The sequence below is a fragment of the Passer domesticus genome, chromosome 20, assembly GCF_036417665.1.
Source record: "Passer domesticus isolate bPasDom1 chromosome 20, bPasDom1.hap1, whole genome shotgun sequence".
In the NCBI taxonomy this organism is placed as follows: Eukaryota; Metazoa; Chordata; class Aves; order Passeriformes; family Passeridae; genus Passer; species Passer domesticus.
In genome coordinates, this window is record NC_087493.1 from 2,834,261 (window position 1) to 2,906,181 (window position 71,921).

General features: G+C 45.3%; 2 long non-coding RNA genes across 2 annotated transcripts; both read left to right on the forward strand.

Moving 5' to 3' along the window:
• Positions 1-17,874: 17,874 nt before the first annotated feature.
• Positions 17,875-35,726, forward strand: LOC135284255 (uncharacterized). Its single transcript, XR_010349688.1, has 4 exons — positions 17,875-18,080; positions 31,969-32,052; positions 34,844-34,923; positions 35,051-35,726. It is a non-coding gene; the product is annotated as an uncharacterized LOC135284255 (long non-coding RNA).
• Positions 35,727-37,059: 1,333 nt separating this feature from the next.
• On the forward strand, positions 37,060-48,867 carry LOC135284256 (uncharacterized). The gene is made up of 3 exons (XR_010349689.1): positions 37,060-37,259; positions 39,720-39,877; positions 40,105-48,867. It is a non-coding gene; the product is annotated as an uncharacterized LOC135284256 (long non-coding RNA).
• The last annotated feature ends 23,054 nt before the right edge of the window (positions 48,868-71,921 follow it).

A 71,921-nucleotide genomic window follows, 5' to 3' on the forward strand; every position in this document is an offset into this window, starting at 1 on the left:
AAAACCCACATTCAGAGTTTTTTCATAGTTGTTTATTTATTTTTTAAAAATTTTTATTTTTCTTTTATTTAAACATTTAAAAAGCAACTTGCTCACAGATGCAGCCTGGAGTTTCCAGCTTGGAAACACAGATCAGCATTTGGTCTTGGAGTCAGGCACAGATAAAATTCCAACATGTAACACTTCATTTAGCAGGGTATTAACCCCTGGGGAGCGCAGGGGAGCCCTTCAGTGAACAAAACTCCTCAGTGTGGAGCAGGTAAAAATATCTCTGCAGGATTTTTCCCCCTGTGTGTGACAATGGTGAGAAGGTGACCAGCCCAGCTCCAATCCGTTTGTTTAACTTGCTGGGAATTAATCAGAGCACCCTGGGATTAATAATTACTTAATCAAATAATCGCTTCGTGACTCCAACACTTATCTTTTTTTTTTCCCCTCAGAGCAGGCTGGAAATAAGAGCCGTGAATATGTAAATTGGAACTGATTAGAGGATTAAGTTTCACTCTTTTTTTTTATTATTTGGAATAAAAACAGCCTGCAGATCCCTCCAAGCCAAGCCGTGTCTCTGAATTACAGCACCAGCGCCTGTCGGCTGTGATAATTTCACTTCATTAAGTTCCAGATATAAATAGGGAATGGTTCTTATTTTTTTTCCATGCACCACCTTTAATAAGCAGGGCCTGGAAACACAGGGGTTATTGATCCCCTCAGCCATCGGGCCTTCCCCAGCCTGAGGAGCAGGAACGAGCACCAAACCCCTTCTACCTGCTGCCTTCTGCAGCCAGGCACAATCCAGCTCTGTTGAATCCCTTGGAAAAGCCAGAAAAGAGTTGGAAAAGTGGAAGTGGCACTGCAAAGCAAACTGAAATTATTCTGTAGGCCCTGACAGCAAGAAATGTCAGTGGGGATTGCAAGGAGAAGACTCCAGTGTTGAGGAGACCCCAATAATTCCCTGGCACTGCTGAGCATCCTTGGTGTCCTCTAATCCACAGGGAAGGCTGGTGCCAAGTGTCCCTGGAAATCTTCCTGTCCTAACAAGGCCAGGATTTGGAAAAGGCCTGTCCAGAGCCCAGAATGTGCCCTCGAGGAGGAGTTTTAACCAGGCCATCCTCTCATATCAAGGAGGGTTTGCATTTTAGATTAGGATCCATTGTCTGGAAATCTGTGGGATCTCTGCTCTGGAGTACGGAGCTCACATCCTCATCAGGAAAGTGGCCTATTCCTTCACCTAGACTTTTACATTTATACCAGGACACATAAGGCCCAAAGTTCTTTATTGAGGCTCAGGAAAGAATTCAGAGGCAGAACAGAACCATAATTTTCTCAGATTTTAATGACTGTGTTATTTAATTTCATAAATTTGGGGATGGCTTGTAGCTAAGGACACAGAATAAAAGGAAGCTCCTAATTTTGCACTAAAAATTTTGCCATGAATAAAAAGAATCATGAGGGTGAGGGATTATTGGTGGTACAACCAACTCACATATTCTCAGATCTGTGTAGATGTTGAGTGAAAATCAATTCAGAGGGTCTGGTCTTTATCCCAATTAAATGCCACAAAAAATCTCTATGGAATGTGGCTGTGGCCACATGTGGATCACAGCCTTTCTCTGCCCAGGCACTGGCAGCAATTTCCCTGTGTGTCAGTGGATTTGCAGGTACCAATTCACCTCTGTGAGGAAATTATAAAGTGTTGCCTCCCCTCAAAGGTTCTGGGACTCAGATTTTCTTTTCCTCTGGTAAATGAGCCCTGGGAAGGCTGACAGCTTTGGGAGAGAGGTGCTAACTGAGGAGTGGGGAATGTGGAGGAGCTGTGCAAAGGGGGAGACTGAAAACATGAAAATGAAATCTCTCAGTTTAGCTAAAGGAACCAAACATTACAATAAAGCAGCTCTGTGTCCTAAAAGCCCTGAGAATTATAATTAATGCAGAATGCTGTAATGAGGATTTTCAGTGAGGAATGATCCTGGGTCTGAGATGACACCATGGAAAAACCAACCTCTACCATAGATAGAAAATTTGATGATTTTCTTTTCCATGACCTGCTGGAAGTCAGGAATAATCCTAACCTACTTTGAGACCAAGCAGGAGTTTATCCAACAGCACACAGTTAGAAATCCAGAGAGAGAAATGGAACCACAAAATCACGGACTGGTGGGGTTGGGAGACACCTTAAATCCATCCCATTCTACCCACACCTTTCCCTGTCCCAGGTTCTCCAAACCCCATCCAGCCTGGCCTTGGACACTTCCAGGGATCCAGGGACAGCCCCAAAGCCTTGACTGGGTGCTCACATTGTATAAATTCAAGTTTGAAAGCTTTAAGTATTTTTTTAATATTGCCTCACACGTGGGGCTCGTTAGGGAGCACTGACTGCTCCAGAGGTTCTTAAGGATTTAGGAGGAATTGCAATTTTGGAGTAAAACCTTAGGCACTCCAGCTAATTCTTATAAGCACCTTGTGGGTCGTGTGTGCCTTTCACAGAGGTTTTCTGAAGGACTTGGATGGTGATTTCCTGACAAAAAAATGAAAATAGGGAAAGAAAAACCCTTGCTGTGAAAGTGCAGAGCTGCTCAGAGAAATCTTGATGCCTTTAGCAGCATTCCCAGGTACTTTCGGGCTAGGTGTGCTTGAAATTGAAGTCCAGGAATTAGAGAACACAAACTTCATTTATTCAGGAGCAACTGGAAAACGTGAATGTGTTTCCATGGAGATGGGGTGATTTCCTTTCCCACAATTCAAATCTTTTCCACAGGTCCTGTTTCATTCTGATCACCCTCATGTTCTGTCGAGGAGTTTTTTGGGGGATTTTGATCTCAAGAGTTGGACAAGCTCCAGGCAGAACAATGAAAAAGTAGTAAATCACTTTAATAGATACAGCAAGAAGAAAAAAATAAAGAAGGCAGAGGAATGAAGGGACTGAAATCCAGCAGTCCCAGCACATCCATCAAACACAGAATAGTCTTCTTGAGGAACAGGAGGACTCTGCAGTGAAATAAAGCGCAGAACTGGGATGGTGCTAGAGGTGCTCTGATGCTCAAGGTGCCAGTCAGATTGAGCTTTAAAAAAACATATATTGAGATTTTCTCCAAATTGTGATGCTGGGGATGATCACATTTGTAGAATCATGGAATGGGTTGGGTTGTGAGGGACCTTAAAACTCACCCAGTGCCATCCCTGCCATGGCAGGGACACCTTCCACTGTCCCAGGGTGCTCCAGCCTGGCCTTGGATGCTTCCAGGGATCCAGGGGAAGCCACAGCTGCTCTGGCCACCTTCACAGGGAAGGATTCCTTCCTTCTTCACCTGTGCTTTACTGATGGTTGGGAGTTATTTACACACAGTTTATTGTGTATTATTTACACACAGTTTATTGTGAGTTATTTACACACAATTTATTGTGTACACACAGATTATAGTGTATTATTTACACACAGTTTATTTATTGTTATTTACACACAGTTTATTGTGCATTATTTACACACAGTTTATTTATTGTGAGTTATTTACACACAGTTTATTGTGTATTATTTACTCATGGTTTATTTATTGTGTATTATTTACACACAGTGATTTATTTTGTGTTATTTACACACAGTTAATTTATTGTGTGTTATTTACACGCACTTTACAACACTTGGGTGGCTCTGGCTGCTGTGACACTTGCAGCTCCTGGTGATACCAGAGGTCTGCAGCAGGTGCCTCAAAGACAGGTTGGTTGTTACATTAAATTCAGACCATGCCCCTCTCAGCAAATCTGAAACGGGTTTGTAATAATTTTTTAGCAATGTACAAGGGACCAGAAATTACAGAGTTTTAGTGGAGAATATTTTTATTGAAGACTTTCTTTTTTTCCCCTCACCTCTGCTCGAAAAGCACAGTATACACAACCTTTCTCCTCCAGAGCTGATAAATGGTTTAGCCATTATTTAAAGTTTGGGAAAAGGCAGCTACAGAAATAACATTTTAATGTATTCCAGATTAGCCTTCATGCTATATTTGTAATAAAGACTTGTTTCCAACGTTGGTTGGCAGATCACTCGCAGGGACAATTATCCAAATAGCTATTAGGATTCGATTGCGCTCATTTCCAGGCAGCGCGGGCTCGCCAGGACTGCCTTGGCTGGCAGCTGCCTTTTGGGTTGACTTTTGGAGAAAACCACAAAAATTTGTCAGTCGCCTTGGCCGTAGGGGAGTCTCCTTGTCTTGAGGCTATTCTTTTTCCTCTGCAAGGAGAGGAGGCAGAACATGCTCTGCTTTGGGCTGGGTTCCTCGGGGTTTGTCTTTCACCTCAGCGGCAGCAGGAGGAGAAGACTCAGGTGAGAGTCAGGCGTGAGAGCCCTCCCACCGTTCATAAAAGGAGGAGGATCAGGAGGGAAAAAACAATGTATTCTGGAGGGGAGAGCTGAAAAAGAAATCAAAGGTGGTGTGTTTTACTGGGGGAGGGAGCATTAATGCCAAGCTAAATCAGTGTTAGCTGGGCCTGGAGACTCCGCTCTCTCTCTCTCTCTCTCTGCATTTTGCTAATGTGTCGCTTGGCAGCTCTGAATCACCCTGGCTGCTGCAGGCAGGAGCTCGAGGCAAAGAACAGCAACTCCCTGAGAAGGGAAAAGAGCTCCTGGTGCCAGGGAACATGTTCTGTGCTGAGCTGATGTCATTGTTTAAGTCACACACGCAGTGCTCGGGAAGCTTTTTCATATTGAGAGATAAGGAGGTTCACAGTGGTTCGTGAATCTTCATATAACTCCAGTTGTTCCCTTTTCCAGAACAGGAACAGGTTCCTTATTTACAGTACAGTGTGGCTCCTGCTCAGACAGCAGAGAGCTGCTGTGTCCCTCTGTCCCCAGTCTTGTAAAGCTCATTTCAAGCCTTTAGATCACTTCAGTGATGATGCTCAGCATTGCAAAAAGCAGATAATAAAGCTGGAACCAAACCAGCAAGATCAGATGAGATATTACAAAGATTTTCCTCCCTGGGAGGGTGGGCAGGCCCTGGCACAGGGTGCCCAGAGCAGCCGTGGCTGCCCCTGGATCCCTGGCAGTGCCCAAGGCCAGGCTGGATGGGACTTGGAGCCAGCTGGGACAGTGGAAGGTGTCCCTGCCATGGCAGGGGTGGGATGAGATGGGATTTAAGGTCTCTCCCAGCTCAAACCATCCTGGGATTCTGTGATAAGTTTCACATTGTTGAAATGAATTTATGGAAGGTGATGTGCTCCTTGGGCCAACAGAGGATCTGGTAAAGGCTCCAAAGCTCTTTTGCTCTTCTATATTCTCACAACCGCATAAAGGTTTGGGATAAACACAGCCCAGCAGCTGCTAGGAGGGGCCAGCACTTGGGAAAAATAACTTTCCAAACTCTGTGTTTCTCAAGAGGAGAAGATTCAGGCCTGAAGCATCTTTATTTTTCCTATTTGCATGTCATGAATAACAACTGCATTACATATATATTATACACACACAAACACACATATATATATAAGAATTGGTTATCGTGCAGCTACATTAAAGCATTTATATATATGCATATATATATATGTATAAATGCATGTATATATTTATAAATGCATTTATATAAAGCATATATAATATTCATTATATATACTATTTAATATGCATATTAATATGTAGACACATATATAGATATATATACATGTTAATATGTATATACGTATATATACTTTACATATAATATATAAAATATACATAATATATATTATATATAATATATATAATATTTATAATATATAAAATTATACATATATACACACCTACACACACATATATATACATACATACATACATACATATATATGTGTGTGTGTGTATATATATATATATATATATATATATATAAAAAATATATATAAATTCTGTAATGTAGCTGCACAATAACCAGTTCTTCAAACCCACTAACTGATAAACACTCCAGCAGTAATTCTGTTGAAAATAAAACCATTTAAAGGACGAACCCATCACAGATCCTTCATTAAAGAATAACCCCAAGCTCCTCCGTGCCCTCCACCTGTGTGCCCCCATCCAGACTTTTCCATGGGGGAAAAGTCAGCAATCCCTCCGTGCTGGCCGTGCTCCAAAGCCACGACTGCACCACAGGGGCTCCTGCATCTCCTTCCAATGGAGCAGAAAATTGCTTCAAGGCTCCAGCAGCAACACCTCGGCAGGGCAGGGGCTGCAATTAGCAATCCAGCAGCACCCATGGCCAATGGGGCCATTGTCCCCACGTCCCACTCTGCTCCTGGTGCCGAGGGGAAACGTGTGTGTGAGTGGGAATGAGAGCTCCGAGGTGCTCCCCAGCCAGAGGGGGATGATGAATGTGCTGCAGTTGGCATAAAATGGAACCCGTGCCAACGTGGGGCCCTCCTGTTCCTTCCAGTCCCCCACCTACAGCTCTCCCAAACACCACATTATATTTTTAGCATTTTTATTTTCTTGGAAAAATATATAAACTGCAGTTATAAAATGTGTTTAAACAAATGAAATGGAGCTAGCAGGTGTACAAAAAATGGCCTAAAATGCTTCCCAGAGCTGCAGTTAAACAAAAAAAAAGTAAACTTAAACAGTTCCATAGTGGAAAAAATAATCTCTAGGTAGAGTATATAAATGTCTTTTTTTTTTTTTTTGCACTACACTCAGTTTCAGTTTTGATTCCTAAATGCCACTTAGATTTGTTTTTGGGTTGGATTATCATGTCTCATCCAGATTAAAAGGATTAATTCTCCAGAGGTGCCCCTATTGTAAATTCTGAGACCACAGAATCCCAGGATGGTTTGGGTTGGAAGGGACATTAAATCCCATTTAATTCCACCCCTGCCATGGCAGGGACACCTTCCACTGTCCCAGGCTGCTCCAAGCCCTGTCCAGCCTGACCTTGGACACTGCCACGGATCTTCCAGTCCTCTGGGCATCAGCACATCCCAGGGGAAGCTGATTTGCAAATCTGTGGCTCTTTTTGGTTATTTTCTAGTTTTGACATCTCCCTGATTAATCTGGAGAAGGCTTTGGTTCAGTTTGAAAATTATTCCTGTTAATTTCTGGTAGAATAATGTTGCATTTCCCAGCTTAATCCAAACTGAAGGCCTGCTGGCAGTGCACTGAGAAATAGAAGTGTAGAGAGAGAGATTTGTATTTGGATGTGTGGATATAGAGAGGATGTCAATCCAAAATAATTTATAATCAAAATACTCCCTTAGCCAAGAGACAGGAGGCTGCATAAAGAAAGAAAATAATTCATTCTAAGTAGAGCTGGAAGGAGAGTTTTATATTGTGCTTGTGCTGCCTGGTTAGATGGAAATCCGAGAGGAAAGGGAGGTTAAAATTCAGTGGATTCTGACTACTCTTTGCCCTCCCAAAGCTCAGAGGAGTCAATACCTTGAATTTTGGTGTCACCCATCACTATCTCCTCGTAAGAATTGCTGAGCACTTTGAGCACAGTGAGAGAGGAGTTGGGCTTTTATGTGAGAAGAAAAGTGACATTTTTATGGGCCTGGCTCTGAACATTTTTCTCTACCTCCCCAAATTTTGGTGAACTTTTGGTTCTGTACCAGTCCTACAGGCGACTTTCCTTTCAGCAATCAGGGCTAGCAAAATACATTATTTCTAAATGAACAGACCCTCATTTATTTCCAGGGAAAAGCAGTAAAATGTGCCATGCTCCTATTTCCAATCTTTCTGAAACACTTTGGTTCCCTGAGTAAAAATTTTAATGCATAAAATTCATGCAAGATCAAAAGTTATTAAACCCCACTTTGCCATCTTTGTTCATTTGTTTTAGCCTAAAATATTATCTGTAACTCTGATAGATATGTTGCAGCATTTATTTTTCAGGAGTAAGTTTTTCAGTAATTTTATGAATTATTAAATCAATATTGCTATCATTGCTACTGTTTTGACTAATTAAAAAACTACTGTTTTGACTTTTTAAACAAATACCAGATTTGAGCTGTGTATCTGAAAGGATATTCTGGATTATTCCAGCCCCAAGTGTTTGATTCAGATCCTCAGTCCTGACTTTATGGAACCCCCACCCTCACTCTGGTTTGTTAATTTAAGTGTGATTCTCCATCTCCACTCAGTATTCCAATGAATTCATCTGCAATGCTGACAAATCCACACGGATGGATTATTCCCACTTGTGTGTCCAATTTTCTTTTAATGGGTCATTTTCCTCTGAATGGGTAATTCATTCCACCCCTGCTCTGCAGAACTAGACCTGGTTTAAATCCTCTCTTTGCTGTAGAGTGATATAAATTGTGTGAGTTGGTGGGGAGTCATTTAGAAACTGAAGAGGGAAAGAAATGGAAAAAAGGAGGGATGGTTCCCTTGTCTGACATACAGAGGTGTTCTGGCTGCAGAGTCAGGCAAAGACAATTTAAATTAAAACATTTTTGAAGGCAGAGAGCTGTTGAAAAATGTGTGGAGATGTCTTCTCTTTATCATCATCATCCCAGCTTCTTGTTATCCCCATCTCTGAGGAGAATTACAAACCTAAGCAGCAGGAACTGCTTCTGAAAGTCTGAAAGCAATCCAGATTTATGTTCTGACAGCACTGGACATGTGGGAAATCTGCTTGAACTCCTCATCCATGTGAAGTTTAACACGTGGAATTTAGCATGTAAAGTTTAATGTGAAATTTAACACGTGAAGCTTAACATATGAAGTTTAATGTTAAGTTTAACATCTGAAGTTTGATGTGGGAAGTTTAACTTGTGAAGTTTGACATACAAAGTGTAACACGTGAGGTTTCACATGTGAATTTTAATGCATGAAGTTTAACATGAAGTTTAATACATGAAGTTTAATTTGTGAAGGTTAAAACATGAAGTTTGACATGCAAAGTTTAATATGTGAAGTTTAAAACATGAAATTTAACATGCAAAGTTTAATGTGAAATTTCAAACATGAAGTTTAACTTGTGAAGTTTAACATGTGAAGTTTAAAACATGAAGTTTAAAACATGAAGTTTAGCACAGCAAGTCTAACGTGGTTTGCAGGGAGGCTGCTCAGAGCTCTCGGTACTCGAGCCCGTCCGTGCGCACAGACAAGTGAAATCTTTTCAAACAAACAGGCTGGAAATTCTTGGCTTCTCCAGGAGCCAGCCTTATTTCCAGCAGATCGTGGTTTGGATTCCCATCCTGCCCTTGGCATTCCAGTTTTCCCCCTGCTTGCCACAGCTAGATTCTGTTTGCTGTTTCTGGACCGAGACGCTGAACAAGATCCCGGTGCCTCAGGTAGGCGATGTTTTACCGTGCAGGAAGAAATCCCTGTCTGAAGGCAGGGAATGGAACCTCCTGGTTAACAACTGGCAGACCTACAGGAAAGGGATTGAGCTGCCGTCAGTAGGTAACTTATTAATGGCTGGTGTTTCATTTCTCAGGGTAAAACAGAAGAATCTGGTGGTCCTCACATGAGTGGTGTAAGTACAGAAGGGGCTGTGTAGAAAGGTAGCGCTGTTTCCTTCCAGCCACCATTAAGGGCCTCGCAGATCTGCCAGAAAAGGGAAAATCAGCCTTCTGTGGAAATCCAGCAAAAGGCCTTTTCCCCTTTAAATCATTGCAGCAGAACTTAATGGTGCATCAGCGAGCAGAGCGTGTTCAGGCCAGTTGCACATGGGGTTCTTGGATTGCTGCTCTGCAGACGCTGAAGCTCCTCGTTTCCTCTGTAGCCTTCCCAGACTTGTTGGAGATGGAATAACTGCATTTCCCTGGAGTTCGGAGCTGGTGAAGTCCACAGGCTGTTGGGATCAGGGATAATATCTGTTGTTGAGCTTAGCTCTGCTCTACCCAACCTGTGCCAGCTCCTCTGAGCATGGCTGGGAGAAAAACCAGCACCAAGGAGAGAAGGAAGAGCCAGAGACAACTGAAGTGTGGCTGACAAAACCTCTGTGAGGCTTAAAAGGGTTGTGATTATGCTTAAAATGAGAGTGACAAAAAAAAATAAGAGAGAGAAATCCTTTCTTTCTTAAGACCATTTTAAATGCAAAGACTCATCCAGAGCCAACAGATGCATGGAAAGAGAATTTTCATTGGCTAGAGACCAAATTAGGGACAATGCTGTACATGAAACTTGCTCGTTTGACCAATGTTATGCTTCATTTTCATCAGCGCTGTCCATGGAATATTAGATATTCTGGCAGTTATTTAATAAGGCCAAGGCACACAAGGAGCCCTTTAAGGTAAAAAGTAAAATAATCTCTATTTTCTCTTCAGGAGGTTTTGGCAAATGGGAGAAGATGGAGGAAAGGGAATAAAAAGTGTATGTGAAACAAAAGTTTTAACAGTCTGTCTAACCAATTGGGATAATTAAGTTTTACTTCAGCCCTCAGGAAACCCCAGGGAAGTTTGTGGCATCCCAGTTCATGTGCATATTAAGTAGGGGATCGTGTAACCTTCATGCAAAGCTGGAAAGGGCTGGATTTGAAGGAGTTGTGGCCCTCCTTTGGAGCTGTATCAGTCTGAGGCAGCCGTGTTCATCCAGGACTGTACTGGGCTGCACAAACTTGGGTTTGGATTCACCAGAGCTCTCCAGATTAGAAGGGGAGTCTGTGGAAATGTAGGGAAGAACATGAGCTGAGCCAAAGGGGTGGGAACCCTGCCCAAACATCCCTCAGAACCACTCAGCAGTGGGACATCACCAGGGCCTCACCTGTGGAAAGCTGGGAGAGGATGAACTATGTTCTCCCATTGTCCCACACAAACCCAGTTCCCCTTTCCCTCCCTTCTGACCTGGTGCAGGACACAGAACATTTTTCATCTCTCTTGGTGAAAATCCTTGAGTTGATGCCAGAGGTGCTGGAATTCGGTCCCACTTCATCCCCCTGATGCCTCAGGTCTCAGCTTTTCTATTTTTCAGGTTCTGTGCTGCTTTAGTGTGTGGGTCTGGGCTCACATCAGGGATGGTGAGTTCTCTGCACAGAGCAGGGACACAAAACAATTCCTGCTCCAGCTGGGCACCAAGGACAAATGATCCAAATCTCAGCCCAAGAGCACAAACCCCGTGGGCTGGAGAGAGAAAAACAAGCAGGATGGGACTGGATGGGCTGCAGCTGGAACTGGACACTGAACTGCAATGTGCACATGGAGCAGAGCTGATCCCAGGGAGAGACCCCGGCAGCGCTCGTGCATTTTGGGACCATTTGGGTTCATCTTGGGTGCAGCCCTGGCTGGGCTCTTGTGCTGCCCCAGGTGGATCCATGGAGGAGATCCTTTGAATCAATCCCTGCTTTATTCTGTAACTCTGTCCAGCCTCTGTTCCAGCTCAGCCTTCACAAGGCATCACCCCCAAGCCACTCTTGTGATTTACATCTTTAAAATGAGGTAGATGCCCAAGGAGGGCACGGGACCCCCAGGATTTGCTCAGGGGGTGCTGAGTGGAGTCTGCCATAGGCCCAGCACACTTTGCCTTGTGACTGAATGGGAGCTGTGCTGGAATAAATCAGGATAATTCCCTCAGGTTCTCATTAATGGTGTCTCCCAGTGGAAAAGTTGGAATGGGAGAACCTCTCCAACAAGAGCAGCTTTGTCCCCTCAGCAGCTTGGTTGGCAAAGCAATTTTAGCTGCTTCTAAACATTCTTATCTGCCCAATGTACCCAAATCTGCTCACCCTCACCCTTAATCCTTGAGTTTCCTACAACAGAGGAGCCATTCTCAGATCTTCACCCAGCCCTTCTTTAATACTTAAAACTCTCAGTTTACACTGACATTATTTCTTCCATTCAATACCTGGGTATTTGATTTACCTGGGTAAATCCTCAGCTGCTGAAATCAGCCCAGTTCCATGGGATAAAATTCACATTGAGGGTTTTTCCAGATTTAAAAAAAAAAAGTTTTTTCATTCAAAATGAAGAAGAAAACATGAGAAGTTTTTGTGTACAAAGTGATTCATGACAACTTTTGTGGGGTCCCTGAGTAGATCCCAACCAGGTGGAGGAAGAGAAGGAAAGAGGACAGAGGAAAGAGAATAATTTTAACACATAAGCACTAATGAGATCCAAAGTCACCGCTTCCAACCCTTTCCTCCTTTTCCCTTCTTCAGCCCTCAGTCCTCCAGCAGTCCCAAATATGATACAGCACTTCAGGAGGCAAACATTCCTATGGCATTTCAGGAGTGCTGGGGTGGGAGAGATTGATTTACCAAGGCCTTACAGCCAGGGGGGATTTTTTGCCCCCCAAACAATGCTGTTATAGAACATGTCCTCACAAAATATTCAACCCTTGCACATTTCCATTTTGGGCTTGCAACCAGGTGTGTCTGAGTTCTCTGCAGCAGGGTTTTTACCCAGCGTGGTTCCTGGAATTAGAATGCAGCTTTATCCCCGTGTGTTTTCTCCAGCAGCCTCAGTTCCTGGACAAGCAGTTCTTGCCTTGCACGTAGGTCACCTCCATGCTGGAAAAAACCTGCAAATAGCTCACCTCATGTCCTCCAAAACACACAGGCATCTTCCCTGAGATGTTTCTCTTGGATTTCTTGGCTTGGCTGTCTCCAGGGTTGGGAATGTGCAGACTGTGTTACCTGTGCTCCGGCTATTTTGACAAAGTGGTGGGAACGGAAGGATTAAGGTTGTGGCACTCTCTGAGCTCACTTTTGGGTGATCCCAACCAACAAAACTGGGAGCAAAGAGGACATTTAGCTCGGACCCTCCACCCCAGTGCTCTGGCCTGGAGCAGCGTGTCCTGCCCAAGGCCACAGTGGTTGTTCCCTCGGCTCAGGTGGCAGCAGCACATTGCTGGGAATGTCCCAGGCTCACTCTCACAGGTGACTTTCTGCCACAGCAGCCCTTTCCCAGATGCTCGTGGCAAAAATGGAGCATTTAATGAATTAGCTGCTCTGGAAGAAGCTGTTCAAGCTGCTCTGCAGGGGAGAGGGGAGGCACCTGCCAGCAGGGCTGGGCTTGGTGTGGTCCTGGCTCTTGGAAGGGTTTTGGACTGGCTGGGTTCTTGAGCCCCCTCCAAGCCCAATCTCGCAGGATCCTGGCCATCTGTATTTTCACCCCTTTTGCACCCAAAGCTTGTCTTTAATTCTTTCCTAAGCCCTCATTGTGCCTTTCCCTGCTAAGGAAAACTCCAGCCCAGGCTGAGCACTAACCCACCCCGCTAATCAGAGAAGGGTTAAAAACACGATTGGTGGGCACGGCCCCCCTGTTCTCTGCAAGGTTGGTTGGAATTGTGACTCGAGACTGACAGCTTGCCTGAGTGTTTGTGGTTCAGCTCGAAACCACAAGAGCCAGAAGCACATGGTTTACATTCAGGGTCTCTCTCCAGCTAACACGAACCAGTTGTTCCAGAAGCTTGGCTATCTCTTGGAGGAGAGTTTTGCACCAGGATCAGCCTTGATTCACCCCAGACGGCCCTTTGGCAAAAAAAACCCCAAAAACTTCCTAAACAAAGCTTCACATTTACTTTTTCTTGTTTATTTTTGCAGCTTGTAAAGGAGCTACTAATATCCTGGTTGTAAAAAAAAAAGAAAAAAAAAAGGGAAAAAAGACAGAAAAAAAGAAGAAAATTTGAAATGCCAATCAAAAGCAGTGCCAAATTAGGGAGTGTTTACTTCAGAAGTATGTTTTTTGTTGCCTTTTTTGAGGCAAATTCCTGTAATGTAGTAATGTTGGGGAGGGCATGGAAAGATGAGACTTAATTGACTCCAAAAATATATTTATACCAATTTTTTCAAATTTGGATGGGTAAAATGAGACACAGAGTAGGGCTAAGGTTTAGTCAATGAGCTTGCACATAAAAAGCAATAAATATGCCCCTAACACTGGTCACTGAGCTGAGTTCCACTGTCACAGAGAACCATAAGTTTAATAGAAAGGAAGGAAGGAAAGGATGGAAATTAAAATGAACAATGAGGAATGTCCAGATGTGGGTAACTCCTTCACAAACCAGGTGATCATCACCCAGCTCGTGTTGGAGTGGGAATCAAGTGGGGGTCAGTGGTTAAAACCCAGGTTTCTTGTCCTCTCACTGGTTATCTGCCCTGTGCTGCTTGTCACTGAGCACAGATTTAGCACATCCTCTCTGTATTTCTCAGCCCTGGCTGAAAGGAGCTGCTCCCAACAGGGTGGGACTTGTCACAGCCAGATGTGACATGTGCACAAACCCCGGGCAAAAGAACAGCCCTGGCAGCAGGAGAGGCAGCAGGTCAGGCAGTGAAGTCACATCAGCAAGGCAGAATAAAACCATGCATGCCTCGAGTGTGCAAGAGGCTGATTTGCTTTAATAATGCTAATTATCCACTCACACACACTGAAATTAGGCAACGTCCTTCAGGCCCTCTGAGAAGTGAAAGAGCAGTAATTTGATAAATTATTGTGGTGAGGAAAGAAACCCAGTGCTCAGTTACCCCAGATCCCAGGTATTAGGGCTGAAATGAATTCTCCTCTAACAATTTCCCATCACCCAACCCCTGGGATTATCTGTTTGTATCTTTCTCCTCCTTGATATAAAACTGGTTCCAAGCTATTACATTACAACAATGTGGAACCACCTTCTGTCCTCGGAGGTGAGGAGCTTGAAAGAGAGAAAGAATCCTTCTCTGCTGTGTCTCTCTATCTCCTAGTTAGGAATAAGTGACCATAAAATCTGTGGATGTGTGAAACCACAATATATTCCCCTGTTCTGCCATTAAAAGCCGCTCGCGACACGAAGGTGAATCAGGGGTGGGAGGAGCGTGTGATTATACACCAGCAGTTTGCTTCCAAGAACAGATTACATTTCTGGGAATTCCAAATACCATATATTTTATTTTAGTATTATGAGAATTTTCAAAAGGCTTCTAACGTTACTGCTCTTTAAGCTGCTCTATAATCGCGGGGTAATTTTTATTAACAAAAAGACTTTATACCTTGAGAGCCACGCAGGGGCTGGGGCAGGGCTGTTGGGCTGAGCAGGAGGCTCTGAGGGCCGAGATTCTCTGTAGGTGCATCAGAGCTGCCCTGGCAGGTTTAAACCTGACTGGAAATGGAGGTTTAAGGTGAATTGCTGTTCCTTGAGCCATTTGGTGGGGCTACACTGACCTTTTCACCACACACACACTCTTAGGGATCCTCCTTGTTTTCCACTTCCTCCTATTTCTTCAGACCTCCAAAGCTTTTCACCTCTTTACTTTAATGATCACATTTGTGAAAGAGAGGCCTAAAATAATGAGGCTTTGCTCCTGTGGTAAAAAGAAATTTTAATTACAATTAAATGAATTAATTGAAAACTAATGGTAAAAGCAAGGTTTTAAACTGGCAGAAGGCAGGGATGGGTCAGATTTTAGGAAGAAATCCTTTACTCAGAGTGGGGTGGGTTCCTGCAATGGGTTGCCCAAAGTTATGCAGAATCCCCATCCCCAGTGTCCAAGGCCAGGCTGGATGGGGCTTGGAGCACTCTGGAATGGTGTCCCTGCCCATGGCTGGGCTGGAATTAAATGACCTTCTTAAGATCCTTCCAACCCAAACCATGCTAGGATTCATTCCACAAGGATGAGTTGGGAAGAGGAAACGCTCCAAGATCTTGCCTAAATTAACTGTGTCCAGTCCTGTGCCCCCGAGTTTAAGAAAGATATTGAGACGTTTGAGCGTGTCCAGAGGAGGCAACGAGGCTGCTGAGGGACTTGGAACACAAGCCCTGTGAGGAAGACTGAGGAGCTGGGGTTGTTCAGCCTGGAGAAAAGGAGACTCAGAGGTGAACTTATCACTCTCTACAACTCCCTGAAGAGTAGTTGTAGTCAACTGGGGCTGGGCTCTTTCTCCAGGCAGCACTTGACAAAACCAGAGCACACAGCCTCAAGCTGTGTCAAGGGAAATACAGGTTGGATATCAGGAAAAAGTTTTTCATGGAAAGAGTGATAAAGTTCTGGAATGGCTGCCCGGGGAGGTGGTGCAGTCCCCATCCCTGGGTGTGTTTAACAAAGCCTGGATGTGGCACTGGGGGCCAGGATTTGGTTGAGGGGTTGGGGTTGGGTTGGACTTGATGATCTTGAAGGTCTCTTCCAACCTGGTCATTCTGTGATTCTGTGAAAATGATGGACACTGAAATGCTTGGAGCAGGATGATTCCTGTTCCTGCCTCAGTGTGCTCTGGGCTGTGTGGGAGACCTGGAGACAACTGTGCCCAGGGAAAGGAGTCCCCAGACTCTGCAAAGCAGTGCCAGGAACATGGAGAACCCTGTGGGAAGACGGAACGTTCCAGAAGCATTCATCTGCCGTCGAGCATGGAGTTGGACGGCAGCACTGAGAATGTCCTGCCCAATTTGCTTTTAGATCTGTTTATTTTATTTCGTGGGGACTTTTTAGCCCTGCCCATTGTGAGTGTCTTTGGTTACAGCGGGTTTTATTTCAGGGATCAACCCGAATCTGCTGAAAAGGGAAAGTGTGTCCCTGTCAGATGCCGTGAGCCATAAATAGCCCATGGCACAGCTCCACCAGAGCCTTGGCGAGGCTCACAGAATGTCCTGAGGTGGAAGGGACCCACCAGGATCGAGTCCAACACCCAAATCCCATCCTGGGCATCCCTGGGAGTGCTGTCCAAACGCTCCTGGAGCTCTGGCAGCCTTGGAGCTTTGCCCATTCCTGGGGAGCCTGGGCAGTGCTCAGGTGCTCAGGGGGAAGAACCTCTCCCAAAATCCAACCAAGCCTCCCCTGACACAGCTCCAGCATTGCCTGGGTCCTGTCCCTGTCACAGGGACAGACTGGTGCCCAGCAGAAGGTGGGTTTGTTCAGGAGGTTGGTTCTGTCTGGAAGAAAAGTGAAAATCCTCCTCCAGAGGCAGAATTGCTCTTCTGTAGAGTCCCACAGGATGAGAGCTTGGGCTTCCATCCTTGATTATTTTGCTTTAGATTTACAGAACATCAAAACACACCAAGAAACTTCCACCATGAAAGGGTTTTTAAAAGAAAAAGCAGTGAAATTGGTTAATTCTTAATTCTTCTGTTTCCATTTAGTGTGCTTTGTTTGCAAATGTGGCCTCCAGTGTCTGGGATTATCAGACTCCTTTTGATGCCTGATATTATGACAAGTTACTTCTCCCATTTTTTCGATTGGGACAAATCATGTTTATGGAAACACAGAAGGGAGGGAACGATACCTTCAGGTTTAGGTTTTAGTTTCCTTTAAATAAAACCATCTGAACTGTGTCTTATTTGGAAATGGAATGATTTTTTTGCAATAAAAATAATAATAATAAAAAATCAGAGTGATATTGTACCAAAATCAAATTGAAACAAAACAATATTAAATTAATAATATTAAATATTACCACTTTTACCAGAATGGGAAACTTTTGCTCTTAAAAAGCTGAAATACCTCAGTGTTAGGGCTCTCAAGAGAGCACAGAATTTTCCTTAATTTTAATGGAAGTGTGATAACCTCCTGTGGATAAGGATCAGGAGACTGCTCTGTGATTTAGGACATTTTTCTCACATGAATGTAAACAATTCACTGCTTTGTGCAATCTAGGAGTGTCCCCCAGAAACAAACCCAATAATTATTTACAAACCCTCTGATCTTGGTTTGGCCTTACAGGTCCTAAATGTGGAGCAGCTTTTTCCACCTGGGATTGGGAATTGCAGCTGTGGTTGGAAAGGGGCTGGGAGGGACATGGCATGAGGCATGGTCCTGCCCCAGATGAGGAACCAAAGCCAGAGAGAATTTTTTACCTGACTGCAGCTCTCACTCTTAGAGAATTCTTAGGACAATTAAGGTTGGAAAAGACCTCCAAGATCATCAAGTCCAACCTTTGGCTGATTCCTGATATTCCCACTGAACCCTATCAGATTTCTCCAGGTTAAGGCTCTGTGGGGCATGTGGGGTTGGGTTAGAGACCCTCTGAAAGTCCCCTCCAACACAAACCACCCAGTGATTCCATGACTCCACTCTCCTCATCCCTGCAGGCCTCTGGCTGTCCCTCGTGTCACATCTCCTCCCTTTGTGACAAGACACGTCTTGGACTCCAGCCTGGAATGTGATGGAAGTTTCATCCCTACCCATCATCAATGGAACATTTAATTTCAGAATTACACAGGGCTTGAAGGAAAGAGCATCTCCATCAAATACAGATCATCAGCAGCAGTGCCTTGAAGAGCCAAGGTGGAGCTTTGGGGTTGTGCAGGAGCTCCGGTGGAATGGACATTGTGGCCTTTGTGGGGTGCACAGACACCAGGGAGGGTTCCAGGAGTGTCAGTGACCTCAGCCAGCCCAGACACACGCTGGAGTCCAGCTTACAGCTGACTGGAATCCTGAGGTTTTACTGGCCCACAGCCAGTTTGAAACCCACTCGAGCCACCCCGGTATTTTATAACATTGTAAAGACTTTATTGTTTAAAACATTTCAAAAATTCTCCACACAACCTGGCGGCCTCCCAAAACCATCTCAAATGAGCCAAAACTATCAGCAGCCACCCACCTTCCTGTCCATTATCCTCTGATTAATGACATTCCACCACCAGGGTCTGACATTTGGGGTCTCCCTGCTGCAGGACCTCTGCGTGGATGTGGTCCCTGAGACTGCAAAGTGTCTGTGGGGTTGGCAGCTGTGTTTAATTGGGGGTGGCTCTTTGGCATGGGGAGACCATGCAGGAGGGGGCTCTGGGGGTGCAGAGAGACCAGGGCTGGCAGCATCTTGGAAAACCTTCATTGGAGAAACCAAAACACGTGGAAGTTTCTCTTTCTGGATCATTTCAGTTTCTGGATTGTTTCAGTTTCTGGATTGTTTCTGTTTCTGGATCTCTGTTTCTAGATGGTTTCTGTTTCTGGGTTGGTTCTGTTTCTGGATAATTTCAGTTTCTGGATTGGTTCTGTTTTTGGATCATTTCAGTTTCTGTATTGATTCTGTTTCTGGATCGTTTCAGTTTCTGGATTGTTTCTGTTTCTGGATCCCTGGTTTTGGGATGGTTTTTGTGCTCTTTGCCCACTCATCTTGTACCTTCTGAGGCAAAACAACCATAAGAACAACCTGAACAAATAACTACCAGCCAACCTCTTCAGCTGGAATTAATTATTGAATTAACTCCATCAGGAAAAAGAACAGCAATGTTTATTTCCTGTTACAGATGCAATGTGCAGATGATAATTCATTAAAGGATTAAAGTGGTTTAACGAGGGTGGGGAGGTCCTGGTGCCCAGAGGAGCTGTGGCTGCCCCTGGATCCCTGGAAGTGTCCAAGGCCAGGCTGGATGGGGCTTGGAGCACCCTGGGATAGTGGAAGGTGTCCCTGCCCATGGCATTGGAATAATTCAATTCCATGATTCTATGATTCCATGATTCCATAATTCAGGCACCTTGCTGAATGCCCATGCTGCTCCCTTTGTCCTGTGCATCCAGGAGGTTTTCCAGGGAAGCTGCTTTTCTGAGTAAAACCATGAAGAAAAGGCTGAAAAGTGCTCTGGAGTCAGAAGTTCCCACCTGTACAATGTCTCCTAGTCCCTGCCTTGCCCCAGGCATGTGACACAAGATGAGCAGAACATCTGCTCTGTGATTCCACCCAGAGCTGGGCATCCAAACAGCTTTCAGATCTGGACCAGAGGGTCATTTCTTCCTGAGAATTGACTTTCCCAAAGCATTAATTCTGGTGCAAAATAGGCACAAGGGCAGGTGCTGCTTTGCTGTGTGGGTCCTTCAGCAGATTGAGGTTTTATTCCTGGACTCTGTGTTCACCTCCACCCAGAATTTGGTGCTGTTTTTGTTTTATACACAAACATTTCTGGCTTCCTTCCTGCTTGAATCTTTACATGTACGTGTTTATTCCCATGTCTACACCAATATATAGCCCAAATGGGGGTAGGAGCCCAGCAGATGATTTTTCAGGAGGTTTTATTTCCATGAGAAGCTTCAGAGCACATTTTCACTCAGCACTGACTCATCGTTCTCTCTCTCTCTTTTAATTTTTTTTTTATTGCTGCCTAATCCAAGAAACTCTGACTAAGTCAGCTCTGCCACGTCTCGAGTGTAGCAGGGATTCCTTGATGCAAACAGAACTGGTAATTCTCCTCCGAAATAGCAAGAAATTGCTATTTGTGGGCTCCTGCTTTACGCAATGCTGACCTTGGCTGAGGCAGCCCCAGTGGAAAGGGCCGTGGTGCATGAAGTCAGTGCCACTGTGGTAAATAAGGGCCCAATTTCAACATCTCCTGGCACAGCAGGCCGAGCTGGGCAGGGGCACGGAGCTGGATTTTCTGAGCAGCAGTCTGGGAACCTCATGGCTCTGTGTCATGGGGACACAGCCCAGCTCGGTGTCTCAGGCGGGTGTTTTGGTGAGTCCTTCCTGAACATGCAAAGCCTTTCCATGTTCTGCACAGCCATTAAAGAGAGCTGGCAGAAAAACTGATGGGCTGGGAGCACCACAAGAGGGTTTTGTCAGTGGCCCAGGCTGCCACTGGAACTTCAGAGGGTTACAGGTATTGACTGAAAAAAAAATAGAGAATAAAAATATGAGAGCCCATTTCAGCACTTCGGCTTGGCAGAAAGAAATCACTGAGTGAGACCAGGGCTACGCCATGATTTAGCCTCACACAGACCAGTTTAGATGGAAAAAGTCAAATTAGGTGAATACCTGCAGCCCATAAACCCCAATGACATGTGTACATGTTTCTAAAACAAAACACAACTCAGACTCCTGAAAAAGGCCAACTGCCCTGGCCCAGCTTGCCCAGAGCTCTGCTTTGTAGGGCTGATCCATCTTTTTTCCCCTGTAAATCCTTAAATAACACCATGAGTAGTTAGTACCCATCAAGTTCCCTTTGCTGATCGAAATTAAATTACAAAATCAGACTTGGAGAATCCCAGATCTGCCTTTTCCTGTGGCTGGACAATCCTCTTCACAGGAGGGGATCAGGAACCCTGTGGCTGTCCCAGAGCTCCTTCAACAGGGTCATTTCCCTCTTCCACATCCTCTGCAGCCACCTTTTAACCCCCCGGAAAGAGCTGGGACCATTTCCCTGCTGAATGTGCCCTTCCTTTCAAGGCAGTGTTTTCAGTCCTGCCCCTTGTGTGATGTTTAAATTGATAAATCCACGGATCTGCCATAGCTTGGTTAGCTCAATTCCAGTGTCTTGCAGTGGTGTTTTCTCTCTCTGACATTTCCCACATGTGTTTGCTGCACAGCTTCTTCCCTGCACAGGCTGTATCCTCGTTATCACATGAAATCGTGTTTTACTGGGAGAAATATCACCTCAGAAACACACTGGAGGTACCTGAGCTGGCTGGTTCTCCCCAAATTCTCAGCTTTCTTTCATCAGGATGGTTTTGTTGAGATGATATTGCCTCTCCTGGGCGTCATTCACGGGAGCTCCACAGTGGTGATGAATAAAACAACTGTGGCCAGACTGCAATAAATTAATTGCAGCATTTTATGTGAGTAAGAGAATGGGCAGGAGACCTGAGACTGAAACCCAAATCTGCTTCTGACTCGGGATCTGTGGTTGAAAGATTGGTCTGAAAAAGAGAAAAGATGTCAGAGTGGGAAGAGGGAGTTTGGGGGGGAAAATAAACCCAAAGCAGCCCAGCACACTGTGGTTTCTAACAAGCAATTTGCAGTCTCCATTTCCAGCCAGCCAAGTACATGGAAGATCTGAATTTCTAATTTAGCAACTGCATGTTATGTTTTATGAGATGCAGAAAGTTTTTTATGGATCTGTGTCTCTGCCTTTTATTGGCTGGAAAGTGATCGTGGAGCTGCATTTCGGGAGTCCTCCAAAATCCCAGGGCCAGGAGGGAGATGCCAATCTCCTTCTCCAGCTTTTGTTTTGCCTCAAGGAGGATCTGAGGTCCATGTCTGCTGCTGTAACTCACAGCTGACATTGCCAGATTTCACCTTCCAGGTGTCCTACAGCTCCCAGTCTTGCTTTATTAAGCACTGCTCTAATCTTAGTCTGCAGTGGGAAAACGGGATTTTGTCCAGTTTAATGGAATATTTAATGAAGTAACCAATCACACAAATTGAAGCCATGTGATGCCTCAGGTTCAGCTTTTCTATTTTTCAGGTTCTGTGCTGCTTTAGTGTGTGGGTCTGGGCTCACATCAGGGGATGCTGAGCTCTCTGCACAGAGCAGGGACACAAAACAATTCCTGCTCCAGCTGGGCACCAAGGACAAATGATCCAAATCTCAGCCCAAGAGCACAAACCCCGTGGGCTGGAGAGAGAAAAACAAGCAGGATGGGACTGGATGGGCTGCAGCTGGAACTGGACAATGAACTGCAATGTGCACATGGAGCAGAGCTGAGCCCAGGGAGAGACCCCGGCAGCGCTCGTGCATTTTGGGACCATTTGGGTTCATCTTGGGTGCAGCCCTGGCTGGGCTCTGGTGCTGCCCCAGGTGGATCCATGGAGGAGATCCTTTGAATCAATCCCTGCTTTATTCTGGAACTCTGTCCAGCCTCTGTTCCAGCTCAGCCTTCTCAAGGCATCGCAGGGAGAGGAAAGAAACCTGTGCTGAAACCCAGGGTCCAGTGGGGTGTGCAGGATCATCCTCCTGTTCAGGGAGAGCAGCCAGTCCTGGTGTGGGAGCAATCCTGGCAATCAAAGGTGGGAATTGCTTCAAATCTCACCACAAGACCTAATCCACGGGGAGTTTTGGCACAATAAGATCCATTTGGGGAGGTGCAGCCCTGTGTTTTCATGCTGGCACTTGCTCAGCCTGCAGGGAAATCCCTTTTTTTGCCCAGCAGGAACCCTCAGCCTCTCCCCATCCTGCAAGAAGCAGGAGGGAGGAAATCCAGAGCAAAGCATTTATTTGATAATCCCAAATTTACTTACAGATATTTACAAATGATCAGACCCATGGCTTTGCCAAATTAAATTCAAGCTCGATGCTGTCAGTGAATATTGGGCAAGGGAGACTTTTGCTCTGGGATGTGCCATGACTTGGAGTCCTGACTAAATCTGGGCTCCTCTTGTGCAATCAGGATCATTTTCCAGAGAGATGCCAGGGATTAAATGTCCTGGTAAATCCTGTGGGGTGGGAACCATTTTACAGCTGTACTAAGGCAGAATATTGATTTATTAATTGCTTTTGCTGTGAGTGGATGAAAAGGTTTGCTCTGCTGTCCTTTCCTCAAACCTAAAAATCAAGTTTTACATTCATTTTTAAAGGGAGGGCAAAAGTATATCCTTTTTAACATTGACATATTCATCTGAAGTATTAACATATGCAGCATTCCTAGGACAAATATTGCTGATTATTCACTGATTTTCAAATCAGGGATAAAGCCCACCCTGCTGTTTTTAACTTACTGATATTTTTACCTATAACGGCACTGCCAAAATCCAACATTTTAACATGGATATGGCCTATTTTAGATATTTTGAATTTTGTGTCTAAACCCTTGAAAGTTTCAAGTGAGCGCATGAAATTCTTCTGCAGGATTTGTCTGTGAATAAATCAGAGAATCAGATACAGTTCAGTATCTCACTGCCAGACAGGGAAGAATCCATGTCCTCAGCTTCCTGTGAAAATAAATCAAAAAAATCAACCAGAAATGTGGGATTTGAGAGGGGAGAAAAAGCCCTGATTGCTGGAACCTTTCTTTTTTGATTTTTAAAGCCTTCCTGAGCTGACTGGCCAATTCTTTTCCCAGCATTTGGGGCCAGTCTGGGAATTTGGGAGGTGGGATTTGGTGCGGGGAGTTATGGAGTGAGGGAGCAGTGATGATGGGCAGGCAACAGCTCCTGGTGGTAATTCCAGGGATGGGATTGGGCTCAGAGCAGAGGGGCTGGGATGGCAGCAGCTCTTCAGCAGCACCTCTGCAGAACCTGGGATCGCTCCCAGCTCCAGCTCCGCCTTTTCCAGAGGGATCCTGGAGTCGGGAAAGCCTCGGGATGTTGGCTGGGCCATGGGGAGGGGATTTAAAGATCTAAATATTTGAATATTTAAATATTTAAATATATAAATATTTAAAATTTAAATAATCTTGATCAGCTAAGGAAACTTTAAGGGTAATGACTACTCATGGTGTTATTGAAGGATTTACAGGGTTATTTTAAGTAAATCTGATGGAAGTTGATAGAAAGTTATTTTTCCTCCTCTTATTCTGTTATAAATTTGTAAGAGCATCTTGCTCTCCCAAAGAACAGATCCTTCACTTCTATTTATCATTAGTTTATCATCAATGGGTCCAGCTGGGAGAGGGGAGACGAGCCGGCACCGAGCTCCAGTCCCAACTTCCCAAAGTGGAGTTTTAGGGGGGATTTTCATGTCAAGTTTTCCTTACTTTGGGTGGAAGGGTTCAGGAGCTTTGGGGATGTGTGGCCAGGGTGTTACAACCCCTGCAGGGCATCATCCCAACCTCCTGCTCTGCTCCAGCCTCCCTTTCCCCACGGTGCAGAATTTCCTTCTGGAGAATCCATAAAGAAAACTGGCATAGAAAGCCAATTCCTCTTGTTTTTGGGGAAAAAAAAAATAAAAATCATAACTTTTTTTCTCTTTCACAGCAGGAGCCCCATCCTGTAAACACCAGGCAAACCCTGTCAAAACATTGGGAATAAGATTTTATCTATTTTCCTTGGATGTTTCCCCCTGTGCCCCCTCCTTTGTGGATCGTGGTTAAAGTGATAATGAGTAAACCCTGGGATTCCTCCAAACACTTCAGCCAGTGCTGGAACTGTGCACAGATACCCAAAAAATCCATGTCCACAGATTGTCAGCACCCCAATTTGAGCAAAAAATAATGGTGGGGACCCCCTGTAGGCATGGAATTAAAAAGGGAATGATCTTATGTGTATTCAGAGAATTTCATCCAGGGGGAACCCAACTGCTCTGGAAGCCACTGCTCATGGATAACCATGGGACAGCTGAGGGCAGGCAGGGAAAAATCCAAAATTCAGGAGGAAAATCCAGGGATCCCCCCCAAAAAAACTGGTTACAAGAAGCAAAGGCTGAGAAAGCATGGAAGCTGCAGAACGTGCAGGGGATCATTTACAGAACAGATGATTTCTGGGACAGAGAAACTCCAGGGAAGATCAAAACAACCCTGAAGGATCGAGGGAATGAGGGAGTTTTTTCCAGCCCCACTTGGATGTGCTGACTGTGCTGTCAGAGCTCCGAGGGCTCGTGCGAGGACAGTTTCCATTTGTAATGTTAATTTAGCCATAAATTCTCCAGCTCCAATCCCAAGGCCAGCTCCGTGCCATTCCCTCATGGCAAATGTTCCCCGGGCTCCAAATATCCCAGGGTTTGGTGGGGGTCATGCAAGGGGAAGGGAAAAGAACATTCTTGAATTGGCTGGGTTAAAACTGAATTTTAACTTGGAAAAGGTGAAAGGTTGGCGGTGTTGAGTTTGGGGAGCTGCAGTTTGGATGAATTAAAGCCCAATTTTCCCACCTTATCTTGGGGTATCCCTTCCTGGGAGCCCCAGTTTCCCATCCCAGTCACCCACAGACCAAAAAGGAGACAACTGAAACATTTTTCCAAAATTCGTGGAGATTTTTCTTCTGAACAGACTCTTTTCAGGCATTTAATGAAATGTTTTAGCTTTCAGTAAGGACAAGAAACTTCTAATGTTTTCCAGGATATATCTTTCTTTAAGAAAAACCTGATTTTCTCCAGCAACCCAGGCATTTTGTTGGAATATTTTAATTTTCTCAAGCCCCAGTGTTTCTGTCAAGGACCAGCCCTGGTTGTTTAGTGGAAAAGAAGCCAAGGAGTGCTGGGGAGGCTTAATGAGATCAGATCTTAGCTCAGACTTTGCTCTCCATGTTCCTTAAATCAGCTCTAAATAACACTTCAGGGCAGCCTAATCAGCTATTTATTTATTCATTGATTCCTCTTTAAATAAATCTGATGGAAGCTGCTAGAAAGATATTTTTCCTCCTCTTATTCTGCTATAAATTTGTAGGAACATCTTGCTCTCCTGTGGCACCCCAAAGAACAGATCCTTCGCTTCTATTTATCATTAGGGTTCATCACATTTTTTGGAAGAAACTCCATGTTCCCTCCCTGCTCCTTCCCCTTTATTTTTTAGGAAACTCAGGCACTTAAAAGCAAAACAGAGCAGCAAAGCAAAGCAGACTCAGCACTAATCTAGAAATGGAGGAAAGGCACTAAAACAGCTTTTATTGTTGAAAACTCAGCCTGAAGTTTTCCTCCCATAAAACCAACAAATCTTGGTGACATTTGTTGGAAATTCTGGGAGCGAGTGGCTCATGAATTCCATTGCAGGTCTGTAAAATCAGCCCAGCTCGAGCCGCCATGGAACCAGGCTCTGATTCCCACTTGGACAAGTGGGGAGTTCCACAATTCCAATTCCATTCAATTAAATGTCAAATTCAGATTAAAGTTACTCTTGACTGAGTGTGCTCTGAGAGGATTTGGAGCTCCTGGCCTGGAGGGCTTTGGGTGAGGAGGATTTGCTTGGTGGAGGAAAACTTAATCTGGTGGAGATGTGAAATCACCGGATTTTGGCCCATTTTGGTGGGAGCAGGGTGGGTTTTGGCCATGGAGTGTTAAAAGCCACTGGGTTTTGGCTGCCTGGCAAAGGAGAAGCTTTATGGAGGTCACACAATGAAAAAAATTCACACAGCCCACACAATCCATAAAATCCACACGATGCTCACCATGCACACAATCCCCCACAAATCCACACCATCCACATCATCCACAAAATCCACACAATCCACGAAATTCACACAATCCACAGAATCCACACAACCTCACACAATCCCACACAACTCACACCACCACATTATCCACAAAATCAAAAAAATTCACACAATCCCACACAACCCCACATCATCCACAAAATCTATAAAAGCCACAAAATTCACACAATCCCACAGAAACCCACACCTCCACACCAGGGGTTCTCTCACTTCCCCACTGAGGGATTCTCTGCTTCCCTCTGAAGGACCTGGCTGCTGATATCCCACATTTTAGTTGGAAAAGCTTTTCCCCATGATCTTATCTCAAAGAGACAAAGATTCTGTGTTTGTGCTCACTATGCAGAGTTTGTCTCCATGGCACTTCCACAACTCACAGAGAGTGAGGGCATCATTCAGTACCCAATTCACATTTCAGACTAAAATAATTTCATTTGGGAAGAATTAATGTGGACTCTTCCAACCATTTCAGTATCCCCTTAATCCTGTCCAAATCACTTTGTTTGGGTCCATTCAGAATCTGTCCTTTTGTAAATTTAGATTTAAGGTAATAAATATATTAATAATAAAAAAGTTTTAATAATTTAAAGAAAGTTTTCAGTCCGTCACAGGGATATCTTGTGTTTAGTTTTGCAGACATAGAAGTGTTCAGACACCCCTTTGTGGGACTCCAGCTGGGTGCAGGTGACCAGATTGATGCTGGTTGGTGTTTTCAGTGCCCACAAGGTGCTTTTTGCTGCTTTTAAAGGAGAAGGTGCCTGAGGCAGCTCCAGCAGCTGGTGGGGGAGCTGAATTGTTCCCCAAAATGTGTTCTTGCTGGGAAAACTCCACGCCAGGAGCTGCTCTGCTCCCTTCTTCAGACCCAGCTGGAAGAGAGGATCAAACTCTGAAGGTGATGCCTTGAGAAGGCTGAGCTGGAACAGAGGCTGGACAGAGCTACAGAATAAAGCAGGGATTTATTCAAAGGATCTCCTCCATGGATCCACCTGGGGCAGCACAAGAGCCCAGCCAGGGCTGCACCCAAGATGAACCCAAATGGTCCCAAAATGCACGAGCGCTGCCGGGGTCTCTCCCTGGGCTCAGCTCTGCTCCATGTGCACATTGCAGTTCATTGTCCAGTTCCAGCTGCAGCCCATCCAGTCCCATCCTGCTTGTTTTTCTCTCTGCAGCCCACGGGGTTTGTGCTCCTGGGCTGAGATTTGGATCATTTGTCCTTGGTGCCCAGCTGGAGCAGGAATTGTTTTGTGTCCCTGCTCTGTGCAGAGAGCTCAGCATCCCCTGATGTGAGCCCAGACCCACACACTGAAGCAGCACAGAACCTGAAAAATAGAAAAGGTCAATCCTGAGACATCAAAGACAACCTGAGAGAGAACATCCCAAAAATCAGCCTGGCCAAGGAGCTCTCTGAGCTCTCAGAGCACTGAGATGGAGCTGCTGGTAGAATAATAAATGAATCAATCAATAAATCAGGGAATAAATACCCAAATAAATCAGGGAAGAATAAAAGACATGGAGAAATAGGCCTGGTATCTTTCCACCAGCTGGGTAACCTCAAGGCACTGCATGTCCAGCACAGAAAGCCCAGTTTGGAGCTGGGATGTGGGAATGGTTTTGCAGGGCTGGACTGGTCAGAAACATTACGGAATTTGTCACATTTTTCAAGGATGAGGGGAAGAATAGAAACCACAAGTGAAAGCACCCCAAATAACCACAAATAACTACAAAGGAAGCCCAACCTCAGGGTTTTAGGCTGTCTCTCCCCTGCCCTAAGTCCTTTTCCTGTTTGCTTCAGCTTAGCCCCAAAATACGTCAGAGATTCCCAGGAGACTTTTCTGCCCTGGAATGGCCTCGTGCTTCCTGCAAGGCTCTGTCTACTCCCTCATCCTCAGCTCTGAGGGGTTCTGCTCTCTGACTCTCCCTGTAAATCCCCATTTCCCAGGTATACATCCCAGGCAGCCATTTGCTCTCAGATGTTGGACTCTGCCCCCTTGCCAGGTGCATTTTTTGCATGAAATTCTATGAAATTTGGCACTTCATTCCCATTCTTCTGTCCTGACGGAAAGAAAGTGCCCCCGACCATCAGGTTAGAGAATTTGGTCTCCCCTCCTCAACCCAGGGTTTATCTCCAGACTTATTTCTGTTCATTTGGATTCATTGTCCCAGATATTCCCTGCCCCTCACATGTTGAAAACTACAGCGATGCTTCCAGTAGGGAATCACTTCTGGAACAGCTTGGGAGTTTTAGCATCCAAGATGGACATTTTAGAGCAGCAGTTTTCCTAAAGCCTGATATTCCTGTGATTTTTGAGGGAAAAAACCAACAACCCAGGCTTTTTATCACAAGAATTGTTGTTTTCTGTACTGTAGTCACTGTCTGGTCCTCAGCAGGACTGGGACCCAACCTCCTGGGACACTTGGGAAGGGTGAGATTTGCAGGAATTCTGTCAGCACTGCTGTGATTTCCCACACATCCCAGGATCCCACTGCCCTGCAGCCCTCCTGGAGCCCACGGGCTGTTTCATGGAATGTATATAATCCATATAAACCTTCCAGATCCGGGAAATCTCCCATGGACTGGGGCTGCCATTGTTCCACTCAGACACACCACAAACCTCACAGAGTCTGTGGTTGATCCAGCCCAGTGCACTCAGACGAGTTCCTTTCCAAGCAGCCCTTGGACATTCTGGAATGCACAAAATTCCTGAGCTGCCATTCCCAGGGGAGAGACTTCGCTCACCTGACGAGCCCTGGAACACCTCAGCCACCCTGAAACCCAGCTGAGGATCAGGTGGAGCTACTATAAAACTGGAAATGTTAAAATGGACTCTTTATCCAGTACTCTGGATTATTAAAATCCAAAAAATCTGCTGCTTAAAAAAATAAGATGGTTTGGAATAGGAGGATTTAAAAAAAATTGGGGTTTTCATTTATAAAACAGAACAATGTTTAAATTCTGTGCCTGCAGACCAGTCTGGGGCTGAGAGCAATTTTGCATCCCTCAAGTCACTTGGAAGCAGAAGTGGCTGCAAGTCTCAGAGTTTTTCATCTGAACATCCCCACTGGAAGCATTTTAATCAGGTTTTCTTTGTCCAAGAGCATTTTGTAATCAGAGTGAAGGTGCAGATACCTGACCCTTAAAATAATTGGATTCTGTTTGCTTCCCTCATGAAGGAGCAAGTGGATTGATTTGGCAGCTAAATTCCAGCCTGAGCTGGGAAATTGGGGATCTTCTCTTTTATTTCCTGCCTTCTGTGCAACACAAAAAGTCCTTCTCCCCCTGCATTCCCCACCTGTAAAATCCAAGTGTTTTCTTTGCAGTTTTGTTAAAAACAACAGGCTAAAAACTGCAGAGGTGCTCAGGTGGTGTTGTAAGGCAGGAATGGAGGCTCTGCAAACCTCAGGTGGCCAGACAGAAATGACCCTTGGGACAACAGAGCCTCAGGAAGCTCCTGGAGCTCAAATAAACACTCCAGAGCAGTTGCTTGGACACCCTCCTGTAAACCTGCAAAACAAGGGTGGAAACCTCGTGAGCTGCTCCGTGCCCAGGTTAGAAATAGGAAATTCTGCTTCATGGTGTTACAGCTCCTCTCCTCATGACCATGACTCAGGAGAGCAGCAAAAAAACCCCAATCAGATGGAGACAGTGAGGCTGGACACCCCTCCCAGTAAAGGGCTTTAAGGGGTTTGGGGTGACCTTTGGCAGAAGTCTTGGAGGCTGAAGCAGGACATGAACTTTCTCTGCTGAAAACCTGCACTGGGCTCTTCCTTATCACAGCTGACCTTTTTATTTATTAAGTCCTGCAGGATTGAGTTGCTGGCCTGGGTCTGGAGCAGGAGGTGGGACCTCCATTGCTGCTTAGTCTTTCTAGGAAAACGGGCACGTTATGAAAACATTCAGATCCTTAATTGGCCTCATTAAAGGCTCTGGCCATCTGGACCTCACTCATTCTAATTAGTCATCAATAGGGCAGTGATTTAGTCATGAAAAAAGGGGAAAAAAAGCCACCTCCACTGTGTCAGCTCTGCCTTTACTCAGCTTTTACCCACCAGGCTGGAGCGGGGGATGTGCTCCTAACAGCAGCTCTGGTTTTGGCAGGGTCACTCCACCCCAGAGCAAGTCTGGAGAGGATGGAGCTAAATGTGGCAAAGAAATCAGGAACATGTGATCACCCCGCCCTTCCCATGTCAGCCAGGCTGGCATCCACTCTTCCAAGTGTCATTCCTGTGCAGAAAACCTTGGAGAACACAGGCGGAGGCTGCTGGAGTGCTGTTGGAAATCTGGGGCTCTTCACTGGCACCCCCTTTGTTTCCAGGCAATTCCCATCTTGCTTTTCCCACAAGGACAGCTCAGGAGTGGAGGAAAAGGAGCTGAATGAGTCCTGCTGCCTCTTTTAGGATTCCCAGATTCACATGTTCCATGTGCTGCCTTTGACTCACCCAGTTTATCCCAGTCAGAAGGACCAGGACACTGCTCCAGGCTGGAGCCTCCCCGTGTTTGTCCATCTTGGGACAGCACAAGCCCAAACAATCCCGGAAAACCACAAAAAGGTGGCTCAACAAGGATAAACAAGAGAGCCTGGAGCACAACATTTGCAGCAGTGGGTGGGCAGGACTGGGAAAAATGGCCAAAATTTGTCCCTTCAGCACTGGTGGTGCATCAGGGGGTAAATCACATGTGGGTGGTCTTAAAAGCTGAGGAACTTCTAAGGTCACATTCCCAAAGCTGTCACATCATTCCCAAACTGATCACAACTGCTTTGCCTCTCAAAGTCTCACCTTCCTGTTCCCATCTCCATGTTCTTGGACGGTGTCATCCTGAAAATTATGTGTTTAGGGATTGTATCTGAAAATAGTGATGGAATATGTGCACAGGCCCACCATAGGCAGGTGAAGAGAGATTTACTGGCTGCTTTTTAGAACTAAATGTCATGGTTTTGTACAGATTGTGCTGGGGTTTAATGAGCCTGAGCTCCTATGACCTGGTTGGGTCCAGGACATTCCCCTAAAATTAGTGACAGCAAGATCCAAACCCAAGGTCTGGTTACAGGCAGAGTTGGAGGAAGGCTGTTGAATCAGGAAAATAATCTGGCTTAGCCACCCCATATATTTGACAGTTAATTTTGTATCTGTATTGAGGAAAAACACCCCAGAAAACCGGTTTTTATTGGGCCAGCAAAAGCTCTGGCTTCTGGGCACCTTATTAATAATATTCTTCTGCAGGAGAGGGACACAGTTCTTTATAAAGATTTATTAATAGTCATTATTATTTGCACAGGAGCTTTAATGTGCAGTAAAAGACCTATAAAGACCAGCAACCAAAGGAACTCTTCGATTTCACGCCGATCTGCACTAAAAAAATACTTTTTTTTTGGTCTTTTTTTTTTTCAGATAATAATAAAACAAAGAGCTTTCAGGAGCAGCCCCAGCAGAAGGCTAATGTAAAGTGATATATTTGAGCCCCAGGAGGATGGTGTAAGTTACTCTTGCCTCTGAGGCCTGTTTATTGTGTTTGTCTGGTTGCCCTGGGAACCAGCTCACGCCGTTTCACTTTATTTTCTAATGTTCCTGTAAATGTTAGGTAAGGCCGGGATTTATTATCCACTGTCAACACCTCCGGTGGAACGCGCCGCTCGCTGGCGTTTCCTTGGCACGGAGCCCTCCCTGCTCCCTCTGACCAAAAAACCCCTTTTTCTCCCCCTGAAACGTGTGTGAGTGTGAGTGTGCACACGTGTGCATGTGTCTGGGCATCCCCATCCCAAGTGATAAATCCCAAACTTATTTATTTGTCCAGCAAATCCCAAAGGCTTTCACGGGGATGGCACAGGGTGCTCAGCACGGGGGGGCTGGGTGGGATCTGTGACTCATTTTTGGGGTGAGGTGGATATTTAGGGGCTGGGGAAGGAGTGTTTACCAGGAGTGTTTATTATCCCAAAGGCAGCAGCGGGATCCTGCTGCTCCTGTCCCCAAAGAGCTCGGGTAATTCAGAGCGATGAATCATCAGAATTATTAGGGCTGGAACGAGCTGCTTTCCTCTCCTCTCCTCCAGCAGTCCCTCGGCATGACAGGGCACATTTGGTGGCAGACTGGTGGGTGTGAGGCTTATTTTTTAATTTGCTTTTTTTGCCTTGGGTGGTACCTCCCAGTCTAAGAGCCGGGGTTTCACTGGGGACACTCTTAACCTTTGAAATGTCCAACAACAAACGCAGTCCTGACTCCCTGAAAAGTGTGGCTTGGATTCTCCCTGTCTTTTCCTTAGTCCTGCTTGGAACTGTAGCCTGGTCTCTCCTTCTCATTTCCCAGGGGAGGGTTCTTGCCCACCTCCCACTTTCCTTACACAGGAACGTGTTCCTGCTCCAGTCCCAGACAGGAATTCCCATCCCCTCTCCATTTGCCTCTTACAGCACCCTATCTCCCAGAATTTCTTCACCAAATGGATTGTCAGGTTTGGAATGGGCTGCCCAGGGAAGTGGTGGAGTCACCATCCCCAGAAGTGCCCAAAAAGCCTGTGGATGTGGCACCTGAGGACGCGCTTCAATGGTGACCATGGTGGTGCTGATTAGACTTGATGATCTTAAAGGTCTTTTCCAACATTAATGATTCCATGATTCCATGATCTCCACCTATTCCTCTTTGCTTGTCCCCAGCAAGATTTGGGCAGTGATTTGGCCTGGCTCCAAATGCCTCTCTTGCCAAAAAAACCCTCACTGTGGACATTTGTACTCAACTTTGCTGCTGGTGGGATTTGCCTCCACTTTTACAAAGGGATTTGCCTCCAGCAGTGATGGGGACCAGGTGAAGAGCTGAGCTGGGTCAATCCAGGGGGAAAATCCAAGAAAAGTGCCTTTGCTCCTCCCCACTCCTGGGGCTGATCCCACCTCCCACTGCCCAGGAACCTTCCCTGCTGGGCAGGAACCCTTCCACCAAGAACAGCTCCATGGAAACCCCATCACTCAAAGCACTGGGGTGAGACTGAGGGTGCAGGTGATGGGGAATAGCCAAAATATTTGGGAATGCAGGTGGGAGAAGGCCTGGAGCAGACTGACTGGGGCCAGGAGGGAAAGCTCAGATGGGGAAAGTTGGATTTGACAGTGCGAAGCCATGGAGAATGGATTTGTCTTTTGGTTGGAATGAGTTAAGGATGGCAAAGTCTCTAAGGGAATATGATAAACTGGGATTCCTGTTTCCTGTGTGATGCTGAGGAATTCCCAAGTTCTGTGTGAGAACTGGAGTGAGGTGGGATTAATTCATATTTCAAAGATCCTTGAACAATCCTTCCCTGGACTCAGGTGTGGTTTGTGGGGGTGTTTCCCAATGAAACCAGCCCCTGCTGCTTTGTTCCAGGGGAGATGATGGAGAGAAAATGGATTTTTTCTTTGTTTTTTTGAGGAAGGCATTACAGGAAGGCCAAAGCTGTGCATGGAACTCTGGATTTTCCAGAGCCTTCTCAGGCAAATCAGCTCTTGGAATTTGTACCAGCAACAGCCCCTGCTGAGGTTTTACCTGAACCCCAGTCAGTATAAAACCTCACATCCCTCACCCATCTCCACTTCAGGGAAATTTCCAAATGTACAAAGTGTGGTTGGAACTATTTAAAATGAAAAATGCCACCCTTAAAGAAAAGTGTAATGGGCAAAATACCTTTTTAATGAGCCTGGAATGGAACAGAGATGACAGTGACAAGAGCAACTCAGTGAAATCCCAGCTGCTCCTTTTAATTGCTCCTAATTTTCTCTCAGGTGCTGGTAATTGGAACAATTTGCCTTCAGGAACCTGTGAGGTCTCAGACATTAATTGATTTTGTCTTGCTTAATCAACCTCACCAAAACCAGAGCTCATTTCACTGCCTGGTTTTCAGCTTAGAGCTGTTCTGGGTGAGACGTTGGGCAGAAAATGTCCCCAGCAGCCACCCAACTCCATCACCCACACTGGGGACTGAGTCAGGGAGAGCTGAGCACCTCTATTTGCTGTTATATTCCTGAAAAATCCCCCTAATGAGACAGCACAGCACTGGGAGATGGATGAAATAGAGAAAGGTGCAACTTGGAGTTTATTCCAGCTCAAGCAGCCCTAACAAATGTGCTGTTTGCAGGAATTTTTCTTTCTTGTGCTCGGAGAGCAGCTGAATTTTAATGGAAAAATGAGCTCTGCCTTACACGGGCAGCAAGAGAGGATAAATCACAGAATGGGCTCTTTAATTTTCTTTTGAAAAACAAGTCCGGTTCTCAATGTTGTGGTTTAAGGAGGCTCTGTTATTCTATTTCAGGAGAATTTATTACATTATTATCATCTGGTACAGCAAAATAGTGGAGGAGACATGTCAGGAAACACTGGAGTGGTCACGAGGTCAGTGTTTGGGAACAGGAGCCATCCTCAGGGCTGATATCCCAGGTGTTATTTCTGAGCTGGGTGAAGCTCAGAGCTGCTTTCACTGCCCTCTTAATCCTACATTTTGCCTCTTCCCTCCAATCAGAGCCCCAGGAAAACCCAGGGGATGTTGGTAAGCACTCTCAGGAAAAGGGGAGCAGCAGCTGGATCGACCTGGAATCGCTTTGGATCACTCTGATCGCACCAAACTCAGACCTTGAAATTGCTGCAGTCCAGGCACCACTTCAGGAAAGTGGATTTGCTGCTCAAAAATCCCCATAATTTCCATTTTTTCCCCCTAAAGTTTACCCTATTTAATAAATTCTTCATTGTTTCATTGAATTAATTTGAAGCTCTTGTGTGCACTAAGCAGCATTTCGAAGGTGTGAATCCCTGCTGGATCAGTGCATCCTCCCCAAAACCCTTTTGGTGGATCTGTCCCATCTGATTTGAGGCCAGTGAAGAGGATCTCCCCTCAAAAGGAGCAGTTCCATGTTTGCTGCATTGACACCAAACACGATTCCTTACAGCTGTAAATTTCCATTTGCCATCACCCATTTTTCAAAAGGAAGTAGATTGTGAGCCTGGAAAGATTTATAGCTCCATTCTAAAATATCCATCATTTTAAACCCAGCCCTGCTGCTCACATCCACTGAACTGCCCTAGATAGACTGCTAAAGTACTTAAAAATTATAAAAAACCCCCAAACTTTACAATATATCCAGATATTTCAAGCCCTTTTGTGGGGGCATGGACAAACCCAGAGCCATATTTCATAAAACATATTTACATTTCAGCTCTATATTTTTGCTCTTTATGTCCTTTTCCATGGCTCTACATTGCCAAGGCTTTTCTTTTTTAATTTTTGCAGGAATAGAAATTTTCCTTGCTGTGACATCACTGCTTGTCCTCAGGAGCACCACCACCCTCACAAGATCTGACCTCAGGTGTTGGGTTTTTATTTTTTTGGTGGAACCGTTCTTGCAAACCCAAAGATTTACAGGCTGGGAAAGGTTTGTAACGATCCCAGATTAAGGGTGGGACTTTCCAAACAGTCCCAGCCTTGAGAGTTTGAACTCCATTACCCAGTAGCTTTTCAAAGCTCCACCCTGAAGCTGTGTGAAATTATTCTGGTGGCGTGGAGAACATATTTACCTAATGTCAAATATTAAACATTACTGCCCATTAAAATATAGGCCCTCATTATATTTGGCCTGGTGGAAATGTGCAGGAGAGAAGGAGCAATTCTCTTTTCCAGGCCTCTGGAGTTTGGCAGAGAGGCTGGCACTGAGTTTTGGTGTCTGCCTGTGGGTTAGGAGCTCCTTTTTGGGGAGTTGAGTCCCATCCTGGTGGAAAAGTGCAGGAGAGAAGGAGAAATTCTCTTATCCAGGCCTCTGGAACTCAGTTTAGGGGCTGGCATGATTGTTCTTTCTGGGGAGCTGAGTCCCATCCTGGTGGAAATGTGCAGGAGAGCAGGAGCAATTCCCTTTTCTAGGCTTCTGGAGCTTGGTCTGGCACTGATTTTTGGTGTCTGTCTGTGAGTTAGGAGCTCATTTTTGGGGAGCTGAGTCCCATCCTCACACCACAATTACTTGGGAGCCCTCAGAACTCAGCAAGGAACTGAATTTGGTGTCTGTCTGTGGGTAGGGAGCTCCTTTTTGGGGATTTGAATCCCATCCTGATGGAAATGTGCAGGAGAGCAGGAGCAATTCTATTTTCCAGGTCTCTGAAGCTTGGCAGAGGGGCTGGCACTGATTTTTGGTGTCTGCCTGTGCGTGAGGAGCTAATTTTTGGGGACCTGAATCTCATCCTGGTGGAAACGTGCAGGAGAAAAGGAGAAATTCTCTTTTCCAGGCCTCTGAATCCCAGTTTAGGGACTGGCACTGATTTTTGGTGTCTGTCTGTGGTTCAGGAGCTCCTTTTTGGTGAGCTGAGTCCCATCCTCAGGCCACAATTCCCTGGGAGCCCTCAGAACTCAGCAGGGCCCACTCGACCACAATAAAATCCTGATTCCTCCAACCCTGTGGGTTCTTTTGGAAAGTCCAGGCTGGAATAACTTTATGAGCCCTTCGTCCCCAGCCCTCGGCCTGCTCTGCTGTCCCCCCTCAGCTCTGCAGGCCGCCGGGCTCCGTGAGGGGCTCCTGGTCCCTTTGTCCCCTCCCCAGGTCCCGGGACATCCACGGAATGCCTGGAGGAGGAAGAGCTGCTGGCAAGGCCTGCAGCACCCGGGTGACAAGGACAAACAAAGCTCCCTGCTGTTTGCTCTGAGCGTGCCAAGCTGGCACTGCTCCCTTTCCGGGGACATTAGAGGCCAGGTGACAAATCTGGCCTGTGAGTGGAAGGCCAGCCACCCCCGGGTGGTGCTGACAGAGCCAGCTTGGGAAAGGGAAGGGGAAAAAATCCCTGCCAGGCCCAGCTGTGGCCCCATACTCTGCTGGGCTGTCCCCACATTGTGCTGGGCTGTCCCCACACTGTGCTGGCTTATCCCCACATTGTGCTGGCTTGTCCCCACATTGTGCTGGGTTGTCCCACACTGTGCTGGGTTGTCCCACACTGTGCTGGGCTGTCCCCACACTGTGCTGGGTTGTCCCACACTGTGCTGGGCTGTCCCCACACTGTGCTGGATTGTCCCCACATTGTGCTGGCTTGTCCCCACACTGTGCTGGGCTGTCCCCACACTGTGCTGGATTGTCCCCACATTGTGCTGGCTTGTCCCCACACTGTGCTGGGCTGTCCCCACACTGTGCTGGGCTGTCCCCACACTGTGCTGACTTGTCCCCACATTGTGCTGGGCTATCCCCACACTGTGCTGGGTTGTCCCCACACTGTGCTGACTTGTCCCCACATTGTGCTGGGCTATCCCCACACTGTGCTGGGTTGTCCCCACACTGTGCTGGGTTGTCCTACACTGTGCTGGGTTGTCCCACATTGTGCTGGCTTGTCCCCACACTGTGCTGGCTTGTCCCCACACTGTGCTGGGTTGTCCCACATAGTGCTGGATTGTCCCCACATTGTGCTGGGCTATCCCCACACTGTGCTGGCTTGTCCCCACACTGTGCTGGCTTGTCCCACATTGTGCTGGCTTGTCCCCACACTGTGCTGGGCTATCCCCACACTGTGCTGGGCTGTCCCCACACTGTGCTGGATTGTCCCCACATTGTGCTGGCTTGTCCCCACACTGTGCTGCCTTGTCCCACATTTTTTGGCTTGTCCCCACAAGGCCACCCCAGGCTCTCTCTGCCCCTCTTTCAGCTGGAGCAGTGATACAGAAATGCTTTTCCCTCAAACCCCTGAAAAGCTGCTGTGAATTTGGCAGAAAATGCAGATTATTTGTAACAGTGAGGGAAGTTCTGGTGTTTCTCTGCTCAGGTTTTTCTCAATCTCTTTGCTCTGAGCTCCATCCTGAGGTTTTTTCCTGCCCAAGACAACCTTGGGTGGGGTTGGAGGATTCCCAGGTATCTCCAGTGCTCAAGATCTCAGCTGTGTTCCCCAGGAATTTGTAGGGCAGGGTTACATGGGATTTTGGGGAGGAATTATTCCCTGTCAGGGTGGTGGGACCCTGGTACAGATTCCTACAGAAGCTGGGGCTGCCCCGGGATCCCTGAAGTGTCCAAGGCCAGGCTGGAGCACCCTGGGACAGTGGAAGGTGCCCATGGCTTTAATATGAGTTTTGAGGTCCCTTCCAACCCAAACCATTCCATGATTCTATGGAAACAGCAGAAAAACAATCAGTTTGGGAGTAAAACATGAACTGAACCCCCAAATTAAGGGTTGGAGGAGGACAAGGTTGCTGTGCTTATGGAAGCACTCATAAAATAAAAGTATTGGGGACACACAAAGCGTGGAAAAATGAATCCCATGGGTTCCCACTCAGCCTCCAGCCCTTTTCTTGTTAGAGCAGCTCAAACCCCTTGAATGTGTAATTATGCTCTTCACACAGTGACAAATGACAGTGCTGGGTGATTCTGGTGTCCTTTCAGTGATGTAAATTTTATATTGTCATAGTCACTATAATATTTTTTCCCAGGAAAACTGCAAAAGTTGTAATTGCCAAGTCTCCCTAACTTGAAAATAGTTTAAGGTCTTTCCCTGGCCACATTGAGGGCAAGAAAGGAGGAATTATTTTCATCTATAATAATTTTGTACACTGTTAGTGGGCAATACCTAGGTGAAAACTGAATTAAAAGCATCAGCTCTGAATCCTCTTTGCAGGTTTAAAATGAGATTACTCCCAGTGCTTTAATGAATATTCCTCCTTCCTCACTCCCCCTTTTTCAGGGCAGAGGGGCAAAGAGAGAGGGAGGTGGGGGACTGCACATTCCAGAACAGGGTGGCAATTGGATGGTAGGATTGGTCATGTCCCTGCTCCTTCCAGAGGTGCCACAGCTACGTGGGACATCGTCATTATTATGGCTCAAAGTTGGCCAAGGTCACCCCGGTTCATCTGCTTTATACATTGGGAGCCTTCTCCTCATTACTTGCCAAACAAACCTTTTTATTTTTGCACACGTTTATGTTGATTTTGTGGTTTCTGAAATTGGATTCTGTCTCCTACGGGCCTGAGTTTCCACGGCAACCCCGGCCCTTATCTGCTGCTGCTGTTTGGCAGACAGACAACAAGGCCTTTCAGTTTACTTCTCCCATTTTTCCCCTAATATTATTTTCTTTAAAAACCCTTTTTTTTCTTCTTCTTCAGCGTGTTCTTTTTCTTTCTCTTTTTTTTTTCCCCTGCCCTTTTTATATTATTTTTACTTTCCCCAACCCCTGTCATTTAGAAATCACATAATTAATTGAGCACATCCTGTGCCACACGGGGCTGCCACGACTTTGAAGTCCCAATAGATCATTTTATGGAGCCGTGGGTACCATTTTTTCCAAGGCAGCACCAGGCGCCAGCTCGAGGCCTTGTGGAATTCAGCATATCCTACTCCAGGTATGATAAAGAAACCTTGGCACCTTCTGTTTGTTTTTACTAATTTCCTTTCCAAACTGCCTTTTCAATATAGAGGAAAGACCTCAGGACTTAAAGTTTGTTATTTTCTCTCCAAAGTTAGTCCCTGTTCCCCCTGGCTCCCTCCCTCCCTTCCTTTAAACCAGACTGAACTGCTTCTCCTCTCTCCATGCTAAATTTGCTTTTTTTCCCCTTTTTCTTTTCTTCAGGAAAGTGTGGTCTGATTTAGCATCATGGAGCTGGGAGCTGTTACTGATCCTGCAGCAGCAGTGAGGCAAAAAGACCCTGACAGGCTCTATTAACCCTTAAAAACAATAAATGATCTCATCAGCCCCTCAAAGACAGAAGAAGAAATAATAATGCAATCATTGACTTGGGTGAGGGAACAAGGCTTTGGGGGATTGATGCTGAAATCCATCCCCAAAGCCCCTGGTGCTGGAATTAGCCAAGAGGGGCTGAGTTTCTCTAAGCTGAAAAGCATTTAAAAAGGAGAATATGGATGCACAGACATAGCAGAACTTGTATTTATATATATTTATGTAGCTATTTATGTGAAGAACAGAGAGAGGAAGACAGAAGCTGAGTGGAAAAATCTTAAATGGAGTGAAAAATAATTGAGCCTGCACCACGTTGGTGCATTTGGAAGAAAGGGCTGCGAAACTCCCTAAAAACTCTTTAAATCTGAGAACTTAAGTCAGGAACTTCTGGAGATGCATTGAAAATTGTTAATTTTCATGTATTTTTAGCACTTTTTGAAAAGACAAACAGCATCACTCGGTGTGGTTTTCTAGACTCGTGCAGAATGATTATCTTCCCTCTGGAATGATGGGAATTCTGTGTCACTGGAAAGAAGAGAAATGAGATTTTTTTGTACAGACATTTCAAGCCAGCTCCTGACATCTGATGGGAAATCACATTCCTGCCTCTGAATCCATAAAAGCATTTCAAAATCCTGTAGGGAAAAAAAAAATCATCTTATTCTCCATGAAATTCTGAGCAGTTTAAAGATGATTTCTGTGTGTATTCATGCTTCATTTTATAGAGCTTCTTTAATTTCACGGCTACTTGGGGTCTTATTCAAAATCCCATGTTGGAAATGAAAAATTTCCATTGTTTCCGATGGGCTTTGGATGAAGCAGTGGAGAAACTTTCTGTGGGACTAAAAATGGGAATCAATTCATTACAGAATCCCTGAGGTTCATTTAAAAAGTCTTGTGAGCAGAAATTGCTCTGTCTGTGGGGCAAACTCATTAAATTCCTTGTCTTGTGCCTTGTATTTTCATCCTGAGGTGGATAAACAGGCAGGAAAATCCTCATTTTATATTCAAATGCTCTTCAAAATGATGCCAGTAGGAAAAAGGTGAATTGAACAGGGCTGGAATTAAAAGTGGAGATCTCCAGTCATTCATAATGATCTAAAAACTGCTTTATCTAGTGAATATTTGATAATGCCATTAAATATTTTATATTTTTATATTTTGGATATTTTTATATTTGTCATTCTGGCTGTTTTAGATGGATATTTAGTGTGAGTTATTCCAATTTTCTGCCTCTCTCCCTTTTTTCTCTGTTCCCTTCTGGCAAATTCACACATTCTCTAAAAGTGAAGAATATGTTGAACTTCATGCTCTCCTAATTTGAATTGTGCTTACTGTAGGATGACAAAAATAATTCCAGATTTGCTTTGAAAATGCTTTTTAATTTAATTTTTTTTCCCTGAGATGAATATAGGGCTCTTTAGAAAGAAAAAACCCTGAATTTTGAAGCATTTCTGTGTCAAAGCAATGACCTGTGTTGATAATTCTAATTTTTTTATTTCTCAGTTGTAATGGTTGGAGCTGCAATGCAATGCAATATTGAAAACTCCAATATTTGGTCAATAAATCATAAATGAAATGTCATTTTTCCCTTCATTTCCAAGCTCTTGGGGCTCTGGGTTGAACAGAGCCACAGTCCCAGGGATTCTGGAAGGGAGGCTCAGCCTTGGAGAGTGCCTCAGTCCAACCTGGTCACTCAGTTTTCTCTGGAATTCTGTGTTCTCCAGGCAGCTCAGCCCCATAAATGAACCCATCCATTTCAGTGAGTAAACCCCATAAATCCGGCCTGGATTTGGACCTAAAAGTTGGGCAAATTTCAGATGATTTGGGGGTGACACTGAAAGCAATTCCCCTGCCATGGGCCGAGCGAGGCAGAAAATGCAAATCCCATCTGAGTGTGCAGGTTGGGAGTGATTTCAAACAGCCACTGGAGCTTCATGACAATTCCTTTAACTCTAGAACGTGTTCAGCGCAAACCTACAGGAGTTTTTTTTTGTTTTTTCCCCCTCCTGTACGAGGCAAAGCAGACAATGAGGTTGCAGAAAGTGTACGAGACTGGTTTTGTTTAACTTTGGTCTTCTCAATTTACTCTCCCTGCCACTGCCCTCTGGATATTTTTATGGAAGCAAAAGAAAATGCTCCTTTTATGTATTAGGGCTATGCATGGGGGTGACTCATTTGGCAATATTAATAAGAGGTAAAATCAGTTTTATTTTGAAATCTCCTCCAGAATTATTTGGGTGAAAGAGAAAAATGGTCAAGATTGCAGGATGAGGCCGTTTGCTGCATGGGGAGGGTTTTACCTTTCCTGGTGTTTCTAATTCTGCAGAATAACGAGATTAGAAAGAAAATACCCAGCACGGACTACAAAGAGAGCTCGTTCTGGGGAAAGCCAGGCTGGGATATTCTTGTTTTGGAGGGCTAGGTGCAGCTCAGGCTGGGAAAAGCTGGGAATTCTTCACATTTTGGTGAAGGGTGACAACATCACACCCTGCTTCAGGCATGGCTCTTCCTCTTGAGCTGCTTTTCCATGGATTGTGAATGGATCCTGCAGCCACAGACAGATTGCCTGATTTTTACAGGGCAAAAACAAACCCCAAAGCAGCCCCTGTTCTGTGTTTGTGCTTTCTCAGCACAGGGGGATGTGACAGCTCTGTCTCAAACACCTGGAGCATGGCCCTGGATGCTGTAGGATCTTCTGCCTTCATGTAAGGGCTTCCACATCATAACATCAGTCTGAAAAATAATCCCAAACCAAGAAATCGTAGTGAGGGAGAGCAGAAGGAAGGAGGCCATCAATGGTACTCACAAATGAATGGTTTCTAGCAGTGCAACCCTCCCAAATGTCCCAGCCTGGCCCTCCTGTTTCATTTCATACACTGAATTCAAAAACCCATCCATCTTTTCATCAGGTCATTTTTACAGGCAAGTGAAAATAAAGGGCAGTACCTTGATGAAAGCTGTGTACAAGATAACCAAAGCAAAATGTGCTTTTTATAAATGACTGTGTCATGCTGGCTGTTTTGGAAGGATATTTAGTGTGACTTATCCCAGATTTCTGCTTCTTTCCCTCGTTTCTCCCTTTCCTTTGCTCTCCTCTTCTGGAAAACTCACACATTCCCTAGAAGTGAAGAATATCAGGAGCTTTATGCTCTCCTAATTTGAATCCTACTCACAGTAGGATGAGAACAATAATTCCAGGTTCTCTGAATGGTGGCTCAGCTTAGAGCTGTGTTACCCTGGTCTTTAAACTGAGAGTTAGACATAGTTAAGGGATAAAGAGTTTTTATTTCAGTATTGAATAAGGATTTTTATGGTGTAATAATTTGTTAAAGGTGGGATATGTTGAAATGTATGTTTATGGTTTGTTGCATATATAATTTTATAGACTTTGCAAATGAGCATATTTGACAAAGATGTTTTAATGAGAAGTTTAAATGAATAGAGTGACATCTCTATCTTAAAGTATCTTTTTAGATGGATTTAAATTTAGTTTATAAGATAAGCTCTATCTAAAGGGGGCTTTGGTTTTCTAAGATTTTTTTTGGCTTTTAATTGTGAGGCTTTTAGGATACTTGGTTTTCTGGCTTAATAGAATATTAGGATTATGTTAAGATATTTGACTTAAAGAATGATAAGTATGTATGTTAAGGTATATACATACATACTATGAATATATCAGAGACATGTAAGGGAATATATGAGAGGTATATAAAAAGAAAAGGCAAAAAATCATCATGGCACCAGCCCCTTTCAGTGCCTTTGCCTCATCCCATCACCTTGTTTTCCTCCATCCTGCATTTCCCAAGGCTGGACCATCCATCCTTCCTTTCCCGTGTTGCCTGTAGCTGTGTAAAACAGCAAAGTGAGTGATTTCCATCTGGCAGCTCTTGCCTCGAACCAGTCTGTGTCTCTACCCACAAATAACTCCCAAATAATTAAATTGTCCGGGTTTTGATCTTGCTCACAGGAGCAGAGCAATTTTCATTCCCTCATGGATTAGCTTATCCTACAAGGTTATGATTCAAGCCTTCCCTTCTGCTCCGATATGATTCTTCCAGACCTGGGGCCTGATAGGGCCCTGCACAGCACCAGGCCTCTGTTTTCTCTGTAAATACAGCCTACAAAATTTCAACAAGTCAGCCCTTGTGTGCCACACCGGGAGATTGATGACAAACCACATTATTTTTCCCCTCCATAGAACTGCCCACAATTACAGCAGGGCTCTCTCCAAACACTGCTCTGTTTTTGTCCAGCAGGGAAAGGGCAGCAGCACGGGCCGGGATCCGCCAGCGGGGCTGGAGGCAACACTGAGCAGCATTATTTGGGGAAAATGCCCTTTTCTTCCCTCTTTTTTCTCCCTATCCATGATAAAATATTGGAGCAGATTCTGCCACGTGGGTTTATGCAAAGCCATGAACCCACCAGGAAAGGTTATCTCAATACCAAGGGAAGGAAAGGAGGGGCTCAGACCTGGAAAAAATTCCCCTGAGCTGCTCCTGGGATGCTGAGGCGGCTCCCAAACCAGGAAATTGGTGAAATTGGGATTATTAGTGGTTCCTGGAGATTAGGCTTGTACTGTGCTGGGGCTTTGATCCAAAAATTCCTGTTTTCTGTTGGCCCTGTGTTTGATAATTCAGAAAATTAATAATCACACAGAGAACACCACCACTACGCTGTAAGATGTCAGGAATAAACAGGTTACAAAAATAAGTTTAAAAGGTAATAAAAGGCTCCATCTCCTGAAAGAAGATTCCTGGAGATGCAGGACCACACTGCTCTTGCTATCCCATAATCCCTAACACCCAGTTTTTTAAACATCCAGTTTTAAATCCCTGATTTTTGTCCTGCCATCCCTCCTGCATTTTGCTTGCATCACATAATAAAATTTGGAAAACAAGGATTGCTGGGTGCTCTGATGATCTTTCCAGAAATCTGCTGTCCTCCAGATAACTGAATTCCCAGACTCCATGGAGAACTTGGGAGCACCTGAAGAGCAGGGCTCCCTTTCAAGTGAAAAACACTCCGAGCATCCAACATCTGTCAGAATTCCCCAATTTGTCACGAGGCTGCTGCAGGCTCATCCATCATCCTGCCACGCCACGCTGGAAATGGTGCTGAAAAGATCCAAGTCATTGCCTCCAAAATGTTTTCTTTATCTCTGGGCACCTTCAAATCTTCCACAGGAGCCCTGAAATCTCTGCTCTGCCTGCTCATTGTTTATAAAATGTGTTTAATTTGGGTGGTTTGTGTATGAAATGAGGGTGGTTGAGGGTTTTTTTTCTTCCTGCAGGGGCATTTCTGGTCAAAACATGGATGTGCAGCAGATTTCAGAGTGATAAAGAACCCTCTTGTGTTAAGTTTACCCATTGAAACTTCAATTATTTTCTGCTAATTCCATTTTTTTGTTAGCTTTCTTTTTACTTATTTACTTAGATCTCCAAATAAATGGTGACATTCCAAGATGTACAGAATATTCAGACTACTGTAGGTAAGAAATCAATTGCTTAATTCTTCAATTATGGCACCTATATTGCCAATATTTAGCTCAAGAAATGGAGTTTCCAATGAGATCAGTTTAATCAATCTAATTTTTAGAGGCTCAAAATAGAATTTCTACAACTTCTCATGTCTGTAAAAAAAATTTTATGTGCATTTTTCTCCTTGGTACCCCAAAGTTTCTCAATAATTTCTGAGAGACTATTGTTCCTTCTAAAGCTTGTGTAGGTCTAGATAAGATGCACAAATTCCTGAAAAAAAAAAGTCTAAAATTCTTCTGGAATTGCAAATTGTCTCTGCTTTGGTTGTTTGAAGCGAAATCATTCTGAAAACTTAATTCTTCCTTGGAATTTCAAATCAAAAAATTTTGGAAAATAAAACAAGGCCTTGAGGTTTCAGCAAGAGATAAACCAGAATTCAAACACAAATTTCAAATTCTGTGTGATTATCTTGGATATCAAAGCAGATTGGCAAATAAAATTAAATGTGACCAGAATGCTGCTATTCAGTCCACAAATTTAAGACAACTTAATGCTAGGGAAGTGTTAAAAATCCGATATTTGGTTCTAGGAGGACAACGAATCAGTGCAAATGGATTTTTTCACAGTTCCTTGGGCAGGGAATGGGAAGGATTTTAAAGGACTTTTGGCAGGGAAGGGGGATAAAGAGCATTGGGCCGATGCCTCCAGGAGCTCTGAGAATCCCACCAGTTTTCCATGAGATTTCTGACACCTCTGTGGAAAATGTGAACGGTTTAATCCTGGGAGCTGCAGCCCTGCTCTTGAGGAAGAGGGATCCAGGATGGAGCTGGCAGCACTGGAAACCCTCTGTAGTGAACTCAGAAACTGTAGCAAACAGAAATATATTTAATTTAGGGCTTTTTAAAAAAAAATAATACTAATTTAAATTTTTTTTGTTGTTGTTGTTTGTTTTCTAACAAATGATCAGTTCAGAACATCCTGATCAATCAGAACCTCTGTGAGCAGCTTTGGAGTACTTGCAAGGAGGATGAACTCAGGCTGTGGCTTTGCAGGGCACTGAGCTGGGGTGGTGAGGTGAAAACCAGGGAAGAGCCATTTCTTGCCCTTAAATTTAAAAAAAAAAAAAAAAAGGAATTGAAAAAAAAGGGATAAAGAAAAAAAGGAAAAAAGAAAAAAAGAAAGGCAGCAATAAAGCAAAAGGCACTTCCTAAAGGTAGCCATTAAATCATTCAACACTCAGCTCCCCCGAGAGCAGAGGGTTCCTCTTTCCTTTCCAGGAGGGGTTTTCAGGAACCATTCCTCATCCTCTGCTCAGTGTCTTCTCCCTGGGCATTGTCCCAGAGCCCATCCAGGGGCAGCACTGCAGCATTCCCTGGGATGGCCTCGGGCCCATAGATCACTTCCCAAAAAGTTTCCAATGGCTCCCCAAAGAGGAGGGCCGAGGGCTCTGTTTTGCTCGTGATAATGTGTTAATGCTCCAAGACCCCACATAAATCTTCTCCCTGCATCATCATTTGTCAAAGTCACAACACGGGGCTGGAAACAGCAAAAAAAAAAACCAAAAAAACCAACCCAATTCAACCGAAAAATAAAAAAAAGTACGATGAGATAGAAAACGTGGCTTTGTTTTTTTCGTCCCTCCCATGTGATTTTTCCCCTTCCTCTCCCCCTTCTCCTTTTCTCTTAATCTCTAAACCATCTGATTGTGGAGAAATGGTAAATAAAGGCTTTGGTTTCTTTGTTTTTTTGTGTGAGTGCACACGTGCATGGTTTGCTGGACACTTAAAAATGGGAACTCCAAGTTTGTTGGAGGAGCCTTTGCCACCTCTGCTCAGGAAAATGTTCTTTGGGTGAGGGTTGGTCGCCCTGGCGCTGCTTCCCAGTTTAGTCATCGTTTGGGCTGATCAAATTAGATGGAAAAACACGATGGTATCAAAAGCCCTGATGGCTGAGGGAATTTGTTTTTAATCATCTCTGAGGGAACAATCCCACAGACCACATCAAAATGTTCTCCAGTGCTTGCTTGAAGTGAAACGAAGTCATGAGAGAGAAAATCAGACTTGTTTCAATGTTTTATTTCTCTTTTCCTTTTCAGCTCCATTTCACTGTCTTGTTCTCAATTTCATTTTTTCCCTCCACCATCCTGATAAAATGGTTCTTTTAAAACATCTCCTGAAAATCACTGGATGGGGATGGTTAGCTGACGTTTGTGCTCTGAAGTGCCAAGGCAGACACATTTTACTGGTTTTACCAGTAATTCTGTCTTAGATGAGTTCTTGATGTCCAGACAGGGAATCGTGATGGCATTTGAGCCCTGTCCCTCCCTTGTGTTTCTGTTAATAAACACCCATTTTAGGCACCTTGATAGGCAGGAAGGAAAATAAAGACATTTCTCCACCAGCATTTAATTGGATCTACTGGGAAGAGCCAAGACTTTGGACCTGACATTATAATCATTATCAGCCCAGCCAGATACGGATGAAAGCAGGTGGGAACTGAAGGGAAAACAAATGGGAATTGATGTGGTGACACCAACCCCAGCTCAGCCCTGCTGTTTTCAGTCAATTATTGTTAAATACATGGACATGGCAGGATAATCTAGAGCTCCAAGCCCTTCCCAGCCATGCCAGCAGTGCCAGCGAAGTCCCTGAGGGCAGCAAAGCAAATTGAGATCAGCCCCACACCCCCTGGGACATGCTTGGGGCAGTTTTGGGTGGCAGAACCCAGCCTGCAATGCCAGAATAAGGCAGAATTAACAGAATATTTTTATTGAAGCATTTAAGGGATAGTGTTGGTAGGCACTACTGGATTCCCAAATCCAGCCAGAGCCTGGAAACTCTTCCAGGGTTGGAGTGAGGAGCCATGAAACCTCTCCTTTGTTGCACTCTGACATTTGATACGCATTAAACATTAAATATTAAATATTCTACTGCAGGCTGACTGGTCTCCCTGCTTTGGAGTGGCTCCGTGGCTGCTCCCAGCTCTCTCCCAGGCTTTATCTCTGGTGTCCCCTTACAGCCTGGATGTGAGATCAGGCCGGCTCAGGGCTGGGATTGCTGTCCATGCAGGAGCCCCTGGAGGTGCTGGCAGCATTCCCAAGCCCTGGCATCCTCCTCCAGCCCAATTAGGCTTCACCTCAGGTAACTCTTCAAAAGAAAACTCTCAATAATCAGAACGTGATGGGCGACACGTCAGGAAAAGGCAAATAAGAGCCTGAAATCCAGCACGAAGCCGCAGTGGAAAATGAGCCATGGGGTTGTTTCCATGAGGGAGCTTGGAGGCCGTACAAGGGCTGGGGGGGACAAGGGGCACCCTGGGATGGGATGGGGAAGGGAAGGCTCCTGGGCAAAGGTCTGCTCCTAACAGGATCCTCATGGAGCAGGTTTTGGGTTTCACACCCTGCTGACAATTTGCAGCAGTTGGTACGGGGAGGATGAGAAGGGAAATGTTTATGGGGGCTCTCTCTGGAGAGGAGAAGGAGCCACACAATGCTGCAATGTCCTTTAGGGTTTTCTTCCTGTCCCAAATGGGAGTGCAGCTTTTCTTTATCACAGGGATCCTGCCATGCTTTGGGGGTTTGTGGAGCAGGATGAGGCTCAGGTCCACATCCCTGGTTGGGTTCCACACAGGATCCAGAGGGAGAGGGAAAACTGAACCCACAGGGGGATTGCTGCATCACCCCATCCTTCTCCTCCATGAGATCTCTGTCAGCCCTCTGGCACTGGGGATACTGGGATGGGGGAAGAGCCTGGGTTGATTCCAGCTCCTTCCTCACCCATCCCCATCCTCACATCCCTGAGGAGTCACCCTGCCATGATGGATGGGGTTATTCCACAGGAACACCAGTGGAAACTGGGCTGGAATTACCCCTCCTCCTCTGATCCCTGTTTAACTGGCTCTTCATTAGGTATGTTTTCTATAAACAGAGATTAAATTAAAAAAAATGACACTGGAAATACTCTGAGGAAAGTGTGTCTCTGGGAGCCAAATGAAACTTCACATAATCCCTCTTCTCTCTGTGAGAAGAGAATAATGTCCTCCAATTAATTATATTGAGGCATATAATTACACACTTACACAGTCAAAGACATTTTGTAGCAGAAACCAGATTGAATGTCAATTCCAGCTTCCAAAACCACACGGAGTTAAAACAAATTTTTGCTCCCATATTGAACTTTTCAAGCCACTTTTATTAATATGTAGAGTGATTATTGTTGACTGGACAAATTATTTGGGATAGAGTTTTTGCTGCAGTGCAGAGCTGGCAGTGCAGAATGCCAGACTCCACGGAGAACTGCAGTAAACCAACATATCTGTGCAAAAAAATCTGGATTTTCAGAGATTGTTATCAAAAATAGATGCTGAATAATGGCTGGTTTGGCCAAAAACAATATGTGGTGTTCTCACCAAGGGGTTCCTTATTTCCCTGTGGATTTTTGGCCTCCCTGGGCCATTTCCCTCCCAAATTCATCCTGTGGAGGTGGCAATGCCAAGTTTGATAGAACCCGTGGCTCTTGTGTCGAGGAGTTGAAAGCACAAGACAAATTATTGGAATTTACTGAGCAGCATTTGCACTCTGGGACTGAAAGGGAAGAAGTGGCTCCTAAAAAACAGCGTTGAACACGTCATCATTATTAAAAACAATCAAGGCAATTAGAGAAAAGTCAGCATTTTAAATATGAACATTCACTCCTGGATACCTATTGAGGAATTCTTTTTTCCAGGCAATGTTTGCTGATGGATTCTGATGTCTCAATCAGGATTTCAGGACAGAGACTCTTCCTTATGACATTTGATCTGGCGTGTAAGGAGATATTTTATCACAGCCCTGTAACTATCGACTCCAACTGATTATTTGCTTCAAGTTAAGCATGGGCTTAACTCCTCTTGTTGGCTCTGACATGGACATTCCCACCAGTATAATATTCCCAATCCCTCCTGTTATTACAGCATTCCACATAACGGGAACCCCAATATTACTGAGGACTTTGGCAACCTTGGCCAATGTCAACAGAATGGGAGGTGCTATTTCATTAATTTCCCCTGACTTGGGACAAAAATAACTTCATCCATGTCTTGGTTTTGTGTTTCAACCTCCAGGAGAACAATTTTCTTAAAAAATAAAGAAATTGGTTACTTTATACCCTGGCTGGTTACATTAGACTGTAATTTCACAAGGCATCAGTGATTCCAGGGGCTGATTTTCTGACAGGCAAAAAAAATGACCACACATTTGCGAGCATCAGTAGTCACCTCTCCTCATGCATAAAGCACATGGACACATTTTTGGCTGTCGGGGTCTGAGCAGCAGAACAGGGGAAGGAAGAAGCAGAGACGTGTTTTGGGTTCCCAACACGCGGGGTTGATGAACGGGAATCCCAGAGTGAGGACAGAAAAATGGGTCCCCGTGGGGCAGGGCAAGATCTCCTCTAATAACAGAATGAGTGAGCAAATCAGGGCAACCACAGCCTTCCTGCTGGGGGAGAGATCACAAAAAACGGGAGGCAAACAGGTAAGGGAGGGAGAATTCACTGCCCAGGTAGAGCCGGGTGTCAATGTATTTATGGTTTGGTCTCTTCTGTATCTCCTCAGGTCCTCCTTAAGCAGGATTTGGGGGTTTAGTCTTTTTTTTTGGTGTTTGGTGAGGGGTTAAAATGAACCCTCACAAACCCTCCTGCAGGACTCTGTTGTAAATTTGTAGCAACAAATGTTTAAAATCTCCGTGTAATAAAGGCCACGTGCGCGACCCTGAAACTTTTGCAACAAATGGTTTTCCATTTTTTATTTTGTATATTTTATTATTATGATTTTTTCAATGCTGTACAATCAGCAATAACACCACAATCACATGTTTGAAGCTGGTATTAATAATTTTACAGCCAGTAAACACCTGAAACCTCTCCTCTCCTCTCTTTATTGGCTCCCTGGATTTTTATGAGTGTATTGCTGCAAATAATGCAGAGCAGGGTGTTGCCATGTTGGGAAAGACCAGGTGCCCATCTGTTTCAAAATCATTCCTAGAGTTAAGCTTGAAATGCTTTAAAATCATGGGGGGTTGAATATTGACCCAGTTTTGCTCCCTGACCTCCGCTTTGCCGTGATGGCGAAGCAGTTTGACAAAATGTGTCCTGAGTTTTGGCTCTATGAGGGATCCAGGAGAAGAGCAGAGTGAGAGGGAGGAAAAGAATTCCTTCTCTTTACTTCGGGTCCTGTGAAAGGGTTGGTAGTTTTTTAGGGTCACCCCTTTGAGGGTCCACCCCTGTGGGATGTGGGAGGGAGCAGTGGCTGCTCCATCCCTGGAAGTGTCCAAGGCCAGGTTGGGCAGGGCTTGGAGGAACCTGGGATCGTGGAAGGTGTCTCTGCCATGGCAATGAGTGGAAGGAAATGAGATTTAAGGTCCCTTCCCAACCCAAATCACTCCATGTTTCCAAGATCTATTTCAGCCAGCATGGCAGAAAGGAAGGGCTGGGTGGGGTTTTCTTGGCCTGAAGAACGTGTCCAAGCCTGTCCCTGTTCCACGAGGTTCAAAGCTCACCAAAACCCTTTGCTGAACATGGATTCCCCCCAAAAACCAGCACTAGTTGGGGTCCAGGTCTGCTTTTGAAGACAATTCAGACCATGTCCTCTGTGCCTTTCCATGGAACATATAGACATAAACATAACATGCATTAAATGTGTATTACATATAATGTGTACTAAAATGAAGGCTGTGGCAGAGGGGAGAATTAAACCCAGGTCTCAAATCCCAAGTTAACCTTAACCACTGGATTATTTTCCTCTCTGGTGTGAATGCTGCCTGTGCACATTGTGTACAAATAGGAGAGAGATTTACTGGAGAAATAACCTCAGTCACAATAATCCACGTGTGCACATGGATATAAATATATATATTCTCAATAGCAGCCTGCGAAAGCATCGCCTCATAAAAACTCTCTGAACACTCAGTAAATTCTGGGCCAGATTTCAACTCATGTTCCTGAGATAAGGACCAGAGGGAGGAGGAAGAAATAGACAGCAGCAATCCTTTCATCCCCTTGGCCACAGCTGGTGGGGCCGTTCCTTTCAGCAGATGGGAATAAAAATAGATATATTTACAATTTACAATTGCAGTTGGATGGAGAAAGAAGCAGCAGTGAACACAGAGCAGTCGTTTGCTAAACCCATAATAGTGGGGATTATGCAGCGCTGCTGCTACAATAACATTCGTTTGCTGTCAGCGCTCCTGTGTAAAAACAAATTAGCTGGATGATTAATGAACATCCCCAGCAGCATGTGAATTCTCCTCGGTGATGCTCCAGCCCAGTGTGAAACGTGCTGCTCTGACCAGTCCCTGCTCTTTGTGGTGTGCTGTCCCTCTGCACACCTGGCTGCTGCTGGCAAAGGGGGGTTCTGGCCCTTTTCAGGGGTTTTTAGGCCCCCTCAATTTGGGAAGGACTTTGAGATGGTTGAGCCCATCCAGAGAAGGGCAACGAGTCTGGAGTGGGGCTGGGAACACCAACCCTGTGAGGAGCCACTGAGGGAGCTGGGGGTGCTCACCTGGAGAAAAGGAGACTCAGGGGTGCCCTCCTCACCCTGCACAGCTCCTGAAAGGTGCCTGTGCTCAGCTGGGCTGGGCTCTGTCTGCAGGCACTGACACAACCAGAGCACACAGCCTGCAGCTGCACCAAGGGAATACAGGATGGATATCAGGAAAAAGTGTTTTCCAGAAAGGGTGATAAAGTTCTGGAGTGGCTGCCCGGGGAGGTGGTGCAGTCACCATCCCTGGGTGTGTTTAACAAAGGCTGGATGTGGCACTGGGGGCCAGGGTTTGGTTGAGGTGTTGGACTCCATGATCTTGAAGGTCTCTTCCAACCTGGTGACTCTGTGAAAGAGCAAACTGAGAGTCCAGAAAGAGGTGCTGAGGTGAGAAATGTCTCCTTGAGGTTTGGTGTGACCTGAGGATGGCTTTATGGAGAGGGCCTTGCTGCCAGCCTCCAGCAAAGCAGCCCTTGGGTTGGAGAGCTGAAGGGGTCACAGCCAAAATTCAGGGAGTGTCTAGACAATGCTCTCAGGCACGGGGTGGGATTTTGGGGTGCCCTGTGCAGGGCCAGGAGTTGGTCTGGATGATCTTTGTGCGTTCCTGTCACCTGAGGGTATTCCATGCTGTGATTCCGAGGGTCTCCTGGGTGCTGTGGGACAGGGGTGGCTCTGTGTGACAGGAGGGAAGGAGCAGGCACAGAGCAGGATCTGCTCCCTCCTCCCCTGACCATCCCCTGCTCCATTGTGTTTTCCTTTTAGAAGTTCTACCTTTTCTATCCCTTCCAAGCTCACATACCTGACGGGAAACAGAGCAAAAACCGACTGGAATCTGTCACCAAAAGGCACCTCCAGAGATCTGCTGCTTGTTTTTGCTGCTGTACATGTGGGCACTGCAGCCACTGGGCATTTTAAAAGTGTTTTTTCATTTTGAAATACCAACTTATCTCTCTCAGAGGTGTTTCAGGTGATTCTTCAGAGGATAGGGAGATGAATGTGTTTTTTCACTTTAATTAATCAATGCATGATTAATCCAGGAGCTGAGCTTCAAAGATCCTGGTGTGTCCTTTCCAGCTCAGGATATTCTGTGAATCTTTGATTCTACAAATGGCCATGGAAGAAGGAAGCCCTCGGTGTGAGTTGCTAGCCCAGAAAGGGTGGGCAGACAATCCCAAATGTGAGCCAGCCTTGCAGGGAGTGCTGGATCTCTCCAGGTTTGTATGGAAAGGTGGAACTGCTTTGGCTGTGAACACAAAACCCCAAAATGGTTTGGGTTGGAAGGGACCTTAAGGATCATCTCATCCACCCCCAGCCATGTTCAGGGACATCTTCCACTATCCCAGGGTGCTCCAAGCCCTGTCCAAGCTGGCCTTGGGCACTGCCAGGTGCTCCTGGTGCCGAGCCCTCCTGCAGGGCCCTGAGGCAGATCTCCTTTCTGGCACTTACGGGGTTAAGGGTGTTCTTTCTATTCCACACACACTCACACGAGCCTCCAGCAGTTATATAATATAAAAAGGCTCTTTTCTCATATCCCCACAGCGCGCAATAGGACTCCACATATAGCACACCAAAAACATAAAAAAATAAAAGGAGCCCAAACACTGCCAAAATCTACATTTTCATTTGGCAAACCAGTTAAATCTATTCATAATCTGGTGCCTGAATCAGGTTTCAGACCAGACTAGACTGCCTTGGCTCCTGGTTTTTGTTGCTCGACCTGTCTCTGACTGAATTTAGCTATGATGTTACATCTTTAGCTGTAGAAAATTTCTAATAATGGTAGCCTGTTTTATTTTGCCACTGGAGGGTACAAGTTCCAGCATTTCCGTACCCAGGTCCAATTGGAGCCAGTTTTGGACTTTTTTTTGGACAGAAACCTCCCTTGTTGCTTTGCGCTGTTTTTTTTTTTTTTTCCCTTTTTTTTTCTTTTTTAATTTTAATACTGTTCACCCTCACAGCTTCCAGGAGGTGAAATGAAAACACAGCAAATGTGAAATGTGCAGTGTCAAAAATCCACGTTAGTTCCAGTCACCTGCCCCACTCCTTTGGGGCCCCTGGAGCTCCACCAGCCCATGGTGATGAGGATGGAGCCACAGATCCTGGAGGGTCCCTTGGAGCTCTTCCCCTCCTTGGGAGGCCACAGCTCACAGTTTGATTTAGGTGGTGGGAATGAAGGTTAATTAGAAGTAAATGAATCCCTGGTTTTGGGCACAGCTCACAGGGGCACTGGGTTGGGAATCCTAAAGGAGATGCACCAACCAAATCCCAAATTTCACTCCCTGTTCACTGTTCTTATCAACGAAGCCACGAAGGTTCTTCACTTCACTTCTGGTTGAACATCCCCCAGGATCTCAGGGCTGCAGCACCACCCCAAAAATATCTGTACATCCCAAACCCCTCCAATTCCCAAGCACAAGAAAGCAGAACCACGCTGGGCTGGGAATTAGGGACAGGACTATGTGTGCAGCAGAGAGTTTTGGTGGCATTTTGGTGTCTCCCAAAGTGACTTTCCCTGGAAGGATCCAGTTCAGCTTTTCTGTCAAACCTGCTGCCTGCTGGAGCAGGAAATCTTTAGGGTTTTATATAGTGCTAATAGGCCACCAGAAATTTTGGCTATAGAAATAACCCTACACAGAGAATTAGAGAACATGGACAGATTCTTGTTTTAAATATAAAGATATAAACAGAGTGATCCCTTCTCTCTCAGTAAATTAACCCAGGGTCTGTTTGGGCTGAGCAACCACAGGGAAATTAGAAAGGAGTAAAATTGTGGATTTGTTTGGGAAACAAATTTTCTTTAATTTTATTTTAAGCATCTTGAGGAGAAGCGAGGCAATGAGAGTGATTTGGAAGGCAGTTGTGAAGTTTTAGTTGTTAAAAGGATCATAAAATGAGGTTGAGGCTGGAGTTTCTTTGGTTTGATGCCTTTGTCTGAGTCCAGAAGTGGTGAAAGTTGACTCAGTCTGAGGAGAAAAGGAGGTTTTATCTCCAGATTTTCCCTCAGTGATCAGAGGAGAGAGTTCTTCATCCACCACACACCCATAAATACCCCACGGAAAATTCAGAACAACAGGGAATGCTGATGCTTAACTGGGGGATGAGATTATTCCAGCACATTTGTGTAATTATGGAAAGGTTTAAAGGAATTAGCACTCCAAACCCTGAACTCAGATGGGGAGAAGCCCCACCACAGTCCTGGGGGTGATGGAGAAGGCTCAGGGAATGACTGACACTACAGATGTGGATATTTGGGAACAAAAATGGAGAAAAACATGGAAAAAAGATGTTGGTTCTTTAACTTCTTTTCTGCCTCTGTTAGGGTTGGGAGTGAAGCTTGCAAGACAGTATTTTGTGTTCAGACTCAGGTGCTTATTATTTCTTATCGACATTACACTCTTACAAGGGGTGAGTTCTGCAGCATTTCACTAAAAAAACTAAAAATTGAGCCCTATTTCTCTCTACAAGGCCTTTTAAGGAAAAACTATCCAATTAAGAAATGGCACCTAAATTATTTTTACTTTTAACCCAATAACCAACCACCCGTGGTCTGCAATGTGGATTTTTATCCAATTACACAAAACCACCCAAACCCATGGAGAAGGTGAACAAGAAGGAGCAGCCTCTGCCCCAAAAACTCCATCTTGCTTTATATATATTACAGTATTCTAAACCCTTAAACTCTGAGTTTTCCACCCTGTGATATCACACACTTCTATTCAAACTCCACACCCACAATCCCAGTTCTATAATTTAATTTTGGAAGCTTCTCCAGGGCCTCAGGTCAGTGCAGTGTTCTCCTGGGGGTCAGTGCCTGGCAGCACACAAAGTCTCCAATTCTCAGCAGCAACCAGGGTTCCAACACAAGGAGCCTGTGACCTGTCCTGAGCAGCAGCAGGAGGGGATGAAGACAAAGCAGGGCTATGGCTCCACCTGGGATTCATCTTCCTCCCTCGTGGAGCAGGGAATTGTGTGGGGGATGCTCTGGGGGGTTTGGAGAGTGGCACCCCAGATCCTAACTGTTCCCATCAAGGGGACATGGAGGGGACACAGTCTGGGGCTGATTTGGTCAATTTAGGGCAGAAGTAACCCAAAGAGGGAGCCAGGAGGTCGGGCTGAGCTGGAGAGCTCCACCCTGCCAGCTTTGGGTGGGTTTGTGTTAAATTGGATGGCTGAGCATTTTTTTTCTGCCCAGGCCTTCGTCATTACATGCTTGCATAGAAAATTAAGTTACCACACCTTTAATGAACTTAATTTCCTAATTCTGACAGAGTTGCTACTGCCAGTGATTCACTCCCTGCTTTTTACACATTTGGGCTGTGTTTTGGTTGGGTTTTTTTTTTTTTTTTAAAACCAGGCAGATCTCCATGGCCAAACACTGGGCTCATTATTTTCTTTTCACTTAGCTGAAACAGAGTACGTAAGAAATTGCAATCAATGTTATCTTAGAGCAGGGATTCCTCCAAAATTTCCACCCTGGGGGGAATATAGGAAAAGCAAAACATTTCCTGACTCATCCCTTCTGATCCTTCAGCCTTCATCCTCTGGTCTCAGAGCTGAGCAGGAAGAGGTGCCATGGAGCAAACACACATTTTGCAGAGTGGTGCAAAACCAGGGCCTCGAAGCTCTGCAATGGTCAAGGTTTGGAGCTCAGCTCTGCCAGGACAGTCTGGGGCAGCTCAGACCTTCCTGCTTCAAAATCCTGATGAATCCATGGAAACTTTTCCAGATGCTACACAGGTTATTCTTCAAACATGTAAATTTTATTTAATTAAGTGAAACTGCTCTCAGAAGGCTAATTCTGCTCTCCAGTGCTGCTGAGAGGGGATATTAAAGGAGCTGCTCTGTTAAATTCCAGAAACTTGGGGTAATTTCAGTGTCCCAGTGTCTGCAGAGCCTTTCTGGCAGGTAATTGAGGGGTTTCTAATCAGGAATTTCTATTAGAAATTAGAAATTTAAATTTCTAATTTAAACAGGACCATGTTGTAGGAACACGATGCTGAAGCAGAAAGCTCAGGCAGCAAATATTCCCAAACTGAACATTATTGCTGCTATTGATATAAAAAGGGTGGGAAGGGGGATTGTAAAAGTGTGAGGAATTAACACACGGACTCCTTCAGCCCAGACTGGTTCTCTGCTGCTCTGACTGCACCAAGGAGTTTATAAATCCTTCACAGGCTTCTGCTTCAAGGACCTGTTCTCAAATTTGTCATGGGATTTGGAGGTGTGAATTAGCCACTGGTCTCCACTGGATCCACTCGTCCTGATTTGATTGGAGTTTAGGGTTCAACCCTGAGGCAGAATGTCAGCCCCTGCTCCAACACTGCTCCAGAACCTCTCAGATTTTCATGCTCAGAATCCTCATTTCAATTCCCAACCCGAAACACATCCACTGGCACTTTACACCCAGGAGTTCCTGTGCTAAAATCATCCTTCGTTTCCAAGATCTCGCCTCCCATTCTGCAGTTTAGTCCCAAGGTGCTTCCAGCAAAGAGCTGTGAATAAGGACTGATGGAATTGTGCTCTCAGACTCTCAGACATGGAGGGGACAGTTTGTTCTTGCAGTCCAAAATAAAAGAAACACAATCATGGAATCCCAGACTGGTCTGGGTTGGAAGGGAGCTCAAAGCTCATCTCGTTCTCCTTCCACTGTCCCAGGGTGCTCCAAGCCTGGCCTTGGACTCTTCCAGGGATGCAGGGGCAGCACAGCTGCTCTGTGCCAGGGCCTCCCCACCCTGCCAGGGAACAGTTCCTTCCCAAAATCCCATCCAACCCTGCCCTTGGGCAGTTCAGATTTGTTCTGTATCGACAGCCGCTGGGTTCAAAGCGCAACAGCTCTGCCTGAAGAACCAGGCTTTGATTTTCTTGCCATTTCTCCCCTGAACTTGCCCAAAGCAGTGGTTAAATAACTGATGTTTGCTTTCTGGAGGGAGAGTTTACTCTCCTTTGACCCTGCTTTGGAGTTCTTTAAGATAAGGCCAAATATTGACAAAGCTGGAGCTGAGATTTCAGTACACAGAAAAAAAAAACCAACATTGGTGTTGCTTAGGAGTGAAAAAACCCAATCAGCCTGGCTGTGAACTCTCTTTTAGGGTAAATAAATGGGGATGTGCTCCTTCAAAAATCCTGCTGATGAAGAAATCCGTGGTATTAAAGGGAGCAGAGAGTTCCCACCTAAATAAAACACAGGATTAATTCTGTGTTCCTAATTTCCTTGGTTCCAGACTCACACATGCAGAGGGGGATAAACCCAGGGACATTTAACTGGTCATGGCTTTCTCACATGGGGAGGAATAAAAAAGTTTCTCCCACAATTTGATGGGAATAGTAGAGCCAGAGGTGGCTGCCACATTGTGCCAAGCTCCAACCCTACTTTGGGAAAGCTTTTAAACCCTGCAGTCTAATTATGTGCTGGAAATAGATCTTAAATTATTTAGAAATACAAACCACTGTTGATTGGAATATAAAGTTTAAGAAAACCTGGGTAAAGTTAATGGCTTTATGAATGCCTCATGCTATTGTTGGTGGAGAGCTTTTATTGCTCTTCTGACAAATTTGTCCCTTTTATCCCATTCCAAGTCCCTCTGCTGTGCCTTGTGCCCAGAGTGGGGGTATCAATCCTTTCTACTTTGAACAACTTGGCCATGTTTTCCCTGCCTTTAAGGCAGCAGTTGTTTTCCCTCACCTAGGGGAGGGAATCTTGAAACCCTTGGAAATCACCAAACACATCCCTTGTTTTTGATGGTTTTAGTCAGCCGCAGACCTGCAGAAGCCATTGCTGAAAAACCAGCCCGATATTGATTGAAAACAACAATTTCCAGCGGTGCAAGGAGTTATTTATTTATTCCCAAATAACCCCCTCCTCACTCCCACGTGCCCCGAGGGCTGTGATGTTCCTGCCTGGCACCGAGCAGTGTTTACATCTCGGGCTGGCACCAGATGAAACCAGCTTTGCTTCCCAACAGCCCGACAGGATCAGGGAGCTGCGCGGTGACGGATCGCGGATCGCCGCTGCCCGTCCAGGAGGACCCTTGAGCGCCCTGGGAAGGCTCTTGTGAGATTTCTGGAGCTGGGTATTTGTTTTCTTTGGATCACACCCTCCTGGGAGAAGTGATGCTGGATGCTTTTCCTATGTTGATGATGCAGGCTCGTTCCTTAAGTAAACCACGAGTAATTCCTGCCCCTGGCGCTGCCATCTCGCTGTCCTGCCGTTGAAAAGCGGTGATTTGTACGTCTGCTCTGCTGGCTCGCCTTGAAACCCATGGGGTGGAAATCAACATCAGTCCCTCGCCGTTATTAAGTACAAACTCCCCACAAAAAAACCCAAGAAAAGACAAAAAACCCACAAAAAAAATCAACTTCAGAATTTTCCCTTTATTTCCAGCCTGAAACTACCTGAGTACCTTGTGGAGGGCTTAGAATGTCTAGAAAGTTCCTAAGGCCCACAGAAAATGAATATTTTGATGGTGATTGTGGTTATTTGTGTTTATTGCTGTGCTAATTTATCTGCTCTGACTGTCCAGGACAGCACCACCTTAATCAGTGTTGGGGGATGTAAACCTGGATAAGGATTTTGGCTTGAGAAAAGTTTGCTTTTCTGAAGTGAAATGATGCATGTATCATGCTAGATGTGAACAAAATTTTTATAAAGTAAAGGAAAATAAATTAAAACCAATGCAAAGCAAACTTTCTATTTTCTACAGAAAAATCCAGACTTATTTCATCTGAATATATTGATAAGATACTTAAAATTGAAATCTAGGATTGTAATCCTGTCCAGCTGGAGTAAAAAGAAATGGACTCTTCTACCAAATAATAATTTATCCCATCTTAAAGAAAACCAGAGGGGTCAATCACCTTCTAAGACACCCAGATTTCTCCATTCACTGGCACATAGCTCTGAAATTGAGATTTATCTGAATACATAAGAAGTCCTCCAGTACAACATTGCTGATGACAAAGTTTTAAATCAAAAAGGAGTTTATTGCTCTTTATCTTATTTGTCCACACCATGCTCACATTCTATTGATCCCAGGCATCAGAATTTTTCCAGAGAAGATAACTACTCCCTTCTCCTCCTCAAAACATAACTTGGCTCTGAGTTTTTCTTTATTTTGTTCCTCTTGAAGCATAAAGTTGAGATTTGATGGCCACTCCATGAGATGGGGACTTGTCTGAGGTTCAGCAGTACTTCAGCCCTTCCCAACTCATCCCAGTGAATCATTATTTGTTATTGTCCATAATGCAGTGTTGGCATAGAGATTATCCATAAAAATCCTGCTTCTCCCACCCACTCTGCAAGCAGGAAAGTGTTTAATGCAAGTGTTGGAAGGGACAGATCGATGACACATTGCTCTTGTCTTCATCTAGAATCCAAAAAAAAAAAAAAGAGAAAAATTCCCAACAGGCCAAAGCAATGAAATAAAAGCAGGAAGAAAGAAGAACAAAGGCAATGAGGGATAAGATTTGGCTCCTGTGACTGCCAACCACTTTGGAATAAAAAACTTGAAAAATTGTGATAAAATGGTGCTGTGAAGTTGTAGGAACATCAGATTTGTTGCTGACAGCCCCTGCATGGGGAGAGGTCACCACAGGAGCGTCAAATCACTGATGATTTTTAAAATTCCATTTCTTGGGGCAATTTTGGCAACTCTGGGGGGTTTCTACAAACAGAGGAGCAACACTCCCTGAGGTATCTGAAAAACCCAAATCCCCTCAGCCACTCGAGGAATTTCTGCTCTTTGTAGACTTCTTTGTAGCCCTTCAGCTTCCCAGCACAGTGAGCCCTTACTTGGGTGTTTTAATCGGTGTTTTAAAATTTGTGGTTGTTTTTCTGGCCTGGAATTCCTTGGAATTTACTGGACTGTGCATCCCGTGCCCCTGTCAGACCACAGGGAATTACAAACCTGCTGGCTCAGCTGATACCTCCCAACCCAACGACCCCAGAGTCCTCAAAATCAGAGGATAACTTGGAATTTTTAAACACATAAAAATTCCTGTGTGAAATGTCAGGTACTCACTCCCCCTTCCCCAAAAAACATTCTTTGTAGGGATGTAAATGCATGCAAATGAGCCCAAATAATCCATCCCCACGTCCATTTGGATGAGGCAGGAGAATCTCTCCGCCCACGGGGTGTTTGAGTTGAAAGCAATCCCACAGAAGGGGAGGCAAAAAGGAAGGTGGGCGACTCGCTTGGACTCCTCAATATTTCTTTTACACGGCGTGAATTTAGCTGAGCACACATTTTGAAGGGCTGCTCTGAGGCTGCTGCTGGGCTCTGCCAAACCCCCGAAATAACTCACAAACGTCATGGGCTGAGGGATGGCTGAGCTGCCTGTGCTGAAGGCTGAATTGGAAAGAGGGATTTGGGCCTGGTGAAAGCAGCACTTTTAATGTGGACACACGAGCAGAGCAAGAAAATCTCAGATTATTTCAACAGCAGCTGGGCTGGTGTTTATGGAAACCCAGTGATGGGCACAAAACAATGAGGACATTCTTGTGGCTGCAAAGCTTTCGTTTTCTGTTGTTCCTACTTGTTGATCTGGGTGAAAAGAAGTGGGAATAAGCTTTATTTTTAAAAGAACAGATGTGTTTTAGAAGCAGTGGTTTCTTGCTCCCAGCCATAGTGGAATGAGGAGCTGCCAATTCCTGAGGGTTGCCAGTTTGTGTGTGAACTGTGTTTTCTGTCTTGTTTTATGAGTTAAAGGACAGAAATGGATTATTGTATCTGCTTTTTTCTCTTGAGGTGTTTGGGTAGCTGCTTGTTTTAGGTTTTTTTTGTTTGTTTGTTTTTTTTTTTTTTTTTTTTTTTTTTTTTTTTACTAAACAAGCCCTGCAAGTCCTGGGGCTGAGCAGGAAGGAAGAATAATCCCATTATTCCCCATGGGAGTGCAGCACATCCACCTGGGCTATATGGCAGCATGGATTGACCCAAATCCCAGAGCCAGGCTGGCCATGGAGCCCCTGCAGAGAGGGGTGCCTTTTGCAGCTTGTCCTGACTGTGCTGATCAAAGCCTCCATCCATCCATCCATCCATCCATCCATCCATCCATCCATCCATCCATCCATCCATGCATCCATCATCCATCCATCCCTCATCCATCCATCCATCCATCCATCCATCCATCCATCCATCATCCATCCATCCATCCATCCATCCATCCATCCATCCATCCATCCATTATCCATCCATCCATCATCCATCCATCCATCCATCATCCATCCATCCATCCATCCATCCATCCATCCATCCATCCATCCATCATCCATCCATCCATCCATCCATCCATCCATCCATCCATCCATCCGCCCAGCCCCAGCACCTGCCCAAGTCCCAGCATGGCTCTGATGGAGCCACGGGTTCAAACCCAGCCAGAACCTGTCAAAGGAACAAACAAAACGTGGTCAGATCCCACCCCCAGCCCAGAGAAGGCTCTGCCCACGGCTGGGGAGAACTTGGATGGAGTGTGAGGTCACTGCCAGGTTGGCTTTGAGGATGAGGATGTCTCAGTGGCTCAAGCTGTTGGGTTTTTTCTGGAGAAAAAAGCCCTGAGCTGACAGTCTGGGGGGGTGTCAGGGTTCCAACGAGGGTCTGCAGGAGAGGAAATGGGAAGGGGAACTGGAAATCCCCAGTGTGAGAAGTGCAGGGTTCAGTTCTGGGTGATAACACCCAGCATCTTTTCCCAAAGGAAGATTTTGATTGTCCTGAACCAAAAATCTTCAGGGCAAGACAATTTCCATGTTGTGTTTGTGCTTGGAGGTCAGATGGGTTGTTGATTTCTCCTCTGGTGGAGTCTGAGTAACACTGTGCCTGTTTGTAAATATTTTTGAGAGGTTCCTCACAATAAAAACAACCTGCTGTTGTTTGGTAACAAATCTAAGAGGATCCTGCGTGGAAAGCAAAGTGACTAAATGAGGCTTTTTCTCATAATTACTGGTAATTATTGATCACATTTGAAAGCAAAAACATGCACAAAGTCTTAAATGAATGTGGCTTTCTGTGGTGCTGGGTACTTACAAACAAATACTGAAGGAAGTGCAAGAGATAAATTTGGAAACCTCCTTCTGCAATTAGGATTTTTATGAGAAAATTTACAAGCCAGAACCACTTCAGGTGAATTTTGCTGCTCCTTTAGCACAATATGTCCCAGTAACTACAATCCCTGCCCTCTGGAACTTCCAGAGGCTCAGGAACAAGATTTCAGGGACAGCACAGAAGGTGGAATATTGTGACCTCGGTTGTTCCCTCCAAAAAACTGCCTCTCCTTTTATTCCTCATGAAAACAATCAACCACCACACAAGCACAGCCCAAATTGGGTCTGTTACTGTGATGGACATAAAAAACCATCTGAAATCCCCTTTTGCATGAACATTGGAGCACCAGCTCCAGGCAGGGCACACCAGAAGAGTTCATCAGCAAAACTCAAGCACACAAATGCACTGCTTGTTGTAGACCAGTGGCTGAGGCAGAGAGGGATTTGAGCTGCGTTTATTTTCCTGCACTTTGGCCATCTAAAAATTCAATATCTTGTCCAAACTAGTCACCTGAAGCCTGTAATTAATGGAGGAGACATATCCAGCAAACAATTCAGGGACAGCTGAGGGTGATTCAGCCTCCCTGGATTCTCAAGGGGCTCTGCAGAGCTGGGCAGACTGGGTTGGGCCAGAGCCATCCCACAGCACCCCGTGCCTGCTGTTGTGTAACATCCTGCAGTGCAGGTAGGAAACCACCCTGGGCTGGTGATTCTTCATCTTCTGTTCTGCAATGTTTGATCCAAACCCCACTGAGATGAGAATTCCTCATGAGCCCAGTGCCAGTTTGGCAGAGCTCACACTCCTTGTCCTCTCTTGGCCCCAGGGCAAGCAGGGCTTTGCACCCAGCTGGTGAAATAAAGTCTGGGAACAACCCACGTGGGCTTTTATTCACTTGAAAAAATGGCAGCACATCAGCTGAAGTGCCACAAGGAAAGAAAGGGAAAAAAAAAAAAAAAGATTGATGCCACTTGGGGAAGAAAGTTTGGCAGGGCTGGATGTCAAACACAATAGGAAAAATCACCTAAGGTGAGGATTTATAGAAATTAATAATTAATCTCTTAACACCAGGCAGCTGCACGTACAGGTCTCCAGTGGCTGCCAAGAAGCAGATTTGTCCTGCAGTGCCAGCAGAAGGGTGGGGCAGTGTCCTTAGCACTGAGGAAAGAAATCTGTCATTCCTGGTGTCACGACAATGGCAAAGGGGGAAACCAGCACCGGGATTTCTGCCCCACGAAGGGGAGGCAGCACTGAGAGGCAGAAATGACCATGATTCAGTTCTTTTACAAGCTGCCCTTTGCTCCTGGCTGCTCTGCCAGGCCCGCAGAGGGCAGGCAGCAGGAACAGTGGAATTCCCTGCAAGACACGGGTACCCCAGCCAGGACTGCTGCAGCAGACAGCTCCCAGCAGCCAGATGTGGGATAACCTCACTGGGACAGAGATCTCTCTCACTGGGACAGAGATTTCTCTCACTGGCACACACATTTCTTTCACCGTGATGGAGATTTCTGTCTCCATTCAGTGCCTTGGAGCTTGGGCTGAGCCCTGCAGAAGCAGAGCACGGAGCTAAACTGGCCTGTGACCCTCCCAAGTCCTTGGAAGCCCTCATCCCTCTGCGCAGCACGCAGATGCTCTGCTGAGGTGACCTCAGCTCTCTCCAGAGAAAGAAATTTCGGAAACGCAGCCGAGACAGCGCTCAGCCTCCCCACCCACCCACCCCACGCACCGATACCGTGACAATTCGCAGCTATTCCCGTGGAAAGCATCCAGCAAAACCCCCCTCCCTCGAAAACAAACAAAAGCAGCTCCAGCCGCAGGGGCTGGCAGGCAGGGCTGGATTGGAGCACACACGGCTCCCTTTTCCCCGACACTTCTCCCACTCGCAGATGCTGAATGGGATCCCAGTGTCCCGCTCAGCTCTGCTCTCTGTCAAAGCCTCCCGAAAAGGGGCTACTGCAGCTCTTACATTTCGCAGGCTCCGCTGCCCTGCCAGCTCACACCTTCTAAATCCCGGCGCTATTTCCATCGGCTGCGGCTGGCAGCGCCGGGCAGGGTTTTTCTAGCGAAGCTGCCTGCTGCCACCGCTTGATAGCAGCGAGCTCTGCAGGGCTCAGCAGCGCTGCGTTTGGGTGGAAGGGCTTTTACAGCCCCTTCTGTGAGCCAGAGAGGAGTTTGATAAGAGGATCCGTGTTTAACCCTGAAAGAATTTCCTACCAAGGTCACTGACGCAGAAACCAAGAAAGAAAGAAGGAGAAATAAGAGAAACCTGGAACTGCCCGTTCCAATGGGCACTTTGTCTTTCCTGACCAATGAGCAAAGTGTAAACTTATGAGTTTTGTGAGAATGTATAAAAAGCATGAATGCTAGAATAAAAACAGGTTTTAAGCCTTCTGAAAATGGAGTGTGTTGTTTTTTATTGTCTCTGTCTCAACTATGACCATCTCAACTACAGCAGGTTTGCTCAAGGTTCTTCAGCAGAGGGGAAAATCTTTAATTGTGTGCAGCTCCACGAGAGAGTTCTGCTGCTGCTGAAATGCACTGAGTATATAAATTTGGATTTCTGTCCACCCTGGAAAAGAAAGAAGAGTATAATACAGCCAGGCTGTAAATGCAGGCCGTAAATATCCCATGTACATGGGATGTGATGATCAGCCTCTCCATTATTTTAATTTACTTTAGTCCAGCTTTTTTTCCCTCTCCTTTTTTTCATGCCAATTATTGCCAAAAGTTATGCACAAGGATGAAAGATGAAAACAGATTAAAACAGATGAAAAATTGCTACAAGAAAATTTGGGAACAGGGAACCACAGAAGGTGTGGTACGGGGTGAGAAGCACTGAAAGCAGTGTGCAACTGCTAGGTTGTTTTTTTAAAAATGTTTTTAGCATTTTCAATGATGGAACCATCCAGTGAGCTATGGAATCATCATCATGATGATGATCATCATCACCTCAGGATATGAAGGAGTGGAACTGAGCAGTTTGGCTGCCCCATCCCTGGACGTGCCCAAGGCCAGCTGGAGTGACCTGGACTGTGGGAATTGTCCCTGGGCATGGCAGGGCTGGGCTGAGGTGGCCTTTGAGGTCCTCCCAACCCAACCCAACCCCTCCACGCTCTGGGCCTGGTGGGGCTCTGCCTTCCCCCTCAGCCCAGCCTGGGCTGCAGGGACAGGACAGAGCTGCTCTGTGCCCAAACCCATTTTGGAGCCACCATTCAGCTGCTGGTGCCCCTCAGGTACCAACTGTGCATCTTCAGCCGCTTTTTGGACATTTTCTCACATCAGCCTCTGCACAGGCAGCCAGAGGAGTTCTGGGAATCATCTCCCACCATCCTGGAGCTGCCTTTGCAGGACCCACCTCTGCTCTGAAGGACGTTTCTGTTCCAAGGCTCTCCACGAGCCTTTGAATCTTAGACAGCCCTGCTAAGACGATGATCTAAACTGACCTAAATTCCAGGTCAAGCAAAATTTAGGTTAATTTCACTGATGTCATTTTAAAATTTTAATTGGCATAAACCCTCTGGGGCAGGGATTTTTCCAGGGAGTGCGTGTGCAAGTTAAATCCACTGATGGAGGCTCAGGCCGCCGCTGAAATCCTGATTCCCAAACTTTCTCATATTTACCTGTTTTGTCTTCATATCAGGGTGTTTCCTCCCTACAAATTCAGGGAATAAAAATGAGGCACCCAGGCTCCAGAGAGGGGACAGAGGGGGTGATGTTAAAAGAGTCCTGCCAGGAGCAGCCATTCCTGCAGATTGAAAGATCAGGAAAACATAAATGCAAACAGAGAGCCCATTAAACACTGGTGGAAAAATGGAAGCCCTGGAATGTCTCCAATATAACTAAAAAGCAGTCCAGGACTGGAGTGATTCTGTGTTTGTTTTCTGTCCATTTTTCATGGTTTGCTCATTGTCACTTCGAACTCTTCCAATATCATTAATACAGCTGACCAATGTTATTTCTAAGAAAAATATTTTCATTTGAAAAAAAAGGACGTTTTCCTGAGAATAATTTTTCTAAGTGTGGTGATATATTGTTGAAATAGTCCTTTTTCTATAAACAATTGACTTTTTTTAAAAAGGCCATGTTTATTGAAAAATTTACTGGAAATATTACCAGATCTTCGTCAATGAATTACATATATAATATTTTTATTTCACAAATCCCATTGGAAAAGAGTGCAAAGCAGGGCCATCTGTGACAGCATAAATCCAAGCAGCGCAGCTTGTGGGAGCACAATAGTTCATGTTTTAAGGGTTTGAGTGGTTCTAACAATCATCCCAGAAATCCACACTATTTAGAGGATGGGGCTCAAGTATGTGCTGACGAGGAGGAGCTGCTCAGCAGAGCTTTGTTCCAAAAGGGATCTCTGAGTCCTGTTCTTGGAGTTGTTGGGTGGATGGACTCTTCTTTCCCATTCCTCCATCCATGTTCCTCATTTTCCCGTCTCCAACAAAAATTAGCAGTAAAAATGCTCAAATATCCCTGGTTTAACCCTTTATGCAGCATGCTTTTGTCTTATGGATGCTCAACTCCACATCTGGATTCATTAAGCTCCTAAAACACTTTTCAAATTAATCTCATGGGAAGATTGAGAGGATAACAAGAGACTAAGACACATTGGGGTGGACAGACTGAGCTTCCAAGACCCCCAAAATCTGGACAAGGAGATGGGGAAGAACCCAGTACCCCCCAGGAGCAAGGTGGGACAACCCCACTGGGCTTAGGTGTGGCCAGGGAAAAGAAAATTAGGACTAGCCAGGAAAAATGACAAACAGGGGATGAATTGTGAGGAGTTTAGGGGGAAAGGAGGTTCCTCAGTATTAAAGAAGTATGTTAATCACAGTAACAGCTTAATTTACAACTTAATGTGTGTAATTACAACTCTGCTCTTCCCCCACCCTGGCAGAGGTTAATTTTGTGTGTGCACATTCAATATTCCCTTGCCAGGGACACGGGGCACTTATTGACACAGATGCAGAGCACTTGAAGCTGGGAGGGGAGGGGGAAGCTCTGGAGCCAGGACCAGGGCCCAGCCCCACGGCGATGGTAATTTGTGGTTTTTCCTCCAACGTTTAGTAGCCACAAAGAAGCCTTAGAAATTTCTGGTCAGAACCAGGACTCCCCTGTTCCTCTGCAGACGAAACACTGAGCCCTTACACTCCAACCCAATAAATATTTCATCTGGTTTGGAGGGAGAAGGGGTGGAGCTGGGCAGAAATTGTGTTTCACGAATGCAAATGACAGCTAAGACCCTCCAAGAGCCAAATCCTGCCTTGCCTCCCACCCCTGAGTGTGGGCAGGGGCACAGGGGGGCTGTGGGGACAGGGACAGGTGAGGTCCAGGTGATTTGGGCACTGCTGGACACCACGGACACGTCCACGGGGCTCCCCTGGAAAAGCACAATAAAGCAGAGAACCCACATCAGGAACTCAATGTGAAAAATGTTACACAGAGGGGAAATTCAGAACCAAACCTGGTCTGGAAACATCCCAAATGTATAAAGAGACAGAAAGATAAGTTTAAAGCACGCTTTGCTCTGCCCTCCTCATCAATAAGCAGTGGACAGATTTCTGATAATTCATTTATTTCTCCTTCTCCCATTTTAATCTTTGTTAATCAGGTTTTGGTGCCAAGTTGGAGCACTGCCCTTAAATCTGATCCTCCCTCCTCACCCTCCTGAAGGCACTGCTCTGATTCCAGCAGACCTTGTGATGGTGACTCATTGCCCAAAGAGATGGGAGACAACCTTTGGAAGAGCCTGGACACCATCATTCCTTTGGGAAGACCTTGGGATGCAAAGCACAGCCTCAGGATTCCTTCCAGGAGGAGACAATTTAATTTAAATGAAAAATTTAATTTTCTATATTAACACAGCAACTCGAAAAAAATTCCTGAACGGAAAGTCATTCATCCAACCATTCTGGTCACATATGCTGTGATAAAGAAAAAGCTTGAAATTAAGACAGAGAGTTAAGCAAAATCTCCATGAGTTGTTGAGCTGGAAGGAGAAGAAAATCCAGACCCACTGAATCTAAAGCTAAGAGAGATGGACATGGGAATTTGTAGGAGGATTGTGTTCCCATAGCCCATAAGCACTCCAAGGAATAAATCAGGGGCAGAATTTATTTAGGGCAGGGCTCTGATCTCCTGTAAGTGCTTTTAAAGCTGAAGGGAAATGCCCACACCGCTCTCCTGTCGCTGCTCTCTGAGGGATTTATATCCAGCTTTTAAGAGTTGTTCCTGAGAGGAAGATTTAATTCCTGTCCCTGCCCATCCCAACCCTCTATGACTGATAAAATTCAGGGTATGCTGGAAGTTTGGAGTGTACAGGAGGCAATCCCATAAGAGAGCTCCAGCTGCTGTCCACGAGCCCATCCCACTCCATGGCTCCAAAAACAACTTCCACAACAGGAAAATCCAGTAAAAAACAAATATTCAGGAATGGAAACCGATGCACTGTGATCAGAGGAGTCTCTCAGTAAATGACACTGTTAATACCCCCCAAAGATTTAATGTTTTATTATTTCTTTAAACTCCAGCTGGAGTTTAGTTTCACAGAATTATCTAGATTAAAAAAGACCTCAAGATCATCAAGTCCAACTGTGATTGATAACACAAAGATTTAAAAAGTTGGCATCTGGTTTGGTTTGATGTTGATACCTGATTCGCCAACTTTTCAATTATTCCTAACAGGAGCCAAAATACATTAAATTTCTACAAACTGCAAACAGAAAACGGAAATGGTTATAAAGAGACCACCAAGTTTCATTATCTGAACTTGTAAAAAAGCATGAACAGAATGGAAAACGTTCAGAAACCTGAATAAAACTCAGTGGTTCAGCTCAGTGATTTTTAACTGCCTTTGGAAAAAACTTCCAGATTGACAAGGTGACAAAAAAAAACAAATCTTGCCCATATCCCCTTAGTTTGAGGGAGTTAAGAGATATCTAATGGAGCAGGGAAGGTGATTATTATATTTTAAATCCTGGATTTTAATACCAATGGGGCATCTCAAATGAAATGAAAAGCAAGGCTGAAATTGGAAATAGACATTACTGCAAAAATTCACGAGAAGCTGCAAATATCAGCCTGTTTAAAATGATAATAAATCAGCCGAGATCCTGAAGCGTATTTATTATGCTTGGAATTAGCAATAATAAAACCAGAGCTCCTGCGATAGCCACGGCGGAATGGAATGGGAATGAAATGAACTCCGCGGGTCGATTTCGCGCCTCGCGCGTTGTCAGAGTTTTGAACCCAGGGCTCTTCTGGAGTTCCCCTGGCCTGAGGAGCTGCAGTGGGTGGCACTGAGGAGTGGCTGGGTGTGGTTTTGGGGTGGTTGGTGTGGTTTTGGGGTGGTTGGTGTGGTTTGGGGTGGTTGAAGGCGATCCTGGCACTCCTGGCACTCCCTCCATGTGCTCCTGATGAGCGTGATGTGTTCCCCGTGCCCTGGAGCCCAGGTCAGCTGATGCCTCCTCAGCTCTGCATTTTTCAAAGCCAGAGTGGTTTCAGGATCTGTGAATAATTCTCCAATGAAACGGTTCCAAAAATACACCCGCATTTCCATATGCTGATTTTTTTTTTTTGCCCAAGTTTATCAACCTCTTTCTGTTTTTATCTTTATAACCTCGATATTTTGTGCTATTTTTAAAAAAAAATGAACTTTCTTCCATGTCCTTTTACC